The sequence below is a fragment of the Lathyrus oleraceus genome, chromosome 3 (genome assembly GCF_024323335.1).
Source record: "Lathyrus oleraceus cultivar Zhongwan6 chromosome 3, CAAS_Psat_ZW6_1.0, whole genome shotgun sequence".
Taxonomy (NCBI): domain Eukaryota; kingdom Viridiplantae; phylum Streptophyta; class Magnoliopsida; order Fabales; family Fabaceae; genus Lathyrus; species Lathyrus oleraceus.
This window is the reverse complement of record NC_066581.1, coordinates 280,796,262-280,868,350: the sequence shown is the minus strand read 5'-3', so window position 1 is coordinate 280,868,350 and position 72,089 is coordinate 280,796,262. Positions and strand designations below refer to the sequence as shown.

General features: G+C 37.1%; 2 protein-coding genes across 2 annotated transcripts; both read right to left on the bottom strand.

Moving 5' to 3' along the window:
• Positions 1 to 38,280: 38,280 nt before the first annotated feature.
• On the bottom strand, positions 38,281 to 40,608 carry LOC127130853 (calcium-transporting ATPase 9, plasma membrane-type). The gene is made up of 4 exons (XM_051059814.1): positions 40,362 to 40,608; positions 40,094 to 40,318; positions 38,963 to 39,300; positions 38,281 to 38,874 (listed from the first exon to the last, which is right to left on the bottom strand). The coding sequence occupies exons 1-4, from the start codon at positions 40,606 to 40,608 to the stop codon at positions 38,281 to 38,283; spliced, it is 1,404 nt and encodes a 467-aa protein (XP_050915771.1).
• A 1,276-nt stretch (positions 40,609 to 41,884) lies between these two features.
• Positions 41,885 to 50,132, bottom strand: LOC127130852 (nifU-like protein 4, mitochondrial). The gene is given in 4 exon segments (XM_051059813.1): positions 41,885 to 42,251; positions 42,254 to 42,722; positions 49,158 to 49,249; positions 50,120 to 50,132. Coding segments are annotated over 4 exon segments (783 nt in total). The 3' UTR covers positions 41,885 to 42,042.
• Positions 50,133 to 72,089: the final 21,957 nt, after the last annotated feature.

Sequence of the window (72,089 nt, the reverse complement as noted above, 5' to 3'; positions counted from 1 at the left end):
ATGCCAATCGCTGGGCTTACATCAGACTCCAAACACACACGCAAAGCAGAAGGGTTGAAAAAGAAAAGGGTGGAACACACAGCCTAATAGGGAGTCTGGAACTCGAGCCTAGTAACTGTCAAGCAAAACACACACAAAAGAAAAAGGGTGCCCGGAGAGATCTCGTGCGATCTCCTGCCTACGTACCTCATCTGGTATGAGGATCAGGGCGACGTAGTTCCCCTTAACAGGGAGAACACTTCTATCCTAACCAGAGACTAGGGAAATAACAACTAAAAGGGAGACTACGACTCGAGCCCAGAAGTTGTCATACATACGATCCCTATGTTGAGGTCTCTAATCAGCACCTAACTCGCACAGGGAGCAAGCTAGCCTAAACATCAAGTAAGCAAACACAAGCACAGGAGAGCAAGCACACACACTATATGCAAACAAGTGGCTCATACAGGGCTGGACTTTAGTCAAGGGGTCAAATCAACCTCGACAAACAAGCCGGTTCTGTTATGGGTGTTTTGAGCTCTTAACCCTAACATTGAGAGTTAGGGTGAAGCAGATGAAAAGGTAATGAGGGTAAGACCTCATAGCTCTTAATCCGGGCCTGGGTGAGCTTCAATCAATGAAAGTGTGGGAGTCCAGAATGTGGGACTCTACTCCACTGGACTGACTCTATATACAAAGATCTTGGGTGTTTATTCAAATGCATCAGCACGTAGTGTGAGCAATATGAAAAACTCAACTAAATAGCAGGGGATGGATTGCACATCCCTTCTATCTGCCAATGCCTATTCACTTAGGAGGTCGTTACATGTACAAGGCACAAAGCCGAACAAGCAAGAACATGGCCTCTTAAGGAGGGCTTCAGACAGGTGCCTGCCAAAATAACATTACAGGTCTTCCAGACTACATGGAGTTAAGGAAGTTACCTAAGTGGTATGCCGACCACAATCAAAGCAAAGCAACTCAAAGAATGAGTTAAAGCGGCTAAAGTACCTGTGAGAAAAGCTAAACAATCAGTACTATGTTCAGACAAACAACCAACAGTTAATAGATATCAACAGACAGACAATCCCAATATGTACAACATGTAAGCCATAAGGCAAACACTCAAGTGATTCACCAAAGGACCTACAAAAGAACCAAAGGTTAGCAAACATAGCAAATAGCCAAGCTCAAATGATGAGGCAACATCAATCATGGAGATGAATGCTTGAACCTGAAATTTAAAGCTCAAATGTGAGTACAAACCCCTAGGGCAAAGTCTAGGGTCAAAGGTGAATCAAAAAGTCAAAACAGAACTTGATATTCAACAAGAAGCATCTACAATCAAGCAAGAACATGTCCTAAAAAGGACCAAGTCAAAATCATCAAGCAAAGTCATTAATTGCACAAGATAAGGCAAAAGGTACACAAGGTGATCACACTTGGACATGAAGAATCAAAATTCCATATTAAATCAGAAATGAATCAAACAATTCTGGAAATTTTTATGTGCACACAACATATCAAACACAATCACCAGACCAAAAATTATAATCAGCAGAGATCAATTGGCAAGGCAATGAAAATGAATAAGATCAACATCAAATTGTGTGACACACATTGTCACACCAAAAGTTTATGTGTATAAAACAGAGATGGAGCATGAGAAAAATACCAAACCAAGCCTCAAATGTCAAGCATCATGTTAGGAATCATCATACAAAATTTCATGGCAATTGGATCATTATTGAGCATTTCATAATAAAAAGAATGAAGCATGTCACATTTTGCACATATGATCAATCAACCAGTCACAATTCAAATTCCAGAAGTGATAAAATCATGGAATTACCACAAAAAAATAATAGACACTCATGTGAACATTTAGCAAAAAGAATGGATTAAATTGGATCAAATTTCAAATTGATATGATTTTTCAAAGTTGGCATAAAAAATGAAATAAAATGAAGAAAGTGTAAGATGAAATTGGAGGGAAAAGTAAAATGAGAATTAATTTGAAAAATGGCTCAGGCTAGAATCGAAGTGAGGGGAGCGCCTGGACCAAAACGGTGTCGTTTTGGCTATGTAAAGGAAATTAAAACAAAAATCTGGAAATGCCCTCAGGGAGAATCGAAGGGAGGGGGCGCATGGACCAAAACGGCGTCGTTTCACACGCCTTGCCCTAGCTGAACCAGAATGGCGCTGCTACTGTTCACGCACAGTGGAAACCACCGTCTCCTACCTTGAGACAGTGGTGAACAGTACCACTTGCATCTTTTTTTGCAGTTTTTAAAAGTAAATACATCATTCAACTCGCCTTGCTATGTAGATCAAGAATCCATCACTATTTCAGTCTAAATCCACATATATTTTAAGAATCGATCAAAAACATTTATGAACACAAAACTTTAAATCCACATCACTTAATCATTTCTCATCCGTTTTTCATGAATTTTATACCAGATTAATCAGCAAGCAAGGATCTACAAGTTTAGGCACATAAAAACAAGAATTAAGAGATGCGAAAATTTGACCTCTTGAAGCTCCAACAATGGCAGTAGTGGATTCAAGTGTCTAGCAGCATCCAAATCTCTTCTATCAACCTTGTTATCACTTCTGAAGCACAAATCAACTCTTGGAATGGCTTGGATCTAGCTAGATCTTCAAAACTCCATGTTCATGTTCATGTATGGAATTGCTTGATTCTTCACCAATTTCTTCAATCAATGGCTTGAATTCTACTAATTGAGGATCAAGAAAGTAGAATATGCAATAAAAATCAAGTGTTCTTTGAAGAATTTTTGAATTTGGAAGAAGAGAAAATTTGGAGGGAAAATGAGATCTAGATCTAGAATTTGAGATTATGAGCAATTCTGTTAGGGTTTGCCTTATATACCATGTGTTAATTACATCCAAATCACAATTAGTCAGGAATTAATTAGGATTAGGCAAAAATAAGGTGTATGACAAATTTTGGAAAATTGGTGGTGCCATGCAAATGCATACGTGAACAGTACCAAATGGATGATCAAATTCACTTAAAATCACTCCATGCACATGTTGGCAATGGTATTTTGTTCCCATGATGCACCAAATTCAAATTTGTAAATTTTCCTCCAAAATGGTCATGAATGTGAAAATGATTATATGATGAATTTTCATGCAATGCCATGAATGATTTGGAAAATATATGTCATGAGGAGCAAAGTGCAAAAAGTGGCACTCAATTTGGAGTTATGAGTCAAAAGTTATGGCCTTTTGAAATTTCAAGCACACTTGGCAATGATTTTATCATATCTCCTCAACCATTCATCATAAATTCATGATCTTGGACTTTTTGGAAATGGGAGAGAGAGATATTGAACTTTAATGTTGGACAAAAATTCATTTGAAGCTTCTTTGGTGATGTAAAATCAAGTTGAATTTGGTCCAAAACCTTTCCATTTTTGGAAACTTTCAATTACAGGTCACTTTCCATTTTTGGAAACTTTTGATCTGACCTCAACTTCTTCAACATATGTGTTTGTAATGACAAATTAACCTCTCTTGAACATGAATGAGATGTTGAAACTCATTTATCCACCTCCCAGCCCTCAGTTGACTTTCTATTGACCTTTATAGGCCCCTGATGACATGGCAATGCTCTGATCAGCTTTGAGCCTCTAACACTTGAGGAACTTGCTTCAAAATGAACCTTGGCTCATATAAGCTCAATAGGATGATCATGTGATCCCCCTCTACATATAATACCTCATCTCTTTGAAAATCACTGATTGGAAGGATGCAACTGATTAGGGTTGACCAGAGGTCAAAACCCTAATCCTAAGGAACCTGAGCATGAACAATGAACCCCTTACAGATGACAATAACCATGATGATGATAATGTACCCTTGCAATCAAGATAATACTCAACCTCCTTGAGGAACCCATAAAACCCTAATTTAAGAGCAACCCTCAGATGATTGATCATCAATTCAATAAGACCCTCAGGCATGAATCTCTTAACCTCTCTATCTTCTGAGAAAGACTTAGGAGGATGACTTGATTAAAAAATTCACATGATATGCAAAGATGCAATGCCTAATGTCCTAAAACATGAAATTCAATATGCTAAACTAGTCCCAAGAAGAGGAGGGCAAATTTTGAGGTGTTACAGAACCCTAATCCATGAGCATACATCCTATACATGTCATGCATTTGTACTTAATAATCCACAATGTCCCATAAACCATAGGCATGGGATTCATCTATGAACCCTTAAGACCCTCATGATGGGATTCATTTTTATCACCCTATCATACCACCAGTCATTCAACATCAATTCATGTCAATTACAACCACAATTCACCATTCAAACACTCATTAAATTCATGTTACATGTACATGGTTGGATCATGGTTTTTGAACTTTCAAGGCATTTGATTCACCCATGAACTTGACTTAGCATACATCCACAAATACCGAAGCCTCATTTTCCATCATGATATGATCATATGAGCTTCAAACATCCATCATTTCCCCATAAAAATCAAGTAATTTCAAAATCACCTTTTTCGATCATGTTGGTTGGTCACATTTTAGCAAGAATGGCATATGGAAAGTTAAAAAGCCCATAACTTTCTCATTTCACAATATTTTTAAGTTCCACTTATATTAAAATGTCATAATTTAGTCCTTCTCTAACTTTGATTCAAGGCCCAATACCTAATTCATTGAGCAAAGGACCTCAATTTTTGCATTGGCCAAGCTGGTCAAACACGCCTACCATGCCCTAAAACATGACCAAAACCATTACTTTACTACATTTCCATTTCCAAAAAATAACTCCTTTTGACCTGGTTCTTTTTGCATCCAATCAAGGACATGGAAAGGAACATTTGGCACAAGTTTCATGCAAAATGTACGAGCCAATTTCATTTCGCCTTGGTTCAAAGATTGGAGAACACCATGATGCACAAACCAGACCACATGCAGTCGGAATTTGCATTTTGATGCACCAAGCCACCAAACTCATATGTTATGATCCCTTTTGGCTCAAGATACCTTGCATGACATCCCAAGAAAGTATTACAAGTCAACTTGGTTGCAACAAGAGCACATGGGAGCATTTCGAGCCAAAGTCAAAAAGTGAAGTTTTTCCCAAAATGGCAAAAAGACAAAGCCATAGCAGGTCAGATCAAATTCCTTTTTTTCACCTATATGATGCCAAGGGGAAAAACCAACTGGTCTGGAGTGCAAGCAAGGTCAGAACACAACCATACTTGTCCAACAAGTTTCAACCTTGAGCATGTTTTGGGCTTCACACCTTTCTGAAGCAAATCACTTCATTCTCCCCCAAACCATTTCATCACCTTCCCTATAAATAGGGGAAGGTGTTCCATCAGAAAACCAAGCTTCAAAAGCCAAAAACACCCTGCTACAAACCCAAGATGAACCATGGAAAATAGAGTTTTGATTTTTGAGATTCAAAGCACTTCAATTCCAAATAACCACCCAAAATCCATCCTTGAACATCACTCAAACTTTTCTAAGTCCTAACTCACCATCCCAACACCTCACCTGAGTTGCACCAAGTCATCGTAGTACCACTCTGAAACCGATTCCGATCAGGTAGTTCCACTCACCCCTTTCACACAAACAAGTTACCATTCAACTAAAAATCCCTCACTGATCATTAACCATATGCTTTGAGTTTTGATTAACCATTATCCACCATTTAATTTTTAAATTAGATTAACTTGTTCATCTGAGATTCTTGAAAATACTCCACACAAATATTCAATCAATGGCTCATGAATGTGGAGGTTTATTCGAATATATGTATGCAAGTTATTTCCATGATCAAATCCAATGAAAAACTTGGGTTCTGAGCATTTGATTTTGGATGATTTGAGGAAGAAGACGATGTTCTTCGCAAAATTTTGAATTCAAAAGAATCGTGTCCCACTCTAATTGGTTGATTCTCACACATGTTTTATTTTTATCCATTGATTTATTATTTTATTTGTTCAGGGCATTTTTAAGTCACCAAAGGGCCATTGGCCTAGTGGATGAGAGGGTTGATCCCCCATGACCCCAAGGTCTGGGTTTCATGTTGGTGTAAGCCCTAGGCCAATACTTTTGGTACTTGTATCGAATTATTTATTAATAATAAAAGGCTTTTTTCTTTATTATGTTTATTTAATAAAGTCCCTAGAATAGCTAGTCCGTTTAATGTATCAAGTGTGACTTGATCATGAGAACCTATTAAACATAAGGACATTATTCTTAAACTATCCGTAGTCGAACTTTGTTGTGAAGTGGGATAACATTAAAGCATTAAGACTATTATGTATATAGACTGATGATCACATCTCATGGATCATGGATAAGGAGTTATCAAGTCTTAAACATATGTATGAATATTAAGAGTAATATTTATACTGGATTGATTCGCTATGAGAATACTATATAGAATGTTATGCAAAGTGTCATAAGTTATTCTAATGGTGATAATGGTGTGTACCACCCTTCGACCTGAAATCACTATGGACCCTAGATGTAGAGTTGAGTGCCTTATTGTTGATCAAACATTGGGCGTAACTGGATGACCATAAAGATAGTTGATGGGTACTCCACAAAGCATGCTGAGGGACATGAGTGACCTAGATGCAATTTTCCCATCTTGCGTAACAGAATAAATGTCTACGGGCCCAATATTGAACTAGACAAGGATGACACGGTTTATGCCTTGTGTTCAATGTAGACATAAGGGAAAAAGAGTAATTATACACATAAGTATTATCAAAAAAGGATTTGTCAGATCACATGAAATTTTCGTGTCTTGGATAACAATGATGTGTTGCTAGATACTGCTCACTATTTATTATGTTAAATACGTTATTTAATATAATTGTCAAAGTCATGAAAACCTACAGGTTCACACACAAAATGACGGATTAATGAGATATAAAGTAAATAAGGAACACCGTAAGGTACGGTGCACTTAAGTGAATTATAGAACATCATAAGGTACGGTGCTGTTAAGTAGAATAGGAATATGGTAAGGTACCACCCGCTTAAGTGATTTTGGTATATCATAAGATATGGGCCACATACACTTAAGTGGGCTTTTTAGCTTACATCCCACACAAGTTGTTCTATAAATAGAACCCTTGTGCAGAAGCATTTGTTCATATAAAAGTTTCATTTCTCTCTCTCTCTCTCACTCAAAGCCTTCATTCGTAGCAGCTAGCATTGAGATTGAAGGAATCCGTTTGTGTGGACTAAGTAGAGGCGTTGTCACCATTCAACGTTTGTGATCACTCCTTAGATCTGCGTCAAAGGTTTCAATCACCACAAGAGGTAACGATTCTACCACTGATCATGCCCATCCGTAATGATCACTGAAGGAGAAATTTTTAATTTCCGCTGCGTTTTGGATCACTATTCTCCTTCAGTGGTATCCGAGCCACTTACGAAACCATGCATCTGATAGCTGTTTATTTTCTGTATTTTCTTTATTAATTCAATTAAAAGACACAATGAATAAATTAATAAACGAGTAATTAAATTTGGCATCACGTGTGTATGATTTGGATGATTGATGTTGACTATTCTTCGGAGTCCGACGTTAGTATGGTGAAGCAGTGATACATCGATTATCCATAGGTTACACAATTGAGATCGATCAAGTTATATAAATGATATAAGTAATTCTGATGCAAAATACGGTATATATGATATACTGTTTCTCTTTCGTTCATTCAAACAATTAATGGTTGTTTTCCTTTGAGCGATTAATGGTCATTTTCTTCGAAATCCGACGAAAGTATGGTGAAGCAATGACGTGTTGATCAATCATACTGAATTAACAATCGAGGTGTGTTTGATGGTATGAAATTGGTGCATTAGGGTTCATGGCGGTACAAGGGTTGTGCTGTCAGTCGCCAAAATTTATTTTGGTTTACTTAATTAATAGAATTTAAACTAATAATAATAATGTGTTTATTATTATTGTCTTGTGGTGATTAATTATGGCCTTAGTTTTCCTTTATTTTTTTTAGGATTTTAAAATACGACCTGGGTGTCGTACCTCTCTTTTAATCTCTTAATGTAACTTCTTTTCTTATCTCACTCCCTCGTATGTAAAACGAGTTTCTTTTATGTAATGTAATGTTATGAAGAATGAGAAGAATACAATATCAAAGGAGGACAACCTTGAAGATCTTGCTTGGATAAGCTTAGATCTTTATTAGGTTAGCTTAGTTTCTCTCATTGGATTGGGAGAACAATTACGCTAGGGGCCATAACGGTTTCATTTTGTATGCATGTTGATGCATGTGAATATATGTTGATGCATGTGAGAGAAGATTTATATGATAAATAAGCTGGTGAGATCAGAATAATTGCAAATTCCATCAAATTAAATATTAAGTTTATGCTTTCCAAGTTTTAGCACTCATAAAGACTAGTATCGAATAATGTAGGTTTCCCCTACGCGAGGTGCATGTTCTATATTAGTAAGGTGCGATTGGATAATTGTAATATCCAATTGCTAAAACAATGGGTCAAACTTAACTAAACAAATTATAATAAGATTATATATGTTTAGAAGCAAGAGTTTGAAATGATCCATGTGATGGATTGGAAAAAGGAGTTATTCACCCAACTAAAATATTCGAGAGTTGTATTAGATACAATCGAAAGGAGTTCCTACCTAAATAACCTAGTTTTGTATAATCCTCCTACGCGGACTTAAAACAAAGTGAAATGTGGATCTCGACCCACTAGAAAATCTTCCAACGGGATCTTCCGAATCAAATGATGAGGGTCATTTGTTTTGAGTAAAATAGTGGGAGCATATTTAATTAAAGACCTAATTAAATATGTTAGTTTAGTGATACTTATATTTTCATTATTTTTCATGTAGATTACCATGACATCAAACATGATAGAAAGTTGTATGTCGTGGGGAAACCTGTTCCTGAAGAGGAACCTCCTAGTTCTGCACCTAAGGAAGAAAGAGATGCTTATAAGAAGCATGTCAATCATGCCAATGAAACTGCTTGCCTCATGCTAGCTACCATGACCCCAGAGTTGCAAAAGCAACATGAGAACATGGTAGCATTCGATATGATCGAACACCTGAAGATGCTCTATCAAGAGCAGGCAAGGCATGAAAGGTTTGAAGTTTCAAAAGCCCTTTTTCAAGGAAAGTTAGCTAAGGGAGCCCCTGTAGGTCCCCATGTGCTCAAGATAATTGGGTATGTGGAGAATCTTGAGAGGTTAGGTTTTCCCCTCTAAAAGGAACTTGTGACTCATTTGATCTTGCAATCGTTGCCAGATAGCTTCAGGCAATTTCTCCTTAATTTTAATATGAATGATATGGAAAAATCTCTTCCTGAACTGCTAGCCATGTTAAGAACTGTTGAGCAGAATCTAAAGTCAAAAGGGAAGTCCATTCTCATGATCGGAAATGGAAAGAGACAGAACAAAAGACCCACCAAGCAGGGTGGGAAAGGGAAATGCAAGGAAGTTTCCAACCCAAACCCACAGCTCCTGCTTTGAAGCCTAGTGGAGGAATAGCAAAGGAAGACACCCATTTCCATTGCGGTAAGATCGAACACTAGAAGAGAAACTGCCCAAAGTACCTGGAAGATAAGAAGAATGGAGTAGAGACTTCAACTTCAGGTATTTTTGTTATTGAAATTAATTTATCTACTTCTGCATCATGGGTATTGTAAGACCCTAATTTTGGCCCCAAGATCCCTCATGGCATCATAACATGGCATTTGCATAGCCTCAAGGATCATAAGCATCTTGGTTCCCTTTGCCTTTGGGTTGGGACATCTTGTGAGTGGTTTGAGATCACCAAGCATGCTTGAATTGTATATTATTGCTTTTCTCATTTTTTTTATTAACTCAAAAGCACAAAAATATGTCACTAACATCTCTCGTATGTAGCTTGAGCAGTCACAAGGTCAAAAGGCTTCTAGGAGACCCTATGTGCAATGATGTGGTCAAGAGGAGATGAAAGCAAACATGGAAATGGTTTGAAAAGCTCTCATCCATCAAATATGCCTCCCAAGTATCTCAATTCATCATTTTTATCAAAGTAAAGCAAAGGGTTTGAGGTTTGTTTCCCAAGGAAACCCTAATTCATTTGTTCATCAACTGTGCCTTGCTCATGAAGCAACCTCAGCCCATGGTCAAATACAATCAAGGGAAGTTCTTTAATTCATCATTTCATGCATATTTAAACTCATTTGAGTGTCCTCAATCATCCATTCATCAAGATATGAGGTGTGGACTTGAGAAGTTGATCAGTCAAATCATCTAACTATTTTGAAATGCACTGAGACCTAAATTTTTATGTGTTGGTCAAATGGAGATGACCCCAAGAGAAAACATGTTCTTAAGGAAAATATTAATAACTTTCATGTTCATAAAAAATTTATTTGAAGCTTGGAAGGTCATCATCCATTCCAAGACATTATAGGTCATTTTGACTAAAATCCTAATTTTGGGTCAACTTCCCAAGAACATAACTCATTCATTTTTAATGATTTTGAGATGAGACTTAATGAATTGGAAAGCTTAATGTGTCTACTTCAAATGTTGTGTTGAGAAAAATTTCAAAATCTCAAAAGAAATACATGTGATAATGCAAAACATTAGAGGTCACGTTGGACCAAGTGCATTGAAATGTGAAAAAGTCCAACTTCAAGTGCCCATAACGTCTTCATAAAAAATCCAAATGATGCAAAATTTAAGTCCAAGTTGATTGCCTTGAAAAGAAGTTTTGATCAACATGACACTTGTTCCTTATGCAACAAGCTTTCCAACCATTACTCATAAGGTTGCATTTGGACTTTGGACATAGCATTTTCGAAGGCTTTAATGAAATAGTGCATTTTATGAAAATCATTCCAATTGCCATGCATGAGCTCATACAGTCCAATTTTCACATCCATTCCTTCTATTTGTGATCTCAGCTTGCCAAACCAAGGGGAATTGGGCCCTCCATGCGCCTTTACAGGCCCATGCATGAAGGCCCTTTTCTCCCATGCACACGATTTTGCTCATGCATTCAGCTCCCTCCATCTATAAATACCATGCCATAGCTTCACAATTCTTCAACCTAATGGCGCCTAAACCTCTGCTGAATTGAATCCACACCCATACCAAAGGAACAAATCTCAATTTTCTCTCAAATTTCAGATCTGAATTTTGATTTCCTCGATTGAAATTTCAGATCTAAAGTTCCTAGACCTCTTCACTTTGATCCATAGAAGCTTTTGTTTGCAAAAGGAATCAAAGATCGTGACTCATTTCTTCATAATTCAAAGGTTTTTCTCAACTTCATTTTGCTTCGAAACAACTCATATATTGTTTCATTTGCCTTGATTTTGTGTTGTTTGAAGTCCTCTGCATAGAGGCATCATTATTGTGTTCTTAATTTTTGAAATCCGGCAAGTTTAGTTGAACACCACCAAAGTTCCATCTCTGATTTCTCTCTCAATAGGGATCTAGAGTGGAATTGAGTGGCATAAGAGTGATGTACATCATTCCACCTTTCGAATGGTACCTGGATCGTGGCTTTTCATGCACATTTTTTCCTCTGCAAATTTGAACCCTCACCAGAGCTAGCCGGAGAAGACGGTGGCGCTGGCCACCGTCCGTTTGCCAGATTAAGTCGTGGTCGTTGGATCATACTTCCAGATCTAATCAGATCCATTGGATGTTATGACTTATTTTAATTCATTATGTGATTCAGTTGACTTTGGACCATGGTACGCGCGTAGCTCATTGCCATTGGATCCTCCACGTCATTTAATGAAGTTCAATCCAACGCGTGTGGATTTTTGCTATTTCTGAATTTATCCATTTTATTTTTTTAATTCCATTTCATTTTCTAAAATTCATATATCTTTCATTATTGGTCCAAAAATTATGGGACCAATTGCATTATTTCTATTTTAATTTCTAGTTTCTAAAAATGATTTTTAGTTTTTTTAATTTTATCATTTGCTATTTTTTAATAATTGTCTCTTTTCTGGTTATTTTTAATTCATTTTAAATAGTTTTTGAGATCCAAAAAATACCAAAATATTTTCTAAACATCTTTGAATGATGATAGATCTATGAAAAATATTCTCATCAATTTATTAATTGATTTGAGATTTATTTGAGATTTTTGTTCAATTAGGTTATTTTTATGCATTTTTAATTGATAAAAAATAGTTTCTGACTTTTAAAAATGCTGAAATTTTTTCTCAAACTTTGTTTGACGTTGTTGAACTTGGGATAATTCACTTGGAATTTTCAAAGTTGATTTGAAGTGAGTTTGAAGTTTGACCTTTCTTTAAAATTTTAATTCAAGTTTTATTTTAAATATTAAAAATGCCAAAAATATTTTGTTTATTTCTTGACTTCTAATCTTTATTTTGCTTCTATTTTATATTGTTTGACCTTGATCTTCTCTATCTTTGGTCATAGCTTGTTGATTATCTCATTCCATTTCATTTAATGCACTTTAATTCTTTATTTCTATTCTTCTTCTTCTTCTTCTTCTTCTTCTTCTTTTCTTTTTTGATCAATGGGTTAAAGGTTGATGGTTAGCATTGATTAGGGAGGTTTAATCTTCCTTGATTCAAATCTAATTCATCTTGATCAATGATCAAGTGAATGACTTTGCATTAAGGATAAATTGCTTTCTAATCATGCAAAGAACCTAAATCAATACAAGATCATTTCTCATCTTCTTTTTGGCATGGCAAGTTGTTGGAGTTTGATTCACTAATCAAGACCTCTAACTTGTGTTGTTGCCTACATTATTATTGACCGGCCTCAGATAGTTGTGACTTCTACATAAGTCCAATTACGATTGCTTAACATAGCGCTAAATTTGCCTTATGGCACACTAACTACTAACACTAACTATTAAGCATTAACATTTACTTCTTGCTCTTTACTTTTATGCAACTTACTATTCATGTACATATTATTCATTTGCTTTTCCCCCTTTGCTCACTTGAGCACATGTTTATGTTAATGCAATTTGCCTTTTGCTCACTTGAGCACATAATTATGTATATATTATTGTGCTTGTGTTTTGTTTTGATTGTTGTGGACCAAATGCAAAGAAATGGACAAATGGACTTATTTTCTAGGACTTTCCCTATGCAAATTGGAGTAAAAGGACCCTAATGTTGAAGATGGATTAGAAGGACCAAACTTCTAAACTCACTCTTATCCATTCTTGATTTACTTCATAGAACTTTTGATGTGTGTGCTTTTATGCTAGGGAATCCTATGAGAGCTCAAAGTGAAGAACCATTGCCATGTTCATCCAAAGTGAAAGATACAAGTCACATTGGGGGATCTTCTAAGAAGCTTGTTTGATTGTGTTGATTGCTTGAGCTTACTATTATTTTTGCTTGCATATTCCAAAGGATGGGAGCTACTTGGATCATCAATATGATCTCAAGAGAGGAACTCCATTTGTGGTCTTGTTTCTTATCCCTTATCTCTTGTATGATTAAGACTTTAGCCATTCTTCTTCTTCCCTCCACTCTAACCCAAGCCAAAACTTTTGTGCAAACATTAACACTCGTTTTCAAAAATTAGAAACCTAAGCCTTATGCTTTTGATTTTCAAAACTTCCTTTCATAACACTTATTTTGAATTGAACTTTTAAATCAACTTTGACCATATTTTGTAAATACTTTTTATTGGTAAATACTACTCATTCAAATACCTTTTGTGGTTTCAATGGCCACTCTCTTAATCAAAACTTTTTTCATAACCTTTAGCTACTAGGTTTGAGTTATCCTTGAGGTAGATGTAATACTCACCTATATCCTTAGTGAGGGACAATGAGTCTTCCATGCTTATTATAGGGTTAACCCCTCACTAGCATATTGAAGCTATCCTCACATGGTGGATTTGTGGTTTTAGGTTGAGTTTTCTCCCTTGGATAACAAAAGACCTTAAGGCTTTTGGACCAATCAATTCACCAACTTGTTTTTTGAGATTTTTAACCCGAACTACGAGGTTTTGATCCTAATCTTTTTAAGATGGTACGTAGGCAATGGGTTTATCCATCCAAACACAAAATGTAAATAAATTGTATATTCTCTTCTCATCTCCTCAATCATGTTTGCACAAATAATTTTTCACAAAATACCAACCTTACAACAAGTATGAAAAGGGCTCCCTAGGAGTAACTAGGATGTTTTGGGTGCTTAAAACCTTCCCATTGCATAACCAACCCCCTTACCCCGATCTCTGACAATTTTACTAGTTTTTGATTCGATAAAACTTTTAGGTTTTTATTCGCTTTCTAACCATTCCTTTGGATAAATAGAAGTGCGGTGGCGACTCGACTTGTATGGTTTACCTTAGATTTAGTCAATATCTCTAATGGTAACAAATACCCTGCTACAGGTATTAGATACTGGATGGGGTTCTCACATTTGTACCAATGTGCAGGGGCTACAAAGGAGTAGAGATTTGGAAAAAGGTGAAGTTGACCTACGAGATGCCAATGGAGCAAAGGTTGCTGCTTTAGCCGTAGGAACATATGTATTGACTTTACCTAGTGGTTTAATAATTCAATTAGAGAACTATTATTATGATATATTCTATGCTACTTCACAAATGAACAATGGATTATATGTCCTTGATCGTGAAATGCCTATTTATAATATTAATACTAAAAGGATGAAACCTAATGAGTTAAATCCAACTTACCTTTGGCATTATCGATTAGGCCACATAAATGAGAAACACATTTCCAAACTCCATAAAGATGGACTCTTGGACTCTTTTGATTATGTATCATATGAGACATACATATCTTGTTTGATTGGAAAGATGACAAAGTCTCCATTCATAGGAAAAGGTGAAAGAGCTAATGATCTTTTGGCCCTCATACATACTAATGTATGTGGACCATTGAACATACCAGCCAGAGGAGGTTTTCAGTACTTCATCATATTTATTGATGATTTCAGTAGATATGGTTATGTGTATTTAATGAAACACAAATCCGAGTCCTTTGAAAAGTTTAAGGAATTCAAGAATGAAGTATAAAACCAAATAGGTAAGAATATTAAAACTCTTCGATTAGATCAAGGTGGTGAATATTTAAGCCTAGAGTTTGATGACCATCTGAAAGAGTGTGGGATTCTATCCCAACTTACTCCTCCTGGAACACCCCAATGGAACAATGTATCTGAGAGAAGAAAAATGGGGATACGACCTAGCGAAGCGCAATCGCACACTTGCAATGATGGACTGAACAGAGTCTCCACCGAACTTTATTTATTCCTAAAACGGAAAGGGGAAATATCGATAAAACCCAAGAAAGAACGACAATGATTATGGTCGTCGCAACCAAATCAGGGTTCGGGAGTCGATTACGCGAGGGGAAGGTATTAGCACCCCTCACGTCCGTTGTACTCAACGGGAACCGTTAGGTTAGTTGTGCGCGTTAGTGTTAGTTTGAAATGTTAGGCTTTTCAAGTTATTAGGTGGGAAAGAAAGAATCGATGAGAGAATATTTTTGGATTTTTGACGAAGGACTAAACCTAAGTTTTCTATAAGTGGGCCTGACAAGATTTCGCAATCCTGCTTCTACGTATCTCAATAGAGAAGTCAAGGCTTACGTAGTTCTGGGTAGAAAAATGTTTATTTGTTGGTCGATTTTAGCGAAAGCTACTTTGTGTCAAATCGACGAAAACATTGTTGGACTACCCAAAAAAGATGGAGAAACATTGCCTTAAATTGTTTTGAAACAAAGTACCTTTCGTTTTGAAAAAAGGTTTAAGAGTCAATGGCATGGCGACGAGAAAAAAAAGTTGATTGGTTTGATGTGTTTTAAATAATGGCGAGAACTTGCATGAGCGAGATATCCATCTCGAATCCTAGTCTTAGGAGTGCGTGGTATCCACCACGTTCCATTTCCATCTTATTTGCAAAAATGTTTAATAAGAATTAAGTGTTTTTGAGGTTTGCTTGAGAAAGGGTTTGAAGAAACCGCATTGACAATTTTAAATGATGGCGAGAGTTAAGATAGGCGAGGCATCCACCTCGAATCTTAATCTCAGGAGTGCATGGTATCCACCATGTTCCATTTCCATCTTTATTAAAAAAGTATTAAATAGGAATTAAATATTTTGGGTTTTATTATGAAAATGACTTGACATTGGATCAAGCATTGATGGACGTTTAAGAGAAATTTTTGAATGAATGTTTGAGAGAAAGAGAATAGATGAATTTGGATGATGGCGAGAGCTAAGATAGGCGAGGCATCGACCTCGAATCTTAGTCTCAGGAGTGCGTGGTATCCACCACGTTCCATTTCCATGTTTATTGAAAAGGTCTTGAATATGAATTAATATTTTTGAGTTTTTATTATGAAAAATGGCTTGACGTTGGATCAAGCATTTGATGAAGGTTTGAAAGAAATGGAATAGAATGGGAGGAAGAAATGGATTTGATTTGTTTATTGAGAAAATACTCGACGTTGGATCGAGTCTTTTGTTTGATCTTTTGGAAATGGTTGATTTTATTCTTGTGTTAGTAGCTAACTAAACAGTCAAGCGATAAAGAAATGAAAAGCAGTAAAATTATTACACATCGGATGGGTGGGGTACATTTTGTCAAATGGGGATTCAAAGTACTAGAATAATTAAATCGGGCCCAAACAATAAATAATGCAATGTATGAGTGTAAGTGAGAGAGAACTGTCTCATTGTAAGAAGGCCCAAGAGTAAGCCATATGAAGAAAATAAATAACACAACAAGTTATATTTACAACACACTTAAAAATTAAACCGATAAAAAAGTAAGATCGGGTTTATACATTACCTGACAATACTGGAATAAAGGCTCAACAGCAACGGGTTCATACATGACCTGACAATGCTGGAACATTCGAAGAATTTTCGACAACAGGTTCATACATGACTTGACAACACTTGACTATTCAAATAATGTTCAACAGCAGGTTCATACATGACCTGATGACACTTGGGAAAAATCAAAGGGAGTTTTATCAATAGGTTCATACATGACCTGAGAATATTGGAAAACATACAAGGCAAGTTTCATCAATAGGTTCATACATGACCTGACACTTTAGAATACATCTGATAGCTCTGGAGATTTCTCACAAGAAATTCATCCAATCATAGATTTTGGGAGATTCCTAACAGGGAATTTATGCAAAACAAAGATAAACGGGAGTCTTCTTATAAGTAGATCATCCACGCAAAAGGCTACGATGATTCTTTACAGAGAAATCAAACAAAACCAACATCATTGGAGTTTTCTAACACGAAAAACCTCCAAGCTTCATGGAACTCCTCAAGATGATGAGTCATACATGACTTTCACGGAACCATCAGGAAAGACATGGTATTCAAACTCTCTGTACGTGCCAACAACAATTGGACTTTGACCGTAACCAATGGATCACAACCAGATTCTAACGGATAGATGCCAACAACAACTGGACTTGACGAAAGTCATTAGTAAACAATTACCGGCTACAACGGAGTTTGCCAGCAACAACTAGACTTGAAATGATGTTGGCGACAACCAAACTTCAGATATCAATCACAAATGTATTTACAAACAGACTGACAGTGATGGCAACGACAATTGGGTTTAAAATGAGTTCTAGTAACAACTGAGCTTGGAATAATGCTAGTGACAGCTGAATTTTAAGAGACACCAATGAGCCTTAAAATAGTGCTAGGGAATGGCATAAGGGTTCTGGAAGTGTGTCAGAACAAAATGACATGTTCGGGAATTCATCGGAGAGTAAAAGAAACGAATTCTGGAAATGCATCAGAATTACAAGTGATATTCTAGAGATACAACAAAATACAGACATATCCGATAATACACTGAGGAAATTCTGGAAATACATCAGAATACAAGCCAAACATATTTGAGCATACATCAGATAGGTGAGGAAACATCTGGAAACACATCAGACAAGTTATGGAAATACATCAATAAACCAAGGAGTAATTAGGAAATTCATCGGATAATCCAAAAAGGAATTGAACCTCATGGGCAAAATTGCCAACTGAGTTAGACTTGAAAATGACTGCGAAAACCGAATGATGGTTTAAGGGCACCAAAGAAAAACTAGAATTAGAGGTCAAAGAATATAGGATCAACAACAAGACCTGGGTCAATGCAAAATGAGCACGAAGTACATTTCGGCTATGCATGATTTGAATTCTTTTATGCATGATATATGAATGATCATGATTATGAGAATGCTGACACTTGAATGGACTGGGAGTTGTAGAGGCTTTTTATGGATATCATGAATCCTTAACACCGAGAACTCAACCAAATATTTTGTAATAGATGTTGTCAAAGGAGAATTCTATCAAGTTTGATAGCCATAACTTACCCAATGGGATTCTTTTGGAGGATTAATGAATCATGCTAGCATAATTTCCAGGCACTCATCTTAAACTCAATAGTTGTTGAGATATGGCAGAATTCGTTTGAGAAATTTGAAAGCATGAAGAAAGAGATTCCTCCCCTTTGTGGCTCATCTTGCCCCAGTCTGTTGGGTCTTTGAAGATGTTCACCTTGAAAGTGAGTTTGGAACAACTTGACATGAGACGATATCAAGATGGCTTGCCCCAATGTTTGAATACCGTAGTGATCTGACCCTGATTAACCAAATGTTGGAATGGTAGACTCTTGATTGACTGTCCTTATATAGTTGGACTCAATGAGCTTCTGAGGTGGCTTGCCCCAGTCTGAGTCTTGAAGTAAATTACTCTTGACTAAATGACCCTTGGGGTGATTGGATCGGATTGAATGATACTCAAAGTGATTTTCCCATGACTAGACTTCTTTCACCTTATCAAATTCCTCAATTGTATATTGTTGGAATTTCTTTAATGCTAAGTGTTGACTCGCAAATAAGATTGTGCATTCAAAAATGGTAATTTTAATGCAGTGCTTATGCAAAAATTTGAAATCAGAGTTTATTGATATGAATGGGTGAAATACAGTGAACGAGTCATTGATAAGAACACAATGATGATCAAGTCATTCACAACATGCAAGTCTGTGCCATCAAATGGTTAACAAAAATCATTTGGAGTCAGGTTAACACAACCTTGTTGTAGTATGCTTTCAGAATAAACTTTGCCTCAATTAGGTCTTTTAAGGATTGTAACGTGGTCTGGTTCACGGTTTTTTGAAACAAAAGGATATAAGGCTCAAAAGTTTATTTTTACCCACCCCTTCTTCTTGATGATCTCTAGTTCCTATGTTCAGTTAATTCAATACACGCATTCGACTTCGAAGGTGCAAAAGTGAAAATGAGGATTCAAGGTAAGATTTTCTTGAAATGGCAGTCACCTTATTTTGTTTTTGTTGAGGATTTAATGACCTCTTTTGATTGATTTTCTTTATCCCTAATTTTGCCTGGACCACTTCTTTGAAGCTTTCGGTCCATCGGGGTGCCCTGACTTTTGCCTAAGTCATTTTGTGGTGTTTGACTTAGCGGACTTTTTTCTGTTTTTTTAAAACGTGTTGGCTGCCACATTATTGGTGGATGAGGATCAACCAACACTAATTTTAGCTTTTCTCAACTTCTTCGACACCTCAACATGTGCACGAAGGATAACATGTGGTTGCACCTAATTGGAGGGCGTACATATGGACGAATGTTTTGAAAGATCGAATGCACGGTCAAACTATCTGAACACAACTACCCTGCCCCAGGTTAAGATTAAGGGTTTTAGATCTGAAATAAACACCAACTTCTAGGCTCAAAGTGGTTGTCTAGGGATTAACTCCTTATCACTTCAGTGTTTGGGGATTTGAAGTAATGCCTTACATCATCGACAACGTTTTACTTAAAAGCATACCATAACAATTTCAGGTGTTTTGTTTTCATCATCCTCCTTCCAATCTTTGTTAACACAACAGTATGATAAACAAAAGTGAATGAGAGAAGTATTTTTGTTTTTAACATGAATGAAAAACGAGTGAATACGAATGGATCAATTCAAAAGATGCATAAACATTTCATTAATCTTACCAATTCAAAGAAAACAACAATGCTTAAAAGCAATTAACAATCAACATGCGAGGAAACTACAAAAGAAATACTTAAACAACCAAATGATTGCCAGCTTTAGGGAATGGCTTCTTCAAACTTGATCCATTAACCTATGGGGACACCCCTTGAGACCTTCGCACCTATCCGGCCGATGGGTTAACATTTACCACCAAGCTTCCTTCTTGAAAGGCTATGTACCTGTTGTCAATCAACTATTGTACTTTGGCTTTGAAAGCGTTGCAGTCTTCAGTTGAGTGGCCTTCTGATCCGGCATGATATCCACATTTCTCAGTTGGGTCATACCCGGGGGGGAGGGGGTAAGGTTGTGGAACCGACTTAAGAGACTTGGGAATCACCAACGAGTTTTGAATCAGAGGTTGTAGGAGTTGGTTATACGTCATGAGGACTGGATGACGATGATCGTTTCTTCTTTCCAAGTTATTTTGAGGCCTATGCTGATTTTGATATCTCGGGCCTTGGGCTTGTTGATTTGGATGAGGAGCAAACCAGGATTGTTTGTAATGAAGACCAAAAGGTAACGTTTGCTGGTACGACACTTCGGGCATTGCTAACTGCTCATTTTCAGCCACTTGAAGGTTGGGATCAACAAACTTTTTGATATTGGCACGACGATCTTCAAATTATTTTCCTTCAATCTGATCGTTGGATGCAACCCTGTTGGATCCACTACTCACTTCTCCTTTGCTTCCGTTGCCATGGGTCGTGACATTAGAAATCCAAGGTGATATCTCAATTCTCTTATCAGGAAACGATGACATCTCATTAGCCACCTCCCTGACTTCTTCCTTATGGTACAAAACCTTGAAGGGTTTCTGAGGTCCTTTGCCTTTCTCGCTACTTGGCCCAGAAATCAAGATGTATGTACCTGAGCTTTCCCCCTTGAGTGTTGGTGACCTAATGTCAATCAATCTTTGCAGCTTGAACTTAAAACTCTTGCATTCCTCGATGGAGTGCCCCATTGTTCCAGTATGGTATTTGCACTTGACCTTCAGGTGATCTTCTTCAAAGACTAAGCTCTTTTTGTTAATCAGCTCTCGTACCAAGGGTTTCAGCGCTAAGCAAGAATCTAGGTCATGTCCCACTTCCCCTTTATGGAATTCACATGTTGCATTTGGATTGTACCATGGCAGGTATGGTGACGCAGGTGTGAGAGCTCGAGGGGTCACCAAAGCATTCTGGATCAGTTGTCGGTAGAGCTTGTTATATGGTACCAGAATCGGGTCGTTGTGATTTTTGTTCCCCTTGTTCTGATTCTGATTTTGTCTTTGAATATGACTTTGGTGATTTTGAGGAGGAATAGTCAGAGGATGTTGATGATGACATCCTAAGGGAGGTCCATATGCTGGTAGGTAAGGAGTTGCCATATAGAATTTCCCTTGACTTGGGGTAACACCAGATGGATGTGGAGTAGTAGCTCCCTCTGTTGTAGCGATGGGTATGAGATGGCCCTCTTTCCTCAATAAGGCTTGCAGGGTTTCCACGACCCATCCCACTTGGCTCTTCAAAAGATTGAGTTCCTCCTTCAATGCTTCTTGACCTTTCCTTAGCTCGTCCATCATCTCTTGAGACATGGTTCCTTGTTCGAAACGCGTGTTAGGAATCATTTTGCGGAATCATGGACAAAGGATGGATGAGTTTTTTTTTATTTTGTCTAGAAAATGACATGCATTATGATGAGATGCAGATGCAATGGAATGTGAATGAATGCAATGCAGGCCATGCATATTTTTTTTAATACACGGGTTCAAAAGTTTGAGGTACTGATGAATCTGATTGCTTTCCAAGAATAGGTTCTCACCGGGTATGATCTAGGGCTTTGTTACAAAGGATCCCCAGAGTCATTGATTCACAAGAATGTTTGACGCTTACGGAAAATACTTTCCGATCGTCAACTCCATAAAGGGAACCTATTCTGGGTGAGGTTCTCGTACCGACTCTTACGAAGTATTCACCTTGGGAGTCCGTGCTACGCAACCATCGACTTGGTTCTAGACAGGGTACTCAGAGTCATGGATTCAAAAGAATGTTTGACGCTTACGGAAAATACTTTCCGATCGTCAACTCCATCTAGAGAATTTATTCTGAGCGAGGTTCTCGTATCGATTCTTACGAAGTATTCACCTCGGGAATCCATACTACGCAACCATCAGGAGTGCATGGTATCCACCATGTTCCATTTCCATCTTTATTAAAAAAGTATTAAATAGGAATTAAATATTTTGGGTTTTATTATGAAAATGACTTGACATTGGATCAAGCATTGATGGACGTTTAAGAGAAATTTTTGAATGAATGTTTGAGAGAAAGAGAATAGATGAATTTGGATGATGGCGAGAGCTAAGATAGGCGAGGCATCGACCTCGAATCTTAGTCTCAGGAGTGCGTGGTATCCACCACGTTCCATTTCCATGTTTATTGAAAAGGTCTTGAATATGAATTAATATTTTTGAGTTTTTATTATGAAAAATGGCTTGACGTTGGATCAAGCATTTGATGAAGGTTTGAAAGAAATGGAATAGAATGGGAGGAAGAAATGGATTTGATTTGTTTATTGAGAAAATACTCGACGTTGGATTGAGTCTTTTTTTTGATCTTTTGGAAATGGTTGATTTTATTCTTGTGTTAGTAGCTAACTAAACAGTCAAGCGATAAAGAAATGAAAAGCAGTAAAATTATTACACATCGGATGGGTGGGGTACATTTTGTCAAATGGGGATTCAAAGTACTAGAATAATTAAATCGGGCCCAAACAATAAATAATGCAATGTATGAGTGTAAGTGAGAGAGAACTGTCTCATTGTAAGAAGGCCCAAGAGTAAGCCATATGAAGAAAATAAATAACACAACAAGTTATATTTACAACACACTTAAAAATTAAACCGATAAAAAAGTAAGATCGGGTTTATACATTACCTGACAATACTGGAATAAAGGCTCAACAGCAACGGGTTCATACATGACCTGACAATGCTGGAACATTCGAAGAATTTTCGACAACAGGTTCATACATGACTTGACAACACTTGACTATTCAAATAATTTTCAACAGCAGGTTCATACATGACCTGATGACACTTGGGAAAAATCAAAGGGAGTTTTATCAATAGGTTCATACATGACCTGAGAATATTGGAAAACATACAAGGCAAGTTTCATCAATAGGTTCATACATGACCTGACACTTTAGAATACATCTGATAGCTCTGGAGATTTCTCACAAGAAATTCATCCAATCACAGATTTTGGGAGATTCCTAACAGGGAATTTATGCAAAACAAAGATAAACGGGAGTCTTCTTATAAGTAGATCATCCACGCAAAAGGCTACGATGATTCTTTACAGAGAAATCAAACAAAACCAACATCATTGGAGTTTTCTAACACGAAAAACCTCCAAGCTTCATGGAACTCCTCAAGATGATGAGTCATACATGACTTTCACGGAACCATCAGGAAAGACATGGTATTCAAACTCTCTGTACGTGCCAACAACAATTGGACTTTGACCGTAACCAATGGATCACAACCAGATTCTAACGGATAGATGCCAACAACAACTGGACTTGACGAAAGTCATTAGTAAACAATTACCGGCTACAACGGAGTTTGCCAGCAACAACTAGACTTGAAATGTTGGCGACAACCAAACTTCAGATATCAATCACAAATGTATTTACAAACAGACTGACAGTGATGGCAACGACAATTGGGTTTAAAATGAGTTCTAGTAACAACTGAGCTTGGAATAATGCTAGTGACAGCTGAATTTTAAGAGACACCAATGAGCCTTAAAATAGTGCTAGGGAATGGCATAAGGGTTCTGGAAGTGTGTCAGAACAAAATGACATGTTCGGGAATTCATCGGAGAGTAAAAGAAACGAATTCTGGAAATGCATCAGAATTACAAGTGATATTCTAGAGATACAACAAAATACAGAGATATCCGATAATACACTGAGGAAATTCTGGAAATACATCAGAATACAAGCCAAACATATTTGAGCATACATCAGATAGGTGAGGAAACATCTGGAAACACATCAGACAAGTTATGGAAATACATCAATAAACCAAGGAGTAATTAGGAAATTCATCGGATAATCCAAAAAGGAATTGAACCTCATGGGCAAAATTGCCAACTGAGTTAGACTTGAAAATGACTGCGAAAACCGAATGATGGTTTAAGGGCACCAAAGAAAAACTAGAATTAGAGGTCAAAGAATATAGGATCAACAACAAGACCTGGGTCAATGCAAAATGAGCACGAAGTACATTTCGGCTATGCATGATTTGAATTCTTTTATGCATGATATATGAATGATCATGATTATGAGAATGCTGACACTTGAATGGACTGGGAGTTGTAGAGGCTTTTTATGGATATCATGAATCCTTAACACCGAGAACTCAACCAAATATTTTGTAATAGATGTTGTCAAAGGAGAATTCTATCAAGTTTGATAGCCATAACTTACCCAATGGGATTCTTTTGGAGGATTAATGAATCATGCTAGCATAATTTCCAGGCACTCATCTTAAACTCAATAGTTGTTGAGATATGGCAGAATTCGTTTGAGAAATTTGAAAGCATGAAGAAAGAGATTCCTCCCCTTTGTGGCTCATCTTGCCCCAGTCTGTTGGGTCTTTGAAGATGTTCACCTTGAAAGTGAGTTTGGAACAACTTGACATGAGACGATATCAAGATGGCTTGCCCCAATGTTTGAATACCGTAGTGATCTGACCCTGATTAACCAAATGTTGGAATGGTAGACTCTTGATTGACTGTCCTTATATAGTTGGACTCAATGAGCTTCTGAGGTGGCTTGCCCCAGTCTGAGTCTTGAAGTAAATTACTCTTGACTAAATGACCCTTGGGGTGATTGGATCGGATTGAATGATACTCAAAGTGATTTTCCCATGACTAGACTTCTTTCACCTTATCAAATTCCTCAATTGTATATTGTTGGAATTTCTTTAATGCTAAGTGTTGACTCGCAAATAAGATTGTGCATTCAAAAATGGTAATTTTAATGCAGTGCTTATGCAAAAATTTGAAATCAGAGTTTATTGATATGAATGGGTGAAATACAGTGAACGAGTCATTGATAAGAACACAATGATGATCAAGTCATTCACAACATGCAAGTCTGTGCCATCAAATGGTTAACAAAAATCATTTGGAGTCAGGTTAACACAACCTTGTTGTAGTATGCTTTCAGAATAAACTTTGCCTCAATTAGGTCTTTTAAGGATTGTAACGTGGTCTGGTTCACGGTTTTTTGAAACAAAAGGATATAAGGCTCAAAAGTTTATTTTTACCCACCCCTTCTTCTTGATGATCTCTAGTTCCTATGTTCAGTTAATTCAATACACGCATTCGACTTCGAAGGTGCAAAAGTGAAAATGAGGATTCAAGGTAAGATTTTCTTGAAATGGCAGTCACCTTATTTTGTTTTTGTTGAGGATTTAATGACCTCTTTTGATTGATTTTCTTTATCCCTAATTTTGCCTGGACCACTTCTTTGAAGCTTTCGGTCCATCGGGGTGCCCTGACTTTTGCCTAAGTCATTTTGTGGTGTTTGACTTAGCGGACTTTTTTCTGTTTTTTTAAAACGTGTTGGCTGCCACATTATTGGTGGATGAGGATCAACCAACACTAATTTTAGCTTTTCTCAACTTCTTCGACACCTCAACATGTGCACGAAGGATAACATGTGGTTGCACCTAATTGGAGGGCGTACATATGGACGAATGTTTTGAAAGATCGAATGCACGGTCAAACTATCTGAACACAACTACCCTGCCCCAGGTTAAGATTAAGGGTTTTAGATCTGAAATAAACACCAACTTCTAGGCTCAAAGTGGTTGTCTAGGGATTAACTCCTTATCACTTCAGTGTTTGGGGATTTGAAGTAATGCCTTACATCATCGACAACGTTTTACTTAAAAGCATACCATAACAATTTCAGGTGTTTTGTTTTCATCATCCTCCTTCCAATCTTTGTTAACACAACAGTATGATAAACAAAAGTGAATGAGAGAAGTATTTTTGTTTTTAACATGAATGAAAAACGAGTGAATACGAATGGATCAATTCAAAAGATGCATAAACATTTCATTAATCTTACCAATTCAAAGAAAACAACAATGCTTAAAAGCAATTAACAATCAACATGCGAGGAAACTACAAAAGAAATACTTAAACAACCAAATGATTGCCAGCTTTAGGGAATGGCTTCTTCAAACTTGATCCATTAACCTATGGGGACACCCCTTGAGACCTTCGCACCTATCCGGCCGATGGGTTAACATTTACCACCAAGCTTCCTTCTTGAAAGGCTATGTACCTGTTGTCAATCAACTATTGTACTTTGGCTTTGAAAGCGTTGCAGTCTTCAGTTGAGTGGCCTTCTGATCCGGCATGATATCCACATTTCTCAGTTGGGTCATACCCGGGGGGGAGGGGGTAAGGTTGTGGAACCGACTTAAGAGACTTGGGAATCACCAACGAGTTTTGAATCAGAGGTTGTAGGAGTTGGTTATACGTCATGAGGACTGGATGACGATGATCGTTTCTTCTTTCCAAGTTATTTTGAGGCCTATGCTGATTTTGATATCTCGGGCCTTGGGCTTGTTGATTTGGATGAGGAGCAAACCAGGATTGTTTGTAATGAAGACCAAAAGGTAACGTTTGCTGGTACGACACTTCGGGCATTGCTAACTGCTCATTTTCAGCCACTTGAAGGTTGGGATCAACAAACTTTTTGATATTGGCACGACGATCTTCAAATTATTTTCCTTCAATCTGATCGTTGGATGCAACCCTGTTGGATCCACTACTCACTTCTCCTTTGCTTCCGTTGCCATGGGTCGTGACATTAGAAATCCAAGGTGATATCTCAATTCTCTTATCAGGAAACGATGACATCTCATTAGCCACCTCCCTGACTTCTTCCTTATGGTACAAAACCTTGAAGGGTTTCTGAGGTCCTTTGCCTTTCTCGCTACTTGGCCCAGAAATCAAGATGTATGTACCTGAGCTTTCCCCCTTGAGTGTTGGTGACCTAATGTCAATCAATCTTTGCAGCTTGAACTTAAAACTCTTGCATTCCTCGATGGAGTGCCCCATTGTTCCAGTATGGTATTTGCACTTGACCTTCAGGTGATCTTCTTCAAAGACTAAGCTCTTTTTGTTAATCAGCTCTCGTACCAAGGGTTTCAGCGCTAAGCAAGAATCTAGGTCATGTCCCACTTCCCCTTTATGGAATTCACATGTTGCATTTGGATTGTACCATGGCAGGTATGGTGACGCAGGTGTGAGAGCTCGAGGGGTCACCAAAGCATTCTGGATCAGTTGTCGGTAGAGCTTGTTATATGGTACCAGAATCGGGTCGTTGTGATTTTTGTTCCCCTTGTTCTGATTCTGATTTTGTCTTTGAATATGACTTTGGTGATTTTGAGGAGGAATAGTCAGAGGATGTTGATGATGACATCCTAAGGGAGGTCCATATGCTGGTAGGTAAGGAGTTGCCATATAGAATTTCCCTTGACTTGGGGTAACACCAGATGGATGTGGAGTAGTAGCTCCCTCTGTTGTAGCGATGGGTATGAGATGGCCCTCTTTCCTCAATAAGGCTTGCAGGGTTTCCACGACCCATCCCACTTGGCTCTTCAAAAGATTGAGTTCCTCCTTCAATGCTTCTTGACCTTTCCTTAGCTCGTCCATCATCTCTTGAGACATGGTTCCTTGTTCGAAACGCGTGTTAGGAATCATTTTGCGGAATCATGGACAAAGGATGGATGAGTTTTTTTTTATTTTGTCTAGAAAATGACATGCATTATGATGAGATGCAGATGCAATGGAATGTGAATGAATGCAATGCAGGCCATGCATATTTTTTTTAATACACGGGTTCAAAAGTTTGAGGTACTGATGAATCTGATTGCTTTCCAAGAATAGGTTCTCACCGGGTATGATCTAGGGCTTTGTTACAAAGGATCCCCAGAGTCATTGATTCACAAGAATGTTTGACGCTTACGGAAAATACTTTCCGGTCGTCAACTCCATAAAGGGAACCTATTCTGGGTGAGGTTCTCGTACCGACTCTTACGAAGTATTCACCTTGGGAGTCCGTGCTACGCAACCATCGACTTGGTTCTAGACAGGGTACTCAGAGTCATGGATTCAAAAGAATGTTTGACGCTTACGGAAAATACTTTCCGATCGTCAACTCCATCTAGAGAATTTATTCTGAGCGAGGTTCTCGTATCGATTCTTACGAAGTATTCACCTCGGGAATCCATACTACGCAACCATCAGGAGTGCATGGTATCCACCATGTTCCATTTCCATCTTTATTAAAAAAGTATTAAATAGGAATTAAATATTTTGGGTTTTATTATGAAAATGACTTGACATTGGATCAAGCATTGATGGACGTTTAAGAGAAATTTTTGAATGAATGTTTGAGAGAAAGAGAATAGATGAATTTGGATGATGGCGAGAGCTAAGATAGGCGAGGCATCGACCTCGAATCTTAGTCTCAGGAGTGCGTGGTATCCACCACGTTCCATTTCCATGTTTATTGAAAAGGTCTTGAATATGAATTAATATTTTTGAGTTTTTATTATGAAAAATGGCTTGACGTTGGATCAAGCATTTGATGAAGGTTTGAAAGAAATGGAATAGAATGGGAGGAAGAAATGGATTTGATTTGTTTATTGAGAAAATACTCGACGTTGGATTGAGTCTTTTTTTTGATCTTTTGGAAATGGTTGATTTTATTCTTGTGTTAGTAGCTAACTAAACAGTCAAGCGATAAAGAAATGAAAAGCAGTAAAATTATTACACATCGGATGGGTGGGGTACATTTTGTCAAATGGGGATTCAAAGTACTAGAATAATTAAATCGGGCCCAAACAATAAATAATGCAATGTATGAGTGTAAGTGAGAGAGAACTGTCTCATTGTAAGAAGGCCCAAGAGTAAGCCATATGAAGAAAATAAATAACACAACAAGTTATATTTACAACACACTTAAAAATTAAACCGATAAAAAAGTAAGATCGAGTTTATACATTACCTGACAATACTGGAATAAAGGCTCAACAGCAACGGGTTCATACATGACCTGACAATGCTGGAACATTCGAAGAATTTTCGACAACAGGTTCATACCTGACTTGACAACACTTGACTATTCAAATAATTTTCAACAGCAGGTTCATACATGACCTGATGACACTTGGGAAAAATCAAAGGGAGTTTTATCAATAGGTTCATACATGACCTGAGAATATTGGAAAACATACAAGGCAAGTTTCATCAATAGGTTCATACATGACCTGACACTTTAGAATACATCTGATAGCTCTGGAGATTTCTCACAAGAAATTCATCCAATCACAGATTTTGGGAGATTCCTAATAGGGAATTTATGCAAAACAAAGATAAACGGGAGTCTTCTTATAAGTAGATCATCCACGCAAAAGGCTACGATGATTCTTTACAGAGAAATCAAACAAAACCAACATCATTGGAGTTTTCTAACACGAAAAACCTCCAAGCTTCATGGAACTCCTCAAGATGATGAGTCATACATGACTTTCACGGAACCATCAGGAAAGACATGGTATTCAAACTCTCTGTACGTGCCAACAACAATTGGACTTTGACCGTAACCAATGGATCACAACCAGATTCTAACGGATAGATGCCAACAACAACTGGACTTGACGAAAGTCATTAGTAAACAATTACCGGCTACAACGGAGTTTGCCAGCAACAACTAGACTTGAAATGTTGGCGACAACCAAACTTCAGATATCAATCACAAATGTATTTACAAACAGACTGACAGTGATGGCAACGACAATTGGGTTTAAAATGAGTTCTAGTAACAATTGAGCTTGGAATAATGCTAGTGACAGCTGAATTTTAAGAGACACCAATGAGCCTTAAAATAGTGCTAGGGAATGGCATAAGGGTTCTGGAAGTGTGTCAGAACAAAATGACATGTTCGGGAATTCATCGGAGAGTAAAAGAAACGAATTCTGGAAATGCATCAGAATTACAAGTGATATTCTAGAGATACAACAAAATACAGAGATATCCGATAATACACTGAGGAAATTCTGGAAATACATCAGAATACAAGCCAAACATATTTGAGCATACATCAGATAGGTGAGGAAACATCTGGAAACACATCAGACAAGTTATGGAAATACATCAATAAACCAAGGAGTAATTAGGAAATTCATCGGATAATCCAAAAAGGAATTGAACCTCATGGGCAAAATTGCCAACTGAGTTAGACTTGAAAATGACTGCGAAAACCGAATGATGGTTTAAGGGCACCAAAGAAAAACTAGAATTAGAGGTCAAAGAATATAGGATCAACAACAAGACCTGGGTCAATGCAAAATGAGCACGAAGTACATTTCGGCTATGCATGATTTGAATTCTTTTATGCATGATATATGAATGATCATGATTATGAGAATGCTGACACTTGAATGGACTGGGAGTTGTAGAGGCTTTTTATGGATATCATGAATCCTTAACACCGAGAACTCAACCAAATATTTTGTAATAGATGTTGTCAAAGGAGAATTCTATCAAGTTTGATAGCCATAACTTACCCAATGGGATTCTTTTGGAGGATTAATGAATCATGCTAGCATAATTTCCAGGCACTCATCTTAAACTCAATAGTTGTTGAGATATGGCAGAATTCGTTTGAGAAATTTGAAAGCATGAAGAAAGAGATTCCTCCCCTTTGTGGCTCATCTTGCCCCAGTCTGTTGGGTCTTTGAAGATGTTCACCTTGAAAGTGAGTTTGGAACAACTTGACATGAGACGATATCAAGATGGCTTGCCCCAATGTTTGAATACCGTAGTGATCTGACCCTGATTAACCAAATGTTGGAATGGTAGACTCTTGATTGACTGTCCTTATATAGTTGGACTCAATGAGCTTCTGAGGTGGCTTGCCCCAGTCTGAGTCTTGAAGTAAATTACTCTTGACTAAATGACCCTTGGGGTGATTGGATCGGATTGAATGATACTCAAAGTGATTTTCCCATGACTAGACTTCTTTCACCTTATCAAATTCCTCAATTGTATATTGTTGGAATTTCTTTAATGCTAAGTGTTGACTCGCAAATAAGATTGTGCATTCAAAAATGGTAATTTTAATGCAGTGCTTATGCAAAAATTTGAAATCAGAGTTTATTGATATGAATGGGTGAAATACAGTGAACGAGTCATTGATAAGAACACAATGATGATCAAGTCATTCACAACATGCAAGTCTGTGCCATCAAATGGTTAACAAAAATCATTTGGAGTCAGGTTAACACAACCTTGTTGTAGTATGCTTTCAGAATAAACTTTGCCTCAATTAGGTCTTTTAAGGATTGTAACGTGGTCTGGTTCACGGTTTTTTGAAACAAAAGGATATAAGGCTCAAAAGTTTATTTTTACCCACCCCTTCTTCTTGATGATCTCTAGTTCCTATGTTCAGTTAATTCAATACACGCATTCGACTTCGAAGGTGCAAAAGTGAAAATGAGGATTCAAGGTAAGATTTTCTTGAAATGGCAGTCACCTTATTTTGTTTTTGTTGAGGATTTAATGACCTCTTTTGATTGATTTTCTTTATCCCTAATTTTGCCTGGACCACTTCTTTGAAGCTTTCGGTCCATCGGGGTGCCCTGACTTTTGCCTAAGTCATTTTGTGGTGTTTGACTTAGCGGACTTTTTTCTGTTTTTTTAAAACGTGTTGGCTGCCACATTATTGGTGGATGAGGATCAACCAACACTAATTTTAGCTTTTCTCAACTTCTTCGACACCTCAACATGTGCACGAAGGATAACATGTGGTTGCACCTAATTGGAGGGCGTACATATGGACGAATGTTTTGAAAGATCGAATGCACGGTCAAACTATCTGAACACAACTACCCTGCCCCAGGTTAAGATTAAGGGTTTTAGATCTGAAATAAACACCAACTTCTAGGCTCAAAGTGGTTGTCTAGGGATTAACTCCTTATCACTTCAGTGTTTGGGGATTTGAAGTAATGCCTTACATCATCGACAACATTTTACTTAAAAGCATACCATAACAATTTCAGGTGTTTTGTTTTCATCATCCTCCTTCCAATCTTTGTTAACACAACAGTATGATAAACAAAAGTGAATGAGAGAAGTATTTTTGTTTTTAACATGAATGAAAAACGAGTGAATACGAATGGATCAATTCAAAAGATGCATAAACATTTCATTAATCTTACCAATTCAAAGAAAACAACAATGCTTAAAAGCAATTAACAATCAACATGCGAGGAAACTACAAAAGAAATACTTAAACAACCAAATGATTGCCAGCTTTAGGGAATGGCTTCTTCAAACTTGATCCATTAACCTATGGGGACACCCCTTGAGACCTTCGCACCTATCCGGCCGATGGGTTAACATTTACCACCAAGCTTCCTTCTTGAAAGGCTATGTACCTGTTGTCAATCAACTATTGTACTTTGGCTTTGAAAGCGTTGCAGTCTTCAGTTGAGTGGCCTTCTGATCCGGCATGATATCCACATTTCTCAGTTGGGTCATACCCGGGGGGGAGGGGGTAAGGTTGTGGAACCGACTTAAGAGACTTGGGAATCACCAACGAGTTTTGAATCAGAGGTTGTAGGAGTTGGTTATACGTCATGAGGACTGGATGACGATGATCGTTTCTTCTTTCCAAGTTATTTTGAGGCCTATGCTGATTTTGATATCTCGGGCCTTGGGCTTGTTGATTTGGATGAGGAGCAAACCAGGATTGTTTGTAATGAAGACCAAAAGGTAACGTTTGCTGGTACGACACTTCGGGCATTGCTAACTGCTCATTTTCAGCCACTTGAAGGTTGGGATCAACAAACTTTTTGATATTGGCACGACGATCTTCAAATTATTTTCCTTCAATCTGATCGTTGGATGCAACCCTCTTGGATCCACTACTCACTTCTCCTTTGCTTCCGTTGCCATGGGTCGTGACATTAGAAATCCAAGGTGATATCTCAATTCTCTTATCAGGAAACGATGACATCTCATTAGCCACCTCCCTGACTTCTTCCTTATGGTACAAAACCTTGAAGGGTTTCTGAGGTCCTTTGCCTTTCTCGCTACTTGGCCCAAAAATCAAGATGTATGTACCTGAGCTTTCCCCCTTGAGTGTTGGTGACCTAATGTCAATCAATCTTTGCAGCTTGAACTTAAAACTCTTGCATTCCTCGATGGAGTGCCCCATTGTTCCAGTATGGTATTTGCACTTGACCTTCAGGTGATCTTCTTCAACGACTAAGCTCTTTTTGTTAATCAGCTCTCGTACCAAGGGTTTCAGCGCTAAGCAAGAATCTAGGTCATGTCCCACTTCCCCTTTATGGAATTCACATGTTGCATTTGGATTGTACCATGGCAGGTATGGTGACGCAGGTGTGAGAGCTCGAGGGGTCACCAAAGCATTCTGGATCAGTTGTCGGTAGAGCTTGTTATATGGTACCAGAATCGGGTCGTTGTGATTTTTGTTCCCCTTGTTCTGATTCTGATTTTGTCTTTGAATATGACTTTGGTGATTTTGAGGAGGAATAGTCAGAGGATGTTGATGATGACATCCTAAGGGAGGTCCATATGCTGGTAGGTAAGGAGTTGCCATATAGAATTTCCCTTGACTTGGGGTAACACCAGATGGATGTGGAGTAGTAGCTCCCTCTGTTGTAGTGATGGGTATGAGATGGCCCTCTTTCCTCAATAAGGCTTGCAGGGTTTCCACGACCCATCCCACTTGGCTCTTCAAAAGATTGAGTTCCTCCTTCAATGCTTCTTGACCTTTCCTTAGCTCGTCCATCATCTCTTGAGACATGGTTCCTTGTTCGAAACGCGTGTTAGGAATCATTTTGCGGAATCATGGACAAAGGATGGATGAGTTTTTTTTTATTTTGTCTAGAAAATGACATGCATTATGATGAGATGCAGATGCAATGGAATGTGAATGAATGCAATGCAGGCCATGCATATTTTTTTTAATACACGGGTTCAAAAGTTTGAGGTACTGATGAATCTGATTGCTTTCCAAGAATAGGTTCTCACCGGGTATGATCTAGGGCTTTGTTACAAAGGATCCCCAGAGTCATTGATTCACAAGAATGTTTGACGCTTACGGAAAATACTTTCCGGTCGTCAACTCCATAAAGGGAACCTATTCTGGGTGAGGTTCTCGTACCGACTCTTACGAAGTATTCACCTTGGGAGTCCGTGCTACGCAACCATCGACTTGGTTCTAGACAGGGTACTCAGAGTCATGGATTCAAAAGAATGTTTGACGCTTACGGAAAATACTTTCCGATCGTCAACTCCATCTAGAGAATTTATTCTGAGCGAGGTTCTCGTATCGATTCTTACGAAGTATTCACCTCGGGAATCCATACTACGCAACCATCAGGAGTGCATGGTATCCACCATGTTCCATTTCCATCTTTATTAAAAAAGTATTAAATAGGAATTAAATATTTGGGTTTTATTATGAAAATGACTTGACATTGGATCAAGCATTGATGGACGTTTAAGAGAAATTTTTGAATGAATGTTTGAGAGAAAGAGAATAGATGAATTTGGATGATGGCGAGAGCTAAGATAGGCGAGGCATCGACCTCGAATCTTAGTCTCAGGAGTGCGTGGTATACACCACGTTCCATTTCCATGTTTATTGAAAAGGTCTTGAATATGAATTAATATTTTTGAGTTTTTATTATGAAAAATGGCTTGACGTTGGATCAAGCATTTGATGAAGGTTTGAAAGAAATGGAATAGAATGGGAGGAAGAAATGGATTTGATTTGTTTATTGAGAAAATACTCGACGTTGGATTGAGTCTTTTTTTTGATCTTTTGGAAATGGTTGATTTTATTCTTGTGTTAGTAGCTAACTAAACAGTCAAGCGATAAAGAAATGAAAAGCAGTAAAATTATTACACATCGGATGGGTGGGGTACATTTTGTCAAATGGGGATTCAAAGTACTAGAATAATTAAATCGGGCCCAAACAATAAATAATGCAATGTATGAGTGTAAGTGAGAGAGAACTGTCTCATTGTAAGAAGGCCCAAGAGTAAGCCATATGAAGAAAATAAATAACACAACAAGTTATATTTACAACACACTTAAAAATTAAACCGATAAAAAAGTAAGATCGAGTTTATACATTACCTGACAATACTGGAATAAAGGCTCAACAGCAACGGGTTCATACATGACCTGACAATGCTGGAACATTCGAAGAATTTTCGACAACAGGTTCATACATGACTTGACAACACTTGACTATTCAAATAATTTTCAACAGCAGGTTCATACATGACCTGATGACACTTGGGAAAAATCAAAGGGAGTTTTATCAATAGGTTCATACATGACCTGAGAATATTGGAAAACATACAAGGCAAGTTTCATCAATAGGTTCATACATGACCTGACACTTTAGAATACATCTGATAGCTCTGGAGATTTCTCACAAGAAATTCATCCAATCACAGATTTTGGGAGATTCCTAACAGGGAATTTATGCAAAACAAAGATAAACGGGAGTCTTCTTATAAGTAGATCATCCACGCAAAAGGCTACGATGATTCTTTACAGAGAAATCAAACAAAACCAACATCATTGGAGTTTTCTAACACGAAAAACCTCCAAGCTTCATGGAACTCCTCAAGATGATGAGTCATACATGACTTTCACGGAACCATCAGGAAAGACATGGTATTCAAACTCTCTGTACGTGCCAACAACAATTGGACTTTGACCGTAACCAATGGATCACAACCAGATTCTAACGGATAGATGCCAACAACAACTGGACTTGACGAAAGTCATTAGTAAACAATTACCGGCTACAACGGAGTTTGCCAGCAACAACTAGACTTGAAATGTTGGCGACAACCAAACTTCAGATATCAATCACAAATGTATTTACAAACAGACTGACAGTGATGGCAACGACAATTGGGTTTAAAATGAGTTCTAGTAACAACTGAGCTTGGAATAATGCTAGTGACAGCTGAATTTTAAGAGACACCAATGAGCCTTAAAATAGTGCTAGGGAATGGCATAAGGGTTCTGGAAGTGTGTCAGAACAAAATGACATGTTCGGGAATTCATCGGAGAGTAAAAGAAACGAATTCTGGAAATGCATTAGAATTACAAGTGATATTCTAGAGATACAACAAAATACAGAGATATCCGATAATACACTGAGGAAATTCTGGAAATACATCAGAATACAAGCCAAACATATTTGAGCATACATCAGATAGGTGAGGAAACATCTGGAAACACCAATGGGAGGAAGAAATGGATTTGATTTGTTTATTGAGAAAATACTCGACGTTTGATCGAGTCTTATTTTTGATCTTTTGGAAATGGTTGATTTTATTCTTGTGTTAGTAGCTAACTAAACAGTCAATCGATAAAGAAATGAAAAACAGTAAAATTATTACACATCGGGGGAGTGGGGTACATTTTGTCAAATGGGGATTCAAAGTAGTGGAATAATTAAATCGGGCCCAAACAACAAATAATGAAATGTATGAGTGTAAGTGCGAGAGAACTATCTCATTGTAAGAAGGCCCAAGAGTAAGCCATGTGAAGAAAATAAATAACACAACAAGTTATATTTACAACACACTTAAAAATTAAATCGAAAAAAAAGTAAGATCGGGATTTGCACGGAGGGAAATTGAGGGACACACAAAACTTAAATAATGTGCTCAAAGCCGGTTTGCACGTATTGACAACAATTGAAATGTCATATGCGATTAATCGAAACACGGCGAAATACTATCAATATATCGATAAAAATAATCATGGATAAATAACAAGAAAATTGCCAAATCCATAAATTAAAAATCGATTTTTAAACAATAAATCAAGGACAAACATTAAAATCAACAAGTGTTTAAAAAAGAGAAAAAAAAAATCATAAAAGGTTTAAAAATAATAAAAATTGGTAATAATAATAAAAAGTAGTAGGAAATGAAAAGTATATTAAAAAAAAAGAAATGCTAGAACCCAGAACCTAGGATTTACCGACCAAAGTTTCTACCACTAGGCTAGAACTATTTTGTCATCAAAATATCGCTGCATTACTATAAATATAATAAACAAGCGCTGAATATAATTAAATAACAAATATAATAGTAGCAGTAGCAGGTACTTGTAAACATATTCTTCCAGCGATCATTTTTCTTTCCATTTGAACATCAAAATTAACGGCAAGATAACCACACAAATGGAAGCTTTAAGGAAGCTAAACGGAGAAATGGAAATAGAAACTCGAAAAGGAAACTAACCGGTTGTGGCGAGATTGACTGATGGATGTAGGTAAGGTTTCGTCTGAACTGGTCTTTGATCTTCTTGTCCGTTCTTCACCACCAAGAAAAACTATGATTTTCTTTTCTCCTTGCCGTCGACTCCTTTTTTCTCTTAGTGAACAGTAGCGGCTCCTCTCCAAACTTAGGGTTTTTCGGCTCCCCCTCTTTATGAACAGTGGTCTCTCTTATATATGACTCATCTCCTCCCTCTGCTGTGTTTTCAGAGTAGTGGAGCGTGGGAAAATGCCTTGGGATTTTTGTCCTCATCCCCAGTTGGTGGTCCCTCTCTTCCGTCCTTTTCAACTCCAAGAATTTTTACTGCTGGTAAGAAGCTTATTTACTGCATTGTCTTTCACTTGAATAGCATATACACTTTCCCTGAGATTATCGAAATGTAACCGTGTTGTTTGATGCTTGCAGGAGGACATGTCGTGGTGATGAATTGGAATGCTACGGACTATGCTCATGGAGGATTACAATTGCTACAATGTGTTTTGCTCTTCATAACCAAAGATTATTTATTGAATAAGTTCGACCCTCAACCTCACAAGTATTCTTGAGGCAATAACTTGCTCTCCGAATTTATGACAACGACAATGCTGGAAAAACGTCTTTGTCATAAACTGAAGTAGGTGGTTGTTCTTGGTTTTGATTTTTGCAGGTTTACGATTGTTTTGCTGCAATGACAGTCGTGTGATGACACTTGCCATTGGTGCCGACAGTCGTGACGTTTTGGATTTGCTACTGGGTTTTGGTTGTGTTTGATTCAAGGTCATCAAATATGCCGGCAGTTCTGTTTGCCGTTGACCCACATTCTGCTCAACTGTTCCCTTTCTTGTTCCGATAGCTCCCTAAATACCTTTCCTTCAATTATATTTGGCTCAACAACATCTTCATTTGAAGCTAGTATCCCACACTCCAGAGCTATTTCCTTTGCGGTTTGAAGGTTGTCTTCGGTAACCATACGTACCTTAACACCAGCTTCAGTACATATTCTCACAGCATATTTGACACTAGGGCGACAAGGATCCTTGATTCCAACAATAGCAAGCAAAACAAGCTCATCTTCTGGTAAGGACCATTGGTTTAAATCCTCCTCATTAGATGGAATTTGGTCTAATTCATATGATCTGTATGCAATGGCAACGCAACACAAGCTGCGAGAAGCCATGTCATCAATAGCCTCCTTAAAAAAAGCCTTTTGTTCTTCGATGGTTTGCAAATGACCATTTGAATCAAGATATTGGTTACATGCTCCTAGAATTATTTTTGCAGCTCCTTTCCAGAGTATATGCACTCTAGAGTCCGCCAGCTTCAGAGCAACACCGCCTCGTTTTTTCTCGGAATTGAATGGAAAGACGTGAAGAAACTGTCGAACTAGATCTGATAAGATCAAAATTCATACCCAACTTGACAGCCCATGAAAGAATCGCCTTCTCTGTTGGTGATCCTGAAACCTCTACCGCTCCACCATCCTTAGACACAAAAACATTTCCAGTGGAATTCCGTGCAATGATTTCATTTATCAGGGATAATGCTTCTGGATGAAACTTTGAAGAGTCATCTGGTGGAATTAGATTGTTCCTCCCAACATATGCCTCAACAACAGTCATCTGATTTAAGGTTAATGTTCCTGTCTTATCAGTACAGATTGTAGTAGCAGAGCCCATAGTTTCGCAGGATGACAGTCTTCGTACCAAGGCTTTATCTTTCATCATTTTCCGTATTGAATATGCCAAGGTTAAAGTAACAGCCAAAGGTAGACCTTCAGGCATTACGAAAACTACAATTGTGACTGCAATAGTAAAAAATTTGATGACATCATCAACTGCGGACTAATGAACTTTCCAGGAGGTTGCTTCAAGATTCTAGAGACGCAAGCGCTTGAGGCCTTCTCCTCAATAGTGAAGTATGAATACAATCTCAAAACTTTTAACTTGTTGAACTTTGAGCTGATGGACACTTTTTTTTGCAGGCATTTATATTGGTATATTATGGGTCTGTTTCAAGTATACTAGATGGCATCATTGAGCTTCCTAAGGATGTCATTGTTTTCCTAATTTGGTGTTGCCTGATATGTGTGGGCAGTGAGAGCTCAATGCACCAACCTACAATTCAACCTTCCAAAGCCAGCAGGATTCCACACCCAACTAATTGAATTTGTCCTGCATAATTCAACCTTGGTATTTCAGTCCAGACCAAGCTTCTAACCAACTTCCTTTGACAGCAACCAGTCGATGATTGTATGCAGTCTGGAAAAGATTCTTGGCAAGTCCCCCTTTTTCCTCAACCTTTTTTATAAATCCATCTCGAATACGATCAATAATAGCCGGTACTGCTGTCAAAAGGGTGGGCTTTAAGACAGTAACATCTCCCTTGGTTCCTTTCGTTACCGAGTCCAGGCTTGGAGAGAAAACCATCAATTTCGCAACTCTCAGATATACATAATGACATGGGTTCCAAGCAGTTGAAAGTGTTCATGCCAAGCACTGTTATGATGTTATCTTTTAGAGAATCATTTCCTTGTGTCTTAAGTACCACAGACTTTGCATTTTTGCCAGTCGTGTTGGTACAACCAAATCAAACACCTTTTGCAATAAGGGAATATGCATTCAAGAGAGAAACCAACTTGCCATATTCCTTGCGAATGTTCCGCTTAAACTCTTTGCTTCGCACCAGAAGATTATAGAACAGCTTTTTAACTGTGACAGTCGTTCCAACTTGCCGCGCGGTTTTCGTTTCAGCCGCCAGAGCACCAGAATGGTTAAATGTCAAGAGTGTAGCAACCTCTTCGCTCGCGGTTCTCGTTTCAACTGTCAAGTTTCCAAGAGCACAAAGAGAACTCAATGCCGCAACCGTTATCGATGACCTGAAACCATTCTTCACCAAAGTCTTTGAGAGAGATTTCGATGCTGGTGGCGCCGACGTCTAAGCTATTTTCGACGAGTTCTTTAACGGAGGAGGAGAGCGATGGATGTAAAGCTCGAGGGTGTTCCGCAGCGCTGCTGAGTTTTTTCATGACCTGAGAGCCATTTTGCTTGGATAAACTGCTCTGTCGACGGATCAAGGTGCCCTGAAGAATGTGAATTCTGCTGCCAGTCATACAGATATCTCCTTAATTGTACCTGATCTAACAAGTTATCTCTAGAAGGATCAAGTTTTGATTGTCCATGCATTAACTGTTCAAGAACATCTTGATGCATTAACTGAGCTTGAGACTATTGTTGGGGATGATGTTTCAATTGTTGGTGAAGTAGTTGTTGATGGTGAATATCTTGCTTTTGTTGAAATCATTCCATTTGCTGATGATGATGAAGTCGTTCCTTCTCTTGATCATCAACTGAAGTCTTGGAAGTGGATGAAGAAAGTTGGGTTACATTTTTATCATGAACATCAGTAGTTCCACTGTGTCTTGGCATGGAACCATCACTACCGGGCTGATGCCAACTTCTAAGCATCAATGTGAAAAACATGAAGACTAGGATCGCAACTTCCCCAAGAATCTCATCCGACATACCGTTAAAACTGTTGTCAAAAAACCAACAGTTCTTCATATTAGCATTATCCGGAACTGAACTGGAAGTTTAAATGGCGGTGGCGGTAGAGTGAATAATGAAGAGATGAGGAAGCACTTATCTACTGCTGCACTTGATTGATGATGCTGAACTATTTGCTCTATGAATGTCAAGAGCCATTTGACATAGTTTCTCTACTTTGAACATTAACTTCAGGCGGATACCGACAAGTTTCGCCATGTCTTGGGTTTGTACCTCTTGTGTTCCTTTGCTTACTTTAATGATTCTCAGTGTCAAGCTACCAAGGATGCTGGTGTTATTACTGGTCTTAATATCATGCGAATCATCAATGAGCTCACTGCTGTTATTCTCAAACTTAGAAAACGCTTTTAGCTTAACCACCTTTCCTGCAGCATCAGCAGTGGAAAAATCCAGAGATAAATCCCGAACTTCAGAAAGCTTTCCTTCATTGAGAACTTTGAAAAGAGAGAAACTCCCCGGCGTTTCAAATTGTACCAGCATTTTAACAGATTTTGAACAAACCTTTGTTGAGACTGGTTTTGCGGTGTGATCACAATATGGTGAAGTTTCTAGCATCCAAGCTCACGGGCGACAACAACAACAATTTCCTCATCACTTTTGCACCGCTGAACTAAGGTGTCATAAAGCACCAACCTCTTGTTCTTAGATTCTGCTGTGTTCTTCACGAGTGATTCTGCATGCAACAACCCCTTTTGATTTTTTTGGTTTTGGGATATTAACTGTCGTGATTTGGTTTGATCTTTGCAGGGACACAATTGTGTTTGCTGCAGTGACCAACGCCGTTGGACTGACCAACTAGGAACACCAATATCATGCCAGACTGCAATTTATCCAACTCACAACTTATTAAATACTATTAATTTTTTGTATACATTCATTTGTGTCCCCATCATGTACTGCTGTCGTACATTGAATTCTCTGTTGAGTATGAAATGTTAAGATTAAATGCAGACCGCAACTACAGAAAAATACAAGATCAACTACTCCACTTGTCCACTTAATTCTGCTTCCTCATCCTTGGCATCCATTTCTTGTTCCACGCCTTTAACCTCCGGTACATAATGCATCAGCATATTCTCAATGCCTGATTTCAGAGTCACTGAAGAACTTGGGCAGCCACTACACGCTCCTTGCATTTTAAGTTTGACTATCCCGGTATCTGGGTCAAAACCACAATATACAATGTCCCACCATCATCTTGTACAGCTGGTCAAATACGAGTCTCTAAGAGTTCCTTGATCATTGCAACTGTTTCAGAATCATCATCGTGAATTGCGGTGTCTTTCGATGCAGTAGCTTGAGAATCTAGAAAGAGAGGTTCACCGGAGGAGTAGAAATCCATAATAGCAGCAAATATTTCCGGCTTAAGAAATTCCCAGGAAGCATTGGGATGAAACATGAGAGATTCTGTATTTGGAGTGGACTGCGTCTGTATAAACATACTCCTCTTTTGGGGTGCAGCCGTGTGTGCAGAACATGATATGATGTATAAATTCTGAAACTCGGCAATGGATTTTACGGTAGTATGAGTAAGTCCTCTAAACTGAATTCTTCTTGGTCGATCCCCAACCTCAGATGTTCCATCCAAATCCAATATACGTCCTTTTATTAATTCAAATAAAGCTTCAACCTTGTCAGCAGTGGATATGCGAGTGTTATTCTTGAATATGAATGGAAAATTTTCAATGTGAATGAAGAAAATATGAATGCAAATTTTGAATATGAAATGTAGAATCTTGAATGTGAAATGGAGAATAGAAATGTGAATGAAGAAATATGTATGAAACTTCTTTGAATTATGAATGAATGAGAAAATGAATATGAATGATGACCCAAAAACAAATGTTTTGCACTTGACACATAATTTACTCGAAAGAGGGCTGAAAACTGTTAATAAGACAAATGATAGATGAATAATCACCCAGATGAAATTGGAACGAAAGATGAAACATGAGGTTCACTTGATTCTAACAAAGGAAAGAGTTTTCAAATCTCGCATGGCTAAGGAGATTAATCATCTTATACCAAAAATCAAGAAACAAAGCCCAAAAGACAAACATGGACGGGTCGTGGTAGCGAGTCCAACAACAAACGTTTTTTTTTGGATAGTATCATGACCAGATGGAATGGTCATGAAGAAAGAATGCAAACGAGTGAACGATGGGGAAAAATTTTCAGGGTCAAAATCGGGGTATGACAGATGACCATCTGAAAGAGTGCGGGATTCTATCCCAACTTACTCCTCCTGGAACACTCCAATGGAACAGTGTATCTGAGAGAAGAAATCGAACCTTTTTAGACATGGTCCGATCCATGATGAGTCATGCCGATCTTCCAAACTCCTTTTGGGGACATGCACTATTGACAACAGCTTACACACTTAACCATGTTCCATCCAAAAAGGTTGAGAAGACACCATATGAGATATGGAGTGGTAAGAAACCACATATGTCTTACATGAAGATTTGGGGTTGCGAAGTTTATGTGAAATGACAAATTTCAACTAAGCTTGAGCCCAAATCTGACAAATGCTTATTTGTGGGGTATCCTAAAGAAACAAGAGGGTATTACTTCTACAATCCTTCTGAGGGCAAAGTGTTTGTCTCTCGAACTGGAGTTTTCCTAGAAAAGGATTTTATTTCTAAAGGAATCAATGGGAGGAAAGTAGAGCTTGAATAAATCTAAGAATAACAAAGCATTGATACACCTATGGAGGAATTAGAGCAGGAAGCACAAGTAGTTGTGGAAGAGCAACTTGCTCAAGTAGAACAAGACCAACGTAGGTCAAGTAGGATACCTCACCTACCTGACATATATGGATATCTCATAACTGATCAAGATGATGCGTTACTCATGGATCAAGATGAGCCTGTGACCTACCAAGAGGCCATAACTGGTCCCGAGTCTGAGAAGTGGCTAGAAGCCATGAAATATGAAATGGATTCCATGTACATAAACTAGGTTTAGACCTTGGTAGAGCCTCCTGTAGGAGTTAACCCTATAGGATGCAAGTGGGTCTTCAAAAAGAAGACTGACATGGATGGTAAGGTAGAAACCTATAAGGCAAGACTGGTTCAAAAAGGATATAAACAAATTCATGGGGTTGACTCTGATGAAACCTTTTCACCAGTTGTAATGCTTAAATCTATTCGGATTTTACTTGCTATCGCTGCATATCATGATTATGAAATATGGAAGATGGATGTCAAAACTGCTTTCCTTAATGCGAATCTTCTTGAGGATGTGTACATGAAACAACTTGAAGGATTTTACATACTAGAAGAAGCCCAAAAGATATGTAAGTTACAAAGATCAATCTATGGATTAAAGAGAGCTTGCAGAAGCTGGAATCTTTGTTTTGATGAAACAGTAAAACCATATGGATTCATCAAGAATGAAGATGAGCCTTGTGTCTACAAGAAGGTTAGTGGGAGCATGATCGTCTTCCTGGTATTATATGTAGATGACATATTACTCATTGGAAACGATGTCCCTACCCTTCAACAAGTAAAGTCTTGGTTGGGGAAATGCTTTTCTATGAAGGACCTAAGTGAAGCAACCTATATATTAGGAATCAGGATCTATAGAGATAGATCATAAAAACTGCTTGGCCTAAGTCATAGTACATACATAGACAAAGTGCTGAGATGCTTTAATATGCATGATTCTAAGAAAGGATTCATACCTATGCAACATGGCCTGTGTCTATCAAAAACACAATCCCCTTCAACTAAGGAAGAAAGGGATCGCATGAATAAGATTCCATATGCATCTGCAATAGCATCTATCATGTACGCCATGTTATGTACTCGACCAAATGTCTCGTATCCTTTAAGTAAAACGACCAGGTACCAATCTGATCCCGATGATGCTCATTGGGTAGTTGTCAAGAATATCCTTAAGTATTTGAGAAGGACTAATGACTCATTCTTGATATATGGAGGTCAAGAAGAGCTTGAGGTAATTGGATACACCGATGCTAGCTTCCAAACAGATAAGGATGACTTTAGATCGCAATCTGGTTATGTGTTTTGCTTAAACGGTGGCACTGTGAGCTGGAAAAGTTCAAAGCAAGATATAGTTGTTGATTCTACAACCGAGGCCGAGTATATTGTTGCCTCAAGTGCAACAAAGGAAGTTGTTTGGATAAGAAAGTTCATTAGTGAACTTGGTATAGTTCCTAGCATTGGGGATCCCATTGATCTCTATTGTGATAATAATGGTGCTATCGCACAAGCTAAGGATCCTAGATCTCACCAACGATCCAAACATATACTTAGGCGTTATCACCTCATTCGAGAGATAATAGATAGAGGGGATGTGAAAATATGCAGAGTACTTACACTTGATAATATTGCTAACCCACTGAGAAAGCCTCTTGCACAGCAGAAGCATGATGGCCATACTAAATCTATAGGCATTAGGGGTATGCCTGATTGGCTCTAGTGCTAGTGAGAGATTGTTGGTGTAAGCCCCATAGGCCAATAATTTTGGTACTTGTATCGAATTATTTATTAAAAATAAAAGGTTTTTTTCTTTATTATGTTTGTTTAATAAAGTCCCTAAAATAGCTAGTCCGTTTAATGTATCAATTGTGACTTGATCATGAGATCCCATTAAACATAAGGACATTATTTTTAAAGTATCTATAGTCGAGCTTTATTGTGAAGTGGGATAACATTAAAGCATTAAGACTATTATGTATATAGACTGATGATCACATCTCATGGATCATGGATAAGGAGTTATCAAGTCTTAAACATAGGTATGAATATTAAGAGTAATATTTATACTGGATTGACCCGTTATGAGAATACTATATAGAATATTATGCAAAGTATCATAAGTTATTCTCATGGTGATAATCGTGTATACCACCCTTTGACCTGAAATCACTATGGACCCTAGATGTAGAGTCGAGTGCCTTATTGCGGATCATACATTGTCCGTAACTGGATGACCATAAACATAGTTGATGGGTACTCCACGAAGCATGTTGTGGGACATGAGTGACCTAGATGGAAGTTGCCCATCCTACGTAACATGATAAATGTCTACAGTCCCAATATTGAACTGGACAAGGATGACACGATTTATGCCTTGTATTCAATATATACATAAGGGCAAAAGAGTTATTATACACATAAGTATTATCACAAAAGGATTTGTCAGTTCATATGATATTTTTGTGTCTTGGATAGCAGTGATGTGTTGCTAGATAATGCTCATCGTTTATTATGTTAAATACATGATTTAATATAATTACCAATGCTGCAAAAACCTACAGGGTCACACAAAAGGACGGATTGATGAGAGATATAGTAAATAAGGAACACCGTAAGGTACAATGCACTTAAGTGAATTGTAGAATATCGTAAGGTATGGTGCACTTAAGTAGAATATGAAATATGGCAAAGTACCATGCACTTAAGTGATTTTGGTATATCATAAGATATGTGCCACATACACTTAAGTGGGCTTTTTAGCTTATAGCCCACACAAGTGGTTCTATAAATAGAACCCTTGTGCAGAAGCATTTGTTCAGATAAAAATTTCATTTCTCTCTCTCTCTCTCTCTCTCTCTCACTCAAAGCCTTCATTCGTAGCAGCTAGCATTAAGGTTGAAGGAATCCATTCGTGTGGACTAAGTAGAGGCGTTGTCACCATTCAATGTTTGTGATCACTCCTTAGATCTGCATCAAAGGTTTCAATCACCACAAGAGGTAACAGGTCTATCACTGATCATGCCCATTTGTAAGGATAACTAAAGGAGAAATTTTTAATTTTCGCTACGTTTTGGATCGCTATTCTCCTTCAATTCAACCCCCATCGCATGCACTTTATTTTTCTTTTATCCTTTTCGCTCTTATTTTTATTATTTTTCACCATATTTATTTCCATTTTCATTATTATTTTTTACCCCACTTATTTTTATTATTATAAAAATATTTCCAACATGGACTCTTGTTATTTTTGTCTCTACTATTTATTTATGCATTGTTTCATGTCATGTGAATAATTTTCCATTGACTTATGAGGTCTTGAACCAAGTGGCTAATGAAGTCTATGTTTGTCATGATATTTGATTGTTTGGGGTTGCTTGAACCTTCCATGTTTCAAACCTACTAATGAATGATCAAGATTTCATTTATGGTACTTTGAAGCATGGATAAGTTTCCCTTACATAAACCAATTTAGGTCATTTGACATGTAGATGAAGCCTTGCTTATGCACATACTAACTTATTGGTTTCATCTGATTCATGTTATTTCTTTTGCTTATACTAACCCACTAACTTTTATGCTAACTTATCTATATTGTACACTAACCTTTACTATTTTGTTTATATTGTACATTTATCTTTATACCTTGTCTAGCTTAATCACTTAATCCAAAACATTAACTTTTAACCCTTGAGTTGGTATAGTCTTCCTTTTATCAAGCTATTGATAAATGTGCTTGGGGTTTGCATAACTTTCATTGTTACAAATTTATTGTAAGTTGATCATTTGATCATATTCAATACTTTGCATCAGTGATAAGTTATCTCCTGATGCGCCATATTTTGAATTTTTGGATCTAAGGATAGATAATCCTCAAGTGTTGGTCTTGTTCATAATACTAACTTAACTTAACTTTACTAACTTTGATTACCATTATCCATTGTTATCATCATTGTTATTTTGTTATTTACTTTTATGTTATTACTTTGTAATTTACATTCAAGTACTCATCATCATCATATTAATTGTATAAACTTATCATACATGTTTATTATTGTCATTTATCTTTATTGTTATCATACATTAAAAATAACAAAAAAATGATAAAATGATAAGACCAAAATATTTCATTCCACTTAATCAACTTGGACTTAGAGGATCTCATCCTAGGACCTTCGCTTGGAGGACCTTTTTGTTATCCTTGTGATACTCTGTTAACTTTGGATTTCATCTATAACTTACATACCGATTGTAAGAATGGCATCATGGCACCACCCTAGGAGGACATGTTTGTAAGACCATTATCCTTTGTTTAGCTTAGGTCACTTTTGCACACATAAGACTTTCTCTAAGGCTACCTTAAAATGAAACCCTTTTCTTTCTTATTGGTTACTTTGCATACCTGTTGCATTACCCAATTTCATAATCAAATAAACAAACCCTTGATTCAATGTCAAGCGACATTTTTATAATCAAATTCAAAACACAATAAAACTATGATTAATATTGTGCGACACGAGCCATAAATGGTGGAGAATAAGTAAGAATGGAGCATTCCTACCCTTACTGTGATTAATTTGGATGCAAGACGCTTGACTTGTTGTCTAGAATTTTCATCTCCACCCATAGGCTTTAGTGCAATCTAATCACAAACATTCTTTTCGTAAACCCTTATTCAAGGTAAAAACAACACAACCAACAAACTTTACTTTGTGCCTTAGGGAACCACTCCTAAAACCCTTTTCTCAAGGGTAAAATCAACCAACACATAAACATTTTCTACTCTAAACTATGGAGCTTTGATTCCTCATCACCTAATGAGTGATATGTAGGCACAAGGGCCACAATCCTTGGTGAGCACAATAACAAAAAAAAATAGAGTCTCATCTCTCTTTTTACACTTTTTGAAAATAAAACAATAAACGAGATAAATACCCATGTATGTAAATAACCCAAATGGTACCCATGGAGTACCATGGATATGAGGGGTGCTAATACCTTCCCCTTTCATAACCGACTTCCAAACGCAAGTGTTGCTTGCAAGAGCGATTCTTTATCCTCGCACTTCCTGTGTGCACCTTTTCTTTCTTTCGAGGGTTTTATCGACTACTTTCCCCCTCCTCTCCCATAGAGGTAATCCAAATAAAATTCGACGGCGACTCTTCTAATTTTTCTTTCCTTTGGAAGTTCTTTAGTTCAAGTCCTGGTACCTCGTTATCTCGATTGAAAAATCAGGTAGCGACAAGTGTAAGATAAGTTTCATATACAACATAATTTTTCATATGATTATTTCCAAAATAAATTTAATAGGTTATATGTTCATAGAGGGGTTAGTGAAACAAACACTCGGCATTAGATATAATAAACTTAACTCGATGGAACAAGATTAGAGTTGCATAAAGAATCGCAAAAAGCATTATCTCAATATCAATATCAATCTCAAACTCAAACACAATAACAACAACTAAAATACAACATATAGATTTAATAAACTAAACTAAAAAATAACAACACAAAAAAACTATTAACAACATCAACAACAACGTCAATAAACAACCTCTAGGATTTAGGGTCTCAAGAATAAGAATAACAACATTGACAAAAACAACATCAATAAAAACAACAAAAACAAGAAGAAAACCTCTAGGGTTTCAGATATCAACAACAACAACACAACAACAATAATAACAACAACAACAACAAAAACAAAAACAAAAACAAAAACAATATGACAACAATATGAGTAGTGATGTTTGACATACCAGATCTCTGAAGAAAAAGTAAAAGAAAATGATTTAGATCTATGAGAAAAATGATTTGGATCTCATTGTTTAGAGCTCTTTTGTTAAAGGCTCTTCATTAGGGTTCTTTTTGTGTTGTTTAGACAAGTGAAATTGAAATCTACAAGCTAAACCTATATATCTCAGAGAAACATATTCATCTCGATTAGGAAGAAAACCGAGGTGAAAAGTTGCGTATTTTTATATTAAAAAAAAATATTCAAGAAAGCACCATTTCTAATGAGATAAAAACACAAATTGAGGATGTTGGGATTCATAGCATGTACACTGAATAAGTTTACCCCTCAATTTTAAAAATAACCGATGAAATATATTGTATATTTTTTAAATTAAAAAACAGGGCGCGTCCAGGAATTATACCCCAAATTTTCGATAGGTGAGGTGAAATCATTATCATGAAATATATTATTTGTAGTAGTGGGATAACCAGTTCAAAACTCTACATTGGTTCGAGATAACTCATTATAAAGTCTCGGATTAGCCAGGGGACTAACCACTCAAACATTTTTTTGATGATTGAAAGGAAGACTAACCTCTTATGTCCATTGTTCGCTGTTTAGTTGGAAGTTAATCTGATTCTTAATTTTCCTCGAATAAGGGGGATTTGTGAGCTTAACTTACTAAACGCTCATAAGAATTACTGGATAATCTCAAGATTAAGTCTTGGTGAGAGGATTATGTAACTTAATTTAGATCGAATCTATAGAAATTATGGCGTCATCTATTTTCCCTTATCTTTTACTTATTGTGTTTTATCTTTAGTCTAATTTTTTGCTGCAATATTCAAACTCTTTCTTGAAAATGATTTTTAACCATGATTTAGAAAACAACTTAATTTTTAAAATGTCATTTTTCGAAACCCTGCAATTCCCCCCCATCTTGTGTGTGGAGTCACATGTTCAACAAGTGGCATTAGAGCCTAACTCATTTTCAAAGACTAATCATCTTAAGAGGAGGATGACTTCCAAGGCCATTTCTAACAAAAAATCTTTTCTAAAAACACCTACACCATTTAATGGTGATATATTTGAACTATGGAAATCTAGATTTAAAATCTTGATTTAATGTTTTGAGTTAGAATTATGGGAAACAATAATTAACAGTCAGTTTATCTCTACTCACCATATAAATGAAGACGTAGTAGATAAACCTGATTTTCTTTGGACCATAGAGGAAAATAGAAAGTTTGAAGTTGATTTCAAAAATAATATTTTTTTAGTTATATCTTAGGATGATAATCAAATCCTTTATTTTTATAATTGTAAATCTGCCAATGAAATGTAGTACACTCTTGAAAAGATATATTGAGTTTCACCAAGTATCGAACAAGAGAGAATGAACACGCAAGACAAAGAAGAGGAATATTTTATTCGTAAGTGATTATATAGATTTAGAAATGTTAGAGATAGTATTAGAATGTTTGTCACTAACAAATATCTAAGAGTTAAGAATTGGCATCATAAATCTGATCCAATCCGTAAAACAAGAGATATGAGTGTTTATGACTTTTAGGAAAAATCAAAGAAGGAATAAATTGTATATTAATCGAACTAATTAGTTCAATTACTTAAAGATAAAGGTATATGTTCAAAACTTGAAGAATCCTCAACAAATTCATCAAACTCCTACAAGACAACTCATGTTGTTTCCTTCGAAAGAACATACTCAATAGTTGAACGATCTTTAGAGAATTCAACATCAAATGAAGGAACTTCATCTGTAAGAGGATATGAAGAAGAAAAAGACTCATCTAGTGGAATGCTCGAGAAAAGAAGAGAGTATAAAACCTATCCAAATGATGAAAAATCAACATCGGGAAGAACTCTTGAAGAATCCTCTTCTAATAAAGAAGATTAAGTCTGCTTGAAAGTATCCCACTATGATGATGACCATGAGGTAGCAAAGTTATCTAACAAGCATTTTTTTTAATTAAGTTCTAAGTTAATTGAGGAAAATGATAAGATTTAAAAGCATAACTTAGACCTGAAGGATTATCTTGATTTTGTTGAAAAGAGTAATGAAACGCTTAAGTTCGAAATAGCTAACATTAGAAACTCAGTTGAAACATATGAGACTTGTGTCTCGATGAAAAAGGAAGTAACATACTTGCATGAAACCCTAAGTAAATTTACTAAGGGGAAATAAAACATTGACTTGATTCTATCAAATAAAAGGTATTCCTTAAATAAAATTGTATTAGGTTTTAAACCCAGTAGAACACATAGTAAATAATTAAATAGGAAGAAAATGAATCGACCTATTTATAAATGCTCTCATTGTAATAGGTTTCTCCATTTAGAGCCTTTTTTATTATAAATTGAAAATGTCTAAAGATAGTAACCTATAATTTCTAGAACTATTAACACGTTGGGACCAAAGAATTTTTTTGGGTACCAAAGGTAAATCCCTAGTATGTTTTGCATGGATGCTTTGCAGATTTATGAAGCCTTAACGTATATTTAATAAATATCTGAAAATCAAAGAGTATACTCCCGAGTATATAGTATTTTCATTTGATGCTTATGCTTCGAGGATGTTTGTTGATGGTGTATATCAACGATGGTGATCAAAGTAAGTCTTTTGTTAAGGATGGTCTCAACATTTCCGATCTATGATAATCTGCTAACCTCATAGTATATTGAGAAGATAAGTTTGTGGTGGATATATATATATATATATATATATATATATATATATATATATATATATATATATATATATATATATATATATATATATATCGTGGTTTAACCAACTCTTGTATCCAACAATCCACAGAAAAGGACATGCCACATTATGTTGGCATTCCCTTGAAATGGGAAGATTTTATCAAGATTACTTAGTAATCATGGTAGTACACTATGTTAAAAGTTGAACGATTGGAAAAAACTAATTAATCAATTAAAATAGTACATTTATTTTTTGATCTTCAATTTAAAATATTTGTACTAACTAAATAGATGAGCTTTCTAGTGTGTTTCTTAAAAGGGGTTAAAATAAGCTAGTTAAGGGTGCAAAAAATAAGAAAGCAAAGCTAAATCTAGCACAAGACCTAAAAAGCACTAAGAACTCTAAACTACAAAAATCTAATCAATTTAGGCCATAAGCTAATCGATTGGATCACCTTGGTGCAACAAATTTGAAATCAAATATGATTGAAACTTCACCTGTAAGTCAATCAAATTTGTGCATTAATGGAAATTGTAAAAAATTGTTGAAGAATTGATGACCCAATCGATTGGAGCCTTAACCAACTCAATTGGACAACAAATTTTGGGAAGATTTGGTTCTAATCTTTATTATGCATAATCCCCATTGATTTTTTGCAAGTTATACACACCCAAAGTCAAGATAAGCTCTACTATAAATAGGTAATCCTCCTTAATTCTATTGCATCTCATATTTTCTTCTTTGTTCTTGTTTACTTGTATGAGTCTTTTCTCTCGCTATAAGTATCATCATGGCCTCATAAAAAACCTATAAATCTAGAGATACCTAAACAAGAAGAGTATTTATGAACGACATAGTATAAAGAACTCAAGAAAGAAAGACAATGATTAATCAAAACGTGTTTCAACCTTTCTTCATGGAGGAAAGCTTCACGAGGAGCTACAAACCATATATCCAGATATGTTAAGGATCACTAAGATAATTCTCACTAAGGTACCTGATCAAAATTTTCCAAATCTTATGAAATAATTCTACTAAAATCTCTTAATTGTCAGAGCATCCCTGAGATTAACCGTAAAACGAGTTAAAATAGATATCCATAAAGATCAGTTTGAAAGGATGTTTGATCTTCCCTTCCATGGGACAACCTACACCTATGAAGAACCAATGGATTTTTAAAAATTCAAGCGCTCCATTGCCATCTACTCCCTCTTTATAAATCCTATGGTGGAGAGGAAACTCCCTATCAAGGTGAGCTTCCTGAAACTAGGACTTTATGTTATTCACTATCTCCTCACAAGGATCCTCTTCCCATGAAACATCAACATTAACTTTGTCATCAAGAATGATTTCGTCACTCTTTAGCTTATAACTAAAAACTTCAAACTAATTGGGTTGAAGACATATTTCTTCATAGGATCCACTATAGAGAAACCTATACACCAGGACTTCTATATGGAACACTAGTCACTAAAGTCATAGGATACTTTGAAGTCGATGCCATGAGAGAAGAAATGGAGCCATCCATCAACAAGATCAGTTACTCCTTACTCAGAAAAATGAATATTTGCATTCAACATGGATAATTAAGATACGATTCTAAATATTAAGAAGAAGACATAAAACAACTAGATGGAGAAAACACGACAATAAACAATGTCATGGAGATATGTCAGTAGAATGGTCTAGCCATACAAAATCTGGAAAAATATATTTGAGAGATCTAGAAGATCATCTCAAGGAATGATCATACTTTTGTGTAACCTTATTTTGTAGGTTACATCTTGGTGACATGACTTTTAATAAGGACAAAAACCTTTGACGATGACAACTAATGTCTAATGATGATAACTAGTCCTTAATAACAAGTCAAGCATAAGTAGTTAAGTAGTTAAAGATGTAAACTAGGATATTAGGGTTTGATAAGACTTGACTATTTTATGATGGAAACCAAATGGAATATAACACAAGCCTCATCTGAAGAGAACTCATACAAATTTCGACTAGAAAGAAAGCATCTGACAAAGTCTTGAAGTACAAGAAAGCCCTACCTTGATTAGTCTGAGTAAATATTTGTAAAGCATAAGGGCGTTCTCGTAAACGTGCATGGCTAAATCACACACATACAAATATTTTTTAAACTAATTTTTTTCTCAAGAAAACATTTTGAAAAATGTCTTGAAGTCGTGCCATATAAGTTGGAAATTGTCTGCAAAGCTCTAGGCAAATTTTTGTCTTTGCTAATGGATTGACACATTGAACCAATCAATTAGTTTAGTTTAATAATGCATCCTAAACCATCAGGAAAACATCTTAATGAGATGTAAAGACTAAATATATTTTCATTCCATTTTAAACTTGGTAATCGATTAATTTTTAGGCAACCAATCGACTGGTCTGTGTTACCAGTTGATTGACACATCATAAATTGACCTTAAAATAATTTCTTTTTGAACCAACCTCTAGCTTATAAATAGAGGTCCCGTCCCTCTTTTCAAAACATCTAGAATCGTGTTTCATTCCATACTTCTCACTCTCTCTCTAAAAAATTTCTCTTGTTTACTTTCTCTCACTAAGAATTTAGTCGAATTGCTTTTCGAGAAAGTCTTCTACAAGTGAGGAGGTTGTAATTCTAGAAGAGTAGATTTGTAAGTTCACCAACGAATTTTTGTTTATACCCTTATTTAACATTCTATCCACTTAGGGATTGTTTGTTAGGGTTTGAAGCTAAACCCGTAAAAATCTTAGGTTTGGGTTTTGTATGATCAAATCATTTACTTATGTTCGAGATTAGCCAGCGATAAAATCTCATTGGTTATTATTTAAATTGTAATAAAAAAATATTAGGTTAAATATTATCCCAATATTAAAAGCTTCTTTTGGTTCGATATCAGCCAGGTGGTAAAATCTTACAGGTTGTTGGTTAGCCTGGTATAAAACCAAGTTTTAGGTCCGAGATCTCATCCTGATGTAACAAGCTTGCAAAGTTTGTTTATAGCTTGAATACTAACCGTTTGAAGATTCTTATGGAAGGGTGACTAACTTCTTCAATCCGTTGTTTGAAAGGAACACTCGTCACTTCACTCTATAGTTTGTTTTCGGTTGGAAGTTAGCCATAAACTTCATTTTCCTTGTATAAGGGGGCTCAAGAGTTTAACCTACTAATATCCCTTAAGTTTATTTGATACTCTCAAGATCAATTCTTGGGGAGAGGATTATGCATTTTTCTTTTGTTTGACCAAACTTCTATAACTTCTGGTGACTTGTCTCTTCCCTTAAACTCTTTAATTTCACTATTACAAAAAGCATATTCTGTAACCATTTCTTACCATGATAACATAACCAATCGAGTTAATATATGTTCATGAGGCACCTTTTTTTATTTTTTTAAAATTACATATAACCATAATCATAATTAAAAAATGTTGTGATATGTTAAAAGTGACATGCTTTGAAACCGAACACCTGCAGTTTTTGTGTTTTTTTCGTTAATAAAAAGGTGTGTTCCCTTAATTTCTAATTTTAAATGAAAATTAAAAAACTATCACTATGGTCCATATTAAAAAATGTAGTGAAACATCAGGGTAAATCACCATGGATATTTTTAACAACCATTGTGAAGTATATGACCTATATAAGCTAACTTAAATCACTTCAAACAGACTGCATTGTAAGTGTGAAACCCTAGCTTCTCTCGCTTGTACCAATCTCTTAAAACTCCATCCTAACTTTACAAAACTCCAATATAACTTCTCAAACTAGTATGAATAAAGGGAATGTGTCATGAAACAAATAGAAAACTCATATCTTTGTTTTCTTCCATAAATCTTTTCAAATAAAGGTACATATGTGAATAATTTTATGAGATATGATATCATGTTGTTTTTCAAAATATTAGTCTTATTTATCTTGTTTTTATTATTTGAAAATCTACGTCAAACATTTTTCTTCGTCCAACATAGGGTTAATTCTTTTATTATTTTTCAGATGAGATAATATGTTTAAATTGTATAGGTATGTAAATTGTATAAGTTATTGTTGAAGTATGTTGATGTTTTTGTTATGTATGTTGATAAATGTTGTTTTTGAGGTATGTTTCATAAATGTGTTGTTGTTTATGTTATGGTTAGTTAAAGAAAGTTATGATTCTAATAACTTCATATTGATCTCAATATCACTATCATTATACAGTTTCCATATTCTAGTATCATGACTTTATTTTCTATGATTCTGTCACAGCATGTGTATAGCTGTCATGACCAATTCCTTCCATATATGTTCATTATTGTAATTAGTCCTAGCATAATTCTAGGATCTCATATGTACTACAACCGTGTATATAAACACAGTTTGTCAAATGAATAGATAAGCCATTTTTATACCTTTCTCTCTTGGCATCAGAGCACTTAAGCTTGAAGGCTCTCGATCCAATCATGTCATCCACTGCTAACACAAATCACAAAAATGACCTACCTACAACTGTCTCTGTCAAGCTGGATAGAGATAACTATCTCCTATGGAATTCACTAGTTTTTCCATTGATTAGAGGTTGCAAACTTGATGGTTACATTCTAGGAACCAAAGAATGTCCTGAACAGTTTATCTCCACAAATGACAAAACTAAGAAAAGCAATCCTGACTATGAAGAGTGGATTGCACATGATCAAGCTCTCATAGGATGGCTAAGAAATTCAATGGCCATTGACATTGCAACACAGTTGCTGCATTGTGAAACCTCTAAGGAACTTTGGGATGAAGCCCGAGGCCTAGCAGGTGCTCACACAAAATCAAGAACAATCTACCTCAAATCAGAATTTCATAACACTCGCAAAGGAGAAATGAAGATGGATCAGTATCTTCTCAAAATGAAGAACCTCTCTGACAAATTAAAGCTGGCAGGATCACCAATCTCCAGCTCGGACCTGATAATTCAGACACTGAATGGCCTGGATGCTGATTATAATCCTGTGGTGGTCAAATTATCTGATCAAATCAACCTTACTTGGGTTGATCTACAAGCCCAACTATTGGCATTTGAAAATAGAATGGAATAACTGAGCAATTTCAGTAATCTCTCAATGAATGCTTCAGCAAACCTTGCAAGCCAAACCCATTTCAGAAACAACAAATCTGGGACACGAGGCAACTGGAGAGGCTCTAACTTCAGAGGAGGTAGAGGAAGAGGTAGATCTAAACCAACATGCCAGGTATGTAACAAGATAGGTCACACTGCAGTGCAATGTTTTTACCGTTTTGACAAATCATACACAGGCTCAAATCACTATGCTGAGAATAACAAGCAAGAAAATCACAGTGCTTTCATAGCCTCACCTTACCACGGTCAGGACTATGAATGGTATTTCGACAGTGGAGCTAGCAATCATGTGACTCATCAAAATGAGAAACTCCAAGAATTCAGTGAAAGCAATGGTAAGAATTCTCTGCTAGTTGGCAATGGTAACAGGTTGAGAATATTGGGCTCAGGCTCGACTGAATTAAATAAACTCAACCTGCATAATGTCTTGTATGTCCCTGAAATAACCAAAAACTTGTTAAGTATATCTAAACTAACTGCAGACAATAATGCTATTGTTGAATTTGATGCAAACTATTGCTATGTGAAGGACAAAATGACAGGGAATGCATTACTAAAAGGGAAAGTTAAAGATGGATTATATCAACTCTCAAGTGCCAACTCCCAAGTCAATAAAGACCCATGTACCTACATGTCAGTCAAGGAGAATTGACATAAAAAGCTTGGACATCCCAACAATAAAGTCCTGGAAAAGGTGTTGAAGAACTGCAATGTGAAGACATCATCAAATGATCACTTTTCATTCTGTGAAGCTTGTCAATTTGGAAAACTTCACTTGTTACCATTTACATCATCCTTTTCTCATGCTAAGGAACCTTTAGATTTAATTCATAGTGATGTATGGGGTCCAACCCCAATTTTATCTCCATCTAATTTCAAGTACTATGTTCACTTTATTAATGATTTCAGCAGATTCACTTGGATTTTTCCCTTAAAACAAAAATCAGAAACAGTACATGCTTTCACTCAATTCAAAAACATGGTTGAAAATCAGTTTAGCAGGAAAATAAAAATCCTCCAATGTGATGGTGGAGGTGAGTATAAACCAGTTCAGAAAATAGCCATAGAGTCAGGAATCCAATTTAGAATGTCATGTCCATATACCTCTCAGCAGAATGGTAGAGCAGAAAGAAAACATCGACATGTGGCTGAACTAGGACTCACACTACTAGCACAGGCCAAAATGCCCTTACACTACTGGTGGGAAGCCTTCTCGACCTCAGTTTTTCTTATCAACAGATTGCCCTCATCAGTTAACCTAAATAAAAGTCCATATTCATTATTGTTTGGAAATGAACCTGACTATGATGCCTTGAAGCCTTTCGGTTGTGCATGCTACCCTTGCCTTAAACCATACAATCAACACAAACTTCAATTCCACACCACTAGGTGTGTGTTCTTGGGATATAGCAACTCTCACAAGGGATATAAGTGTCTCAATTCTCATGGAAGAATTTTTGTCTCAAGACATGTTGTCTTCAATGAGAATCACTTTCCATTTTATGATGGCTTTCTTGACACAAGGAATCCATTAAAAACTCTAACTGAAAGTGTCCCTATTGCTCTTCCTCCTTTACCTACAGGTACCACTACAAGTCACACAATTGAACCAAGTAACAATGATGTGAACCACCAGGAAGAAGACCTAGCTGTTAATGAAGTTCAACCAGTCCTCAGTGAGATCTCTGTCACTGAAGATTCTTATGGAAGGGTGACTAACTTCTTCAATCCGTTGTTTGAAAGGAACACTCGTCACTTCACTCTATAGTTTGTTTTTGGTTGGAAGTTAGCCATAAACTTCATTTTCCTTGTATAAGGGGGCTCAAGAGTTTAACCTACTAATATCTCTTAAGTTTATTTGATACTCTCAAGATCAATTCTTGGGGAGAGGATTATGCATTTTTCTTTTGTTTGACCAAACTTCTATAACTTCTAGTGACTTGTCTCTTCCCTTAAACTCTTTAATTTCACTATTACAAAAAGCATATTCTGTAACCATTTCTTACCATGATAACATAACCAATCGAGTTAATATATGTTCATGAGGCACCTTTTTTTATTTTTTTAAAATTACATATAACCATAATCATAATTAAAAAATGTTGTGATATGTTAAAAGTGACATGCTTTGAAACCGAACACCTGCAGTTTTTGTGTTTTTTTCGTTAATAAAAAGGTGTGTTCCCTTAATTTCTAATTTTAAATGAAAATTAAAAAATTATCACCATGGTCCATATTAAAAAATGTAGTGAAACATCAGGGTAAATCACCATGGATATTTTTAACAACCATTGTGAAGTATATGACCTATATAAGCTAACTTAAATCACTTCAAACAGACTGCATTGTAAGTGTGAAACCCTAACTTCTCTCGCTTGTACCAATCTCTTAAAACTCCATCCTAACTTTACAAAACTCCAATATAACTTCTCAAACTAGTATGAATAAAGGGAATGTGTCATGAAACAAATAGAAAACTCATATCTTTGTTTTCTTCCACAAATCTTTTCAAATAAAGGTACATATGTGAATAATTTTATGAGATATGATATCATGTTGTTTTTCAAAATATTAGTCTTATTTATCTTGTTTTTATTATTTGAAAATCTACGTCAAACATTTTTCTTCGTCCAACATAGGGTTAATTCTTTTATTATTGTTCAGATGAGATAATATGTTTAAATTGTATAGGTATGTAAATTGTATAAGTTATTGTTGAAGTATGTTGATGTTTTTGTTATGTATGTTGATAAATGTTGTTTTTGAGGTATGTTTAATAAATGTGTTGTTGTTTATGTTATGGTTAGTTAAAGAAAGTTATGATTCTAATAACTTCATATTGATCTCAATATCACTATCATTATACAGTTTCCATATTCTAGTATCATGACTTTATTTTCTATGATTCTGTCACAGCATGTGTATAGCTGTCATGACCAATTCCTTCCATATATGTTCATTATTGTAATTAGTCCTAGCATAATTCTAGGATCTCATATGTACTACAACCGTGTATATAAACACAGTTTGTCAAATGAATAGATAAGCCATTTTTATACCTTTCTCTCTTGGCATCAGAGCACTTAAGCTTGAAGGCTCTCGATCCAATCATGTCATCCGCTGCTAACACAAATCACAAAAATGACCTACCTACAACTGTCTCTGTCAAGCTGGATAGAGATAACTATCTCCTATGGAATTCACTAGTTTTTCCATTGATTAGAGGTTGCAAACTTGATGGTTACATTCTAGGAACCAAAGAATGTCCTGAACAGTTTATCTCCACAAATGACAAAACTAAGAAAAGCAATCCTGACTATGAAGAGTGGATTGCACATGATCAAGCTCTCATAGGATGGCTAAGAAATTCAATGGCCATTGACATTGCAACACAGTTGCTGCATTGTGAAACCTCTAAGGAACTTTGGGATGAAGCCCGAGGCCTAGCAGGTGCTCACACAAAATCAAGAACAATCTACCTCAAATCAGAATTTCATAACACTCGCAAAGGAGAAATGAAGATGGATCAGTATCTTCTCAAAATGAAGAACCTCTCTGACAAATTAAAGCTGGCAGGATCACCAATCTCCAGCTCGGACCTGATAATTCAGACACTGAATGGCCTGGATGCTGATTATAATCCTGTGGTGGTCAAATTATCTGATCAAATCAACCTTACTTGGGTTGATCTACAAGCCCAACTATTGGCATTTGAAAATAGAATGGAATAACTGAGCAATTTCAGTAATCTCTCAATGAATGCTTCAGCAAACCTTGCAAGCCAAACCCATTTCAGAAACAACAAATCTGGGACACGAGGCAACTGGAGAGGCTCTAACTTCAGAGGAGGTAGAGGAAGAGGTAGATCTAAACCAACATGCCAGGTATGTGACAAGATAGGTCACACTGCAGTGCAATGTTTTTACCGTTTTGACAAATCATACACAGGCTCAAATCACTATGCTGAGAATAACAAGCAAGAAAATCACAGTGCTTTCATAGCCTCACCTTACCACGGTCAGGACTATGAATGGTATTTCGACAGTGGAGCTAGCAATCATGTGACTCATCAAAATGAGAAACTCCAAGAATTCAGTGAAAGCAATGGTAAGAATTCTCTGCTAGTTGGCAATGGTAACAGGTTGAGAATATTGGGCTCAGGCTCGACTGAATTAAATAAACTCAACCTGCATAATGTCTTGTATGTCCCTGAAATAACCAAAAACTTGTTAAGTATATCTAAACTAACTGCAGACAATAATGCTATTGTTGAATTTGATGCAAACTATTGCTATGTGAAGGACAAAATGACAGGGAATGCATTACTAAAAGGGAAAGTTAAAGATGGATTATATCAACTCTCAAGTGCCAACTCCCAAGTCAATAAAGACCCATGTACCTACATGTCAGTCAAGGAGAATTGACATAAAAAGCTTGGACATCCCAACAATAAAGTCCTGGAAAAGGTGTTGAAGAACTGCAATGTGAAGACATCATCAAATGATCACTTTTCATTCTGTGAAGCTTGTCAATTTGGAAAACTTCACTTGTTACCATTTACATCATCCTTTTCTCATGCTAAGGAACCTTTAGATTTAATTCATAGTGATGTATGGGGTCCAACCCCAATTTTATCTCCATCTAATTTCAAGTACTATGTTCACTTTATTAATGATTTCAGCAGATTCACTTGGATTTTTCCCTTAAAACAAAAATCAGAAACAGTACATGCTTTCACTCAATTCAAAAACATGGTTGAAAATCAGTTTAGCAGGAAAATAAAAATCCTCCAATGTGATGGTGGAGGTGAGTATAAACCAGTTCAGAAAATAGCCATAGAGTCAGGAATCCAATTTAGAATGTCATGTCCATATACCTCTCAGCAGAATGGTAGAGCAGAAGAAAACATCGACATGTGGCTGAACTAGGACTCACACTACTAGCACAGGCCAAAATTCCCTTACACTACTGGTGGGAAGCCTTCTCGACCTCAGTTTTTCTTATCAACAGATTGCCCTCATCAGTTAACCTAAATAAAAGTCCATATTCATTATTGTTTGGAAATGAACCTGACTATGATGCCTTGAAGCCTTTCGGTTGTGCATGCTACCCTTGCCTTAAACCATACAATCAACACAAACTTCAATTCCACACCACTAGGTGTGTGTTCTTGGGATATAGCAACTCTCACAAGGGATATAAGTGTCTCAATTCTCATGGAAGAATTTTTGTCTCAAGACATGTTGTCTTCAATGAGAATCACTTTCCATTTTATGATGGCTTTCTTGACACAAGGAATCCATTAAAAACTCTAACTGAAAGTGTCCCTATTGCTCTTCCTCCTTTACCTACAGGTACCACTACAAGTCACACAATTGAACCAAGTAACAATGATGTGAACCACCAGGAAGAAGACCTAGCTGTTAATGAAGTTCAACCAGTCCTCAGTGAGATCTCTGTCACTGCAGATGAGGCAACTTCTCATACAAATGAAACACCAGCAACGACAAGCTCAATACAGGACACAGACCCAGTAGAGGATACATTAGAGGATAATCGACATGTCCAACAGATACGTACTAAGAGCAAGGCAGGGATTTACAAGCCCAAACTACCTTATATAGGACTGACAGAGACACACAAAGAGGATAAGGAACCAGAAAATGTAAATGAAGCACAAGTCAGACCAAGGTGGAAAGAAGCCATGGATGCAGAATTTAAAGCTCTAACAGCAAATCACACTTGGACACTGGTACCATTTCAGGGGCAGAATAATATCATAGACTCAAAGTGGGTGTTTAAAACCAAGTACAAGGCAGATGGCTCAATTGAAAGAAGAAAAGCAAGACTGGTTGCCAAAGGTTTTCAACAAACTGCAGGTCTAGACTATGATGAGACCTTCAGTCCAGTGATCAAATCCAGCACTGTAAGAATTGTTTTATCCATTGCAGTACATTTAAATTGGGAAGTTAGGCAATTGGACATACACAATGCATTCTTGAATGGCAATCTCAAAGAAACTGTGTTTATGCATCAACCAGAAGGATATATAGACTCAACCAAACCTTATCACATATGCAAATTAACCAAGGCAATCTATGGCCTGAAGCAAGCCCCAAGGGCATGGTTTGACAGGTTGAAGGATACTCTACTAAAATGGGGATTTCAAAACACCAAGAGTGATTTATCACTGTTTGTCCTTAGAGGAACTGGCCATATCACACTTCTCCTCATATATGTTGATGACATAATAGTAACAGGGAGCAACAAAAGGTTCCTAGAGACCTTCATCACTCAACTAAACATTGTTTTCTCTCTTAAAGACCTAGGTCCTCTACACTACTTCCTGGGAATTGAAGTACACAGAGATACTGGTGGAATGTACCTGAAACAAACAAAGTACATTAGAGACTTGCTCAAAAGGTTTAATATGGAAAAAGCCTCATCCTGCCCCACACCAATGACAACAGGGAAACAATTAACCGCTGAAGGAGAACCTATGGCCAACCCTACACTATACAGACAAGCAATAGATGCACTACAGTACCTAATCAATACTAGGCCAGACATAGCATTCTCGATCAACAAACTCAGCCAATTTATGAGTTCCCCAACCATAGATCATTGGCAAGGAATAAAAAGGATATTAAGATATCTCCATGGAACAACAAATTTAAGTCTTCATATCAAGCCCTCAACTGATCTTGATATTGTTGGATTCTCTGATGCAGATTGGGCTACTAGCATAGATGATAGGAAATCCATGGCAGGACAGTGTGTGTTCCTTGGTGAGACATTAATCTCGTGGGCCTCGAGAAAACAAAGAGTGGTGTCAAGGTCAAGTACTGAGTCAAAATACAGAGCGTTGGCTGACCTAGCAGCTGAAGTAGCTTAGATTAGATCGCTATTAGGTGAGCTAAAACTTCCTATTTTTGTTAAGATTTTTGGACCTGCAACTTCCACCGGCGCTGGTATGCTCGCCGAAGAAGACAGTGGGGTACACCACCGTCCCCGTTGCCAGATTGAATCTAGGTCGTCTGAATGAGTTTCCAGTTTAAATCGTGGCCTTCAGATCTTATGACTTTTAATAATTCATTATGTTTCTCATTTGACTCTGGAATATGGTGAGCGCGCGCATGAGGACCTCTGGATCTTCCACGTCATTTAATGAAACAGATCCTACGCGCCAGGATTTTTGTTATTTCTGATTTAATTCATTTTATTTTCTTAATTCCATTTTATTTCAAAAAATCAAATCTCTCTCATTTTAAATCCAAAAAATATGGGACCAATTGCATTACTTTCCCTTTTAATTCTGGTTTCTGAAAATGATTTTTAATATTTTTTATTTTGTCATTTGATATTTTTTGTGAATTTTCTCTTTTCTGGTTATTTTTAATTCATTTTAAATGGTTTCCAATATTCAAAAAATACAAAAATATTTTCTAACCTCTTTGAATGATGATGAATCTATGAAAAATATTCTCATCAATTTATTAATTGATTTGAGATTTATTTGAGATTTTAGTTCAATTAGGTTATTTTTTATTCATTTTTAATTGTTTAAAAATAGTTTCTGGTTTCTAAAAATGCTGAAAATTTTTGTCAAACTTTGTTTGACGTTGTGGAACATAGGATGACCCATTTGGACTTTTCAAAGTTGAATTGAAATGGATTTGAAGTTTGACCTTTAATTGTTTATTTTAATTCAAGTATTATTTTAATTTTCAAAAATACCAAAAATATTTTATTTGTTTCTTGACTTCTAAGTTTCATTTTGCTTCTGTTTACCATTGATTGACTTTGATTCTATTCATGTTTGATCAATGTGTGTTGGATATCTCATTTGAATTTCAATTCATGTACATTCTTATTCATCTTCTTCTTCATCTTTTTTCCTTTTGATCAATGAGTTAAAGATTGGTGGTTAGCCTTGACATATGGGAGGCTTAACCTTCCTTGATTCAAATCTAATTCATCTTGATCAAATATCAAGTGAATGGCTTTGCATTAAGGATAGGTTGCTTCTTGGTCAAGCAAAAAACCTAAATCAATACAAGATCATTCTTCTTTTCTTTTAGCATGGCAAGTTGTAGGAGCTTAACTTACTAGTCATGATCTCTAACTTGTGTTTGTTGCCTATAGTTTTATTGACCGGCCTCAGATAGGTGTGACTACTACATTAGTCCACTTACGATTGCTTAACATAGCACTAAATTGCCTTATGGCACACTAACACTAACTATTGACTATTAACTTTTATTTCAAGTCATTTAATTCTTGCAATTTACTTTAATGCAATTTAATATTCTTGTACATTATTTCATTTGCCTTTGCCCTTTACTCACTTGAGCTCATGTTTATGTTATTGCAATTTGCCTTTTGCTCACTTGAGCACATTATTGTGTATATACTATTGTGCTTGTTTTGTTTTGATTGTGTGAACCAAATGCAGATGGACAAAAGGACTTAGATTTTAGGACCTTACCTATGCTAAATGGAGTCAAAGAGCAACTAGGCCTCATGCCTTTAGAATGCTATAAAAGAAGAAAAACGTCAAAGAGCAACTAGGCCTCATGCCTTTAGAATGCTTAATCTTGAAGAGGACTTTGAAAGGACCAAATTCTAAACTCACTCTTGTCCATTCTTTCTATTGCATTGTGGAACTTTTTGATTTGTGTGTTCTTGTGCTAGGGATCCTAAACTTGCCAAATAGAAGAACCATTGTCATGAGCATCCGAAGTGAGAGATACAAAAGCCATTGGAAGATTCCTAGGAGCTTGCTTGTTTGATTGATTGCTTGAGTTATTTGCTTATTGCTTGCTATTCCAAAGGAAAGGGAACAACTTGGATCATCACTATGATCTCAAGAAGGGAACTCCATTGTGGTTTATTTTCTCCTCCTTCATCCTTGCATGTTTAGGACTTAGCCATTCTTCTTCTTCCCTCCACTCTAACCCAAGCCAAAGTTTTGTGCAAATATTAACATTGTTTTCAAATTTAGAAACCTAAGCATTATGCTTTTGATTTTCCAAAACCCATTTCATAACACTTATTTTGAATTGAATTCTAAGTCAACTTTGACCTTATTTTGTAAATACTTTTCATGTGGTAAATACAACTCACTCAATTGTTTTTGTGGTTTCAATGGCCACTCCTTGCCTAAGCTTTTTCATAAACAATAGCTATTAGGTTTGAGTTATCCTTAAGGTTGATATAATACTCACCTGTATCCTTAGTGATGGACAATAAGTCTTCCATGCTTATTATAGGGTTAACCTTTCACTAGCATGTTGAAGCTCTCCTCACATGGTGGATATGTGGTTTTAGGTTGAGTTTTCTCCTTTGAATAACAAAAGACCTTAAGGCTTTTGAACCAATCAATTCACCAACTTCTTTTTGAGATTTTTACCCCGAACTATGAGGTTTTGATCCTAATCTTTTTTAAGATGGTACGTAGGCAATGGGTTTATCCATTCAAACACAAAATTATAAATAATTTGTACATTCTTCTCTCATCTCCCCAATCATGTTTGCACAAATAATTTTCACAAATACCCACCTACCTTACAACATTGTGAAAAGGGCTCCCTTAGAGTACTAAGGATGTTTTGGGTGCTCAAAACCTTCGCATTGCATAACCAACCCCCTTACCCAGATCTCTGACATTTTTATTAGTTTTTTATTTGATAAAACTTCTCGGTTTTTGTTCAATTTCTAACCTTTCCTTTGGATAAATAGAAGTGTGGTGGCGACTCGAATTGTATGATTTAGTCAATAAATCTAAAGGTAACGAATACCCCGCTACAGAAAAGTGGCGACTCTGCTGGGGAATCTAAATCCTCAGTGGGTTTAGCCTACTTGTCACTTTTGTTGTATTGCATTGTATATTATTTTGTGACATATTTTTGTGCAAATTTGGGATTACTGTATTGTTTGTAATGTATGAATTGCTTGATATATTAATTGCTTGTATGCTTGGTGGTCTCGTAAGATGAGTTCTATACCCGAACTCGAGTGCACTTAAGATAGGAGAATGGCATAGTCTTGTTGACTTGTGTGGAGTTATTCCTTAGCAAGTTGACTTGCAAGTCCATTCACTTGGTGGAGGTTATGTTGGGATCAATAATGTCACACGAGTAGTCGTGGTTAGGCATTACTCTTTCCAATATATGCCTTAGAAGCCAAGGACCTTAGTTTACCAAGCCCATCTTGGCCTATTTTTAGGATGTAGTTCGAAGGTCGTTCAAATGTGAGATTTGATACGATTGTTACGCGATACTACACTCATAAGAGTCTCTCTTGAGAATATTTTTGGAATACGAGTATTCGTTTATCCGATAATATCCGAAAGATGTGATGATGACTATGGGAACCTCTTATAGAACATGATTGGCAGGTTTGACCCTAGTATACTCCCTTTGGGTGGTTCTTAACTGAGACTCCATGTCCGTGACTTGCAACAAACCCTTGATTCATGGTTGATCCATTCTTGTGCATCCTTAATATCAATGGAACTTGGGTGTCGATAAGGTGTAAACCACAATCCACCAAAATGGATGATTGATATTAAGGATGACTTGATCCATCCCATGACCTTTGTGTGGCGTGATTTGCTTGATCCTTGAGTATGATTGTTGCATTCATGCATTCATGCATTCATACACATCCATATCATCAACAATGAGAAAATTTTCAAGGAACTTAAGAGGTCTATTTGCAAATTTTCAGACATGGATAAGCAAAGAAGGAATACAAAGAAGTACAGTTTCAGACAACCTGACTTGAAAGAGTTAAGGAGTTTTACATCCTATGTATTAGATCCTTTGGAGTTCAAGGCTCGTCATGGGAAGCTTCTGTCTATTCTTGCTACTCAGGTGGATGAAGGTCTGATGAGTGTGTTGGTGCAGTTCTATGATCCATTGTACAATTGCTTCATATTTCCGGATTTCCAGCTTTTGCCTACACTTGAGGAGTATGCCTATATTGTGGGTATACCTATTCTATATCAGTTTCCGTTCAGTGGCTTGGAGACAGTTCCTACTTCTCAAGAGATTGTTGATATGTTGCATATAGATGAATCTATTGTGGGTGCTCATATGACCACCAAAGGTGGAATTCAAGGTCTCCCATCTGATTTCCTCATTGCTCAAGCTATTTTGTATGGGAAGGCCATGAGTGAGGATGCCTTTGAGGCCATTTTGTACTTCTCATATATGGGCTAGTGTTATTCCCCAACATCGACAAGTTTATGGATGTGAACGCTATTAGGATTTTCTCTACTCTTAATCCCGTTCCTACTCTATTGGGTGACACTTATTTCTCTTTGCATATGAGGAATGCAAAGGGTGGTGGTACCATTGTGTGTTGTTTGCTGCTGTTGTACAAGTGGTTTATTTCGCACTTGCCACAGACGGTCGCCTTCAAGGAGAACAAAGGATGTCTACGGTGGTCCACGAGACTTATGTCTCTCACTAATGATGATATCTTTTGGTACAACCGTGTATATGATGGTGTGCAGATTATTGACTCTTATGGTGAATTCTCCAATGTGCCTTTTCTTGGTACATGTGGTGGGATTAACTACAACCCTATTTTAGCACGTCGTCAGCTTGGGTTCCCCTTAAAGGATAAACCTAATAACATTTTGTTAGAAGGTGTGTTCTTTCAAGAGGGTAAATATCCCCAAAACTTGAAGGGCGGGATGGTCCGCGCTTGGCGCAAAATTCATAGGAAGGGAAGGGAAGAGCTTGGTCCGAAGAATTGTATTGCTTTGGAACCTTATACCTCATGGATGAGGAGGAGAGCTTATGAGTACCTTATGCCTTATGAATATCCAGACCTACACCTATGGTTATGGCTGGGCCTTCAGCCCTCCCTAACCAAGGAGTAGAGGAGTTGAGAGACGAAGACCATTCGCGTTCTTGGATCCGTGAGTGAGAGGAGCTACTTCAGCAGCTTAGAGATAAGGATGCATTGATAGAGTTTCTTGAGCATCAGGTTATTGACGAACCTGATGATGCGGTGACTTCTCTTCTTCCTCAGTCTTCCAAGTTTTGGAAGAGGAAGCACGATCGACTCGCCAAAGAGAAGGCAGATATGGAAGCAGCGTATGAGAGAGAGGTGAAGAGGCTTCGTGCAACTTACTTTCCAATCTCGAGAGCTTTGGACGATTGTTTCTAGGGTTCCATAGGATGTTCATTTTCCTTCTCTCTTGTATTGTATTTTGGTTACCAAAACTGTACTTCTTTGGTGTACAACTTTTTCCAGATATTATTGATATGATATTTCCATATATGCCTAAATGATTAACATTTTCAATATTTGCAAATAGAACTCTAAAGTTCCTCTGATTAAAAAAATAAATCATATGCACAAGCATTGCATGCATCATGTGCATAAGCAGGTTTTACTCCAGGCTTCTTGTTCAGTGGTCTAAATCTGTGTTCTTCATTTATTTTAAAGACAAGCTGAAGCACCGGTATTACACCAGAGCCAACTCTTCAAGACTAATGGATCACCTAGAATAAGAGAACCGAGAACTGAAGGAGGAAGTGGCAAGATTGACTGCCCTGATGGAGTCTTTCTTGGCCGCCCAAAGCCAGTCGTCTCCAACGCCTTCAACTCCTCCCTAGAGGACAGTCATCTCTGAGATTGCCTCCTCGATAGTGCCTGCTGCCAGTGCCCATTTTGCGCCTACTGCTATGCCAGTCGGGTTTCCCGGGGGATGCCTGCAAACTTTGCTCCTGAGGGTCTCGCCCCAACGTTTGCTTCTCTGTCGGCATATAGCCTGGTCCTTGCTGTGCCACCTCCGGTCGTGCATACTTTGCCGAGAGTAGATGACACCATTTACCACTCTGAGCCATCTGAGGGCCCAGACGTGTATGAGAAGATGGATGCTATGAGCGATCAGTTCCTTGAGTTGCGCAAGGAACTCAAAACTCTCAGAGGGAAGGACCTCTTTGGAAAATCTGCTGTTGAGCTTTGCCTTGTTCCCAATGTCAAGATTCTTATCAAGTTCAAAGTGCATGACTTTGAAAAGTACAAAGGAAACACTTGCCCGCTCAGCCATTTGGGTATGTATGCATGTAAAATGTCGACTCAGACCAACAATGATCAGCTCCTAATCCAATATTTCAAGGACAGCCTGTCCGGTGTCGCCCTGAGGTGGTACATAGGTTTGGACAGCGCGAACATCCCCTCCTTCAACGACCTTGGTGAAGCCTTCATCAAGCAATACAAATACAATATTGATATGGCTCCCGATAGGGACCAATGGAGGGCCATGTCCCAGAAGGATAAGGAAACTTTTAAGGAGTACACCCAGAGATGGCGTGAATTGGCTGCATAGATTGTGCCTCCGCTAGAAGAGAAAGAGATGACCAAGATCTTTCTGAAGAGCTTGAGTTCATTCTATTATGAGCGAATGATTGCTAGCGTTCCTTCTGACTTCGTCGAGATGGTGAATACGGGGATGCGTCTAGAAGAAGGAGTCAGGGAAGGGTGCCTGACTAGAGAAGAAGGCTCTCCTGCCAAACGTTATGGGGCGTTTGCGAAGAAGAAAGATGGTGAGGCCCATGCTGTGACCTCCCATGTTAAATCTAGAAGACCCTTTGTGAAGAGGAAAACCGTGCGTCCCACCGGTAACCAGCACCATGTGGCTCATATAGCACCTGTTTTCAGAGAAAATCAGCAATATCAGCATCATAATCAGAACCAGCAACAGCAATATCAATAGTATCAGCAATAATAGCATCGTCCTCAACAGCAGGCCTACCATCCTTGAAACAACAATCAGACCAGTACAAGCTATGATAGGAAAATGGTCACTTTTGATCCTATTCCGATGACCTACGCAAAGCTATATCCTTCTTTAAAAGAAAGGAAACTAATCACTCCACGTGACCCACCTGCTATACCTACAAACCCTCAGTGGTGGTATAAGCCTGAGCTTCATTGTGTTTATCATTCCGGTGCTCCCGGACATGATGTGGAGAACTGCTACCCGTTGTAGACCAAGGTTCAAGACCTTGTTAGAAGCGGTATATTGTTTTTCGAGGACGTAGGTCCTAACGTCAAGAAAAACCCATTGCCCGAGCATGGGAAGTCTGTTGTCAATATGGTTCAGGGTTGCCCTAGCAAATATAAGGTCTGATATGTGAGCCATATCTGACAATCTTTGGTCGAGATGCATAAACTATTGTGTGGATACAATCATTACGAGCATGACCACGACAGTTGCCGTGTTTGCACTATCAATGAGAGGGGATGTCGTCAAGTTAGAAAAGACATCCAAGAAATGTTGGATCAAGGTGTAATTGAGATACTTCAGAATCGCAATGAGGATGATGAAGTAAATGTGATATCACCTGTATTCAGGATACCTGAGCCCGTTGTCATTAGATATGATGGCACCAAGCAGAAGGCCTCTCCCACTCTCATAATTAAGCCAGCTGGCCCTGTGCCATATTCTTCTGACAAAGCTGTTCCCTATCGTTATAATGCTGTGGCATTGGAAGATGGGAAGGAGGTGCCCCTACCTTCCACCTTTGTTGTTAACATTGCTGATGTCAGTGATCTGACCCGTAGTGGTCGTGTTTTCTCGGCGCCGCCGAAACCCCAGGTTGACGCCAGTAGAGCTGATACTGCTGATAGTACCATCCGTCCGATTGGGGATTCTCCTGTTTCTCCGAATCCGACACTTGCTGTTAATAGACCTGTCGCCGCTGTTGTTAAAA

Bases quoted from the DNA above. Each gene is read 5' to 3' on its own strand.
- LOC127130853 (XM_051059814.1), bottom strand. From the start codon at position 40,608: ATGACTGGCAGCAGAATTCACATTCTTCAGGGCACCTTGATCCGTCGA. The intron at 40,319-40,361 runs GTTGCGGCATTG...GAAACTTGACAG, and splicing joins GTTTCAGGTCATCGATAACG to TTGAAACGAGAACCGCGAGC. The intron at 38,875-38,962 runs GTTTCAGGATCA...CTAGTTCGACAG, and splicing joins AGGATGGTGGAGCGGTAGAG to TTTCTTCACGTCTTTCCATT.